Source organism: Cynocephalus volans, chromosome 17 (genome assembly GCF_027409185.1).
Source record: "Cynocephalus volans isolate mCynVol1 chromosome 17, mCynVol1.pri, whole genome shotgun sequence".
In the NCBI taxonomy this organism is placed as follows: domain Eukaryota; kingdom Metazoa; phylum Chordata; class Mammalia; order Dermoptera; family Cynocephalidae; genus Cynocephalus; species Cynocephalus volans.
Window position 1 is genome coordinate 1,941,273 of NC_084476.1, and position 66,783 is coordinate 2,008,055.

The 66,783-nt window shown below is 61.1% G+C and overlaps 3 protein-coding genes across 11 annotated transcripts in view; 2 read left to right on the plus strand and 1 right to left on the minus strand.

Moving 5' to 3' along the window:
- Positions 1-1,003: 1,003 nt before the first annotated feature.
- Positions 1,004-36,910, plus strand: LOC134365851 (caspase recruitment domain-containing protein 9). 7 transcript variants are annotated; one of them, XM_063082176.1, is made up of 35 exons: positions 1,004-1,063; positions 3,152-3,290; positions 4,199-4,245; positions 5,380-5,547; positions 5,720-5,845; positions 6,371-6,449; positions 6,980-7,061; positions 8,150-8,254; positions 8,333-8,405; positions 8,814-8,978; positions 11,884-12,031; positions 12,334-12,440; positions 12,603-12,697; positions 14,829-14,923; positions 16,256-16,335; positions 16,580-17,068; positions 17,839-17,922; positions 18,124-18,373; positions 18,813-18,883; positions 19,561-19,671; positions 20,435-20,462; positions 21,043-22,706; positions 23,841-23,951; positions 28,961-29,147; positions 29,648-29,785; positions 30,586-30,890; positions 30,962-31,141; positions 31,261-31,404; positions 31,811-31,936; positions 33,183-33,374; positions 33,920-33,961; positions 34,370-34,418; positions 35,826-35,902; positions 36,522-36,598; positions 36,719-36,910. In XM_063082176.1, exons 2-35 carry the CDS (start codon positions 3,161-3,163, stop codon positions 36,816-36,818), a joined length of 5,925 nt encoding a protein of 1,974 aa, XP_062938246.1. In that variant the 5' UTR covers positions 1,004-1,063; positions 3,152-3,160; the 3' UTR covers positions 36,819-36,910. The 7 variants fall into 7 exon arrangements, with proteins under 7 accessions (XP_062938246.1, XP_062938248.1, XP_062938250.1 ...); XM_063082177.1 differs by having other exon boundaries at positions 1,022-1,063; positions 3,148-3,290; XM_063082178.1 differs by lacking the exon at positions 17,839-17,922.
- A 505-nt stretch (positions 36,911-37,415) lies between these two features.
- On the plus strand, positions 37,416-39,212 carry DNLZ (DNL-type zinc finger). Of its 2 annotated transcripts, none has more exons than XM_063082455.1 (3): positions 37,416-37,653; positions 37,951-38,090; positions 38,939-39,212. In XM_063082455.1, the coding sequence occupies exons 1-3, from the start codon at positions 37,419-37,421 to the stop codon at positions 39,062-39,064; spliced, it is 501 nt and encodes a 166-aa protein (XP_062938525.1). In that variant the 5' UTR covers positions 37,416-37,418; the 3' UTR covers positions 39,065-39,212. The 2 variants fall into 2 exon arrangements, with proteins under 2 accessions (XP_062938525.1, XP_062938524.1); XM_063082454.1 differs by having other exon boundaries at positions 37,416-37,640.
- Positions 39,213-44,016: 4,804 nt separating this feature from the next.
- Positions 44,017-66,783, minus strand: part of GPSM1 (G protein signaling modulator 1) — a 32,324-nt gene continuing 9,557 nt past the window's right edge. For both annotated transcript variants that reach the window (XM_063081959.1, XM_063081958.1), the window contains exons 3-14: positions 66,240-66,375; positions 65,290-65,432; positions 64,755-64,878; positions 64,518-64,633; positions 63,805-63,960; positions 62,701-62,809; positions 61,098-61,221; positions 54,040-54,110; positions 52,928-53,104; positions 46,471-46,627; positions 45,756-45,964; positions 44,017-44,322 (exon numbers count right to left, since the gene is read on the minus strand). In XM_063081959.1, the coding sequence (XP_062938029.1) occupies positions 44,116-44,322; positions 45,756-45,964; positions 46,471-46,627; positions 52,928-53,104; positions 54,040-54,110; positions 61,098-61,221; positions 62,701-62,809; positions 63,805-63,960; positions 64,518-64,633; positions 64,755-64,878; positions 65,290-65,432; positions 66,240-66,375 (1,729 nt within the window). In that variant the 3' untranslated portion in view covers positions 44,017-44,115. The remainder of the gene's footprint in view (positions 44,323-45,755; positions 45,965-46,470; positions 46,628-52,927; positions 53,105-54,039; positions 54,111-61,097; positions 61,222-62,700; positions 62,810-63,804; positions 63,961-64,517; positions 64,634-64,754; positions 64,879-65,289; positions 65,433-66,239; positions 66,376-66,783) is intronic.

Genomic DNA, 66,783 nt, shown 5'->3' on the forward strand with positions numbered 1-66,783 from the left:
TGGACAGATCTGGCACAATGCGAAGAATGAACAGAGGTGCCTGGTAAGCTCTCTGGGAGCAAGCAGCTTCATGGTTCCTTCCGTTCAATTCTCACTCTTGTGCCAATCCCAAGCTTCCAGCTTGGCCTCACCTGGCTCTAGGTTTTTGCCACCAAAAGCCCACCTCCTTGGTTCCCTGGACAGCCTTCACCCCCTATAGTTTTCCAGCTGACCCATCTTCCAAGCATCAGGCCTTGGGAGGACACCCCTGACTCAGCCCCGGCTGGGTTAAGAGCCCCCTCACCTGCTCCATCCTGGAAGGCCTTGATGGTCTGATGCTCACTAGCTCGCAGATGGGAAGAACTGTAGGCTCGTGCCCAGTCCCCAGCCCAGAGTCAGCCCTGAAGTGTCCCTGGATGAATGAATGCCCACGGTGGTCCCCAAAGTTGTGCACAGGTAATCAGGAAGGTGAGTTCTGCATGTGAGGCCCCCATTTTCTGACCTCTGGACTGGTGCTCAGTCTCGTCCACCTGCCGAGACCCAGCCTGGCCTAGGGCAGTGCTAAGCACTTGGGACAGCCTCGGTAAAAGCCTCTCACATAGATTTTTCTCATTGGTTGCTCAACCAAATCATAAGATACAATTGACAGGAAGAAACAAGCACAGAGAGGTCCAGAGACAGCTAAAGGGCACGCGGCAGGTGGGAACCCCCTCTGACCGGCCTGCCTCGCCGGGCTTTGTGGGAGCCGGACGGTGACCAGGCAGCCCGAGCCCGGAACAGCGGCTGGGCGCCTGTCCCCGACCGGGACATCCCAAGCGGGTCTCTCAGGCCTTGGAGTCCCGCGTCCGCCTCCGCCCCTCCAGTACGCGCGCAGGAAGTCCCCAAAGCGACCGCGCGAGGGCAGCCCCGAGCAGCTCGCCTCTCTATGGTCCCCGCGGGCCGCAGCGGCCGTCCCGGCATGCTCCGCGACGCAGGAGGCTGGACTTCCGGTGTGCGGCGCTCAAGTTCCGCAGCCGCCGGAAGTGTCCTGTCTGCGGTCGCCCTGGCGACGGTGCGGGCGGAGGACGGGCGCCGGCGGCGCGGGGTAAGAAAGGGGCGCGCGGTGGGCGCAGGGGCGCGTCGGCAGCAGCGGCGCCCAAAGACGGGGCAAGTGAGGCGCGCGGGGGTCCCAGCGGCCGCGGCCCCCTCCGCCGTCGCCTCTGCCCGCCCGCGCAGCTCGGGCTCTGCCGAGGAGCTTCTCGGGGCTGCCGCCAGCGTGCGGTTCACACGCCGACCAGGCGGTAGCCGACCCGAGGTCCCCCGGCTAGCAAGGACCGAGTCTGTCTCCCCAGCCGCCGCCCTCGTCCGCACCCCACGGTACTGATGAACGTGGGTCTGCCGGGCCCAGCACGTGGGAGGCTCGGCCTCCTGGAGGAGCGCGGCGGCTGGAGTGGGACCGCAGGTGCTGGGCCTGACGTGGGTTGTCGTGCGCCCGCTGTCTTCACGGGGAGGTTCTCTGCAGATTCTGCCCCGCGGTGGACATGCTCGCTTATTAGGAGGGAGAGATGATTGCGGGCAGAAGGGGCAGCCTCTCGTGTCAGGAAGGTCACATGTGCCCCCTAAAAGTTCACGTGTTGGAAACTTGGTCTCCGTTGCAACAGTGTAAAGAGGGTGGGAAATCCTGTTATGGTAGTTGAAAGGTGGCGCCTTTGAGAGGTGGTTAGATGGTGAAGACCGTGCCCTCCTGAATGGGTCGATCCATACATGGAGTAACGGGCGTGATTCTGATGGCTTTATAAGGAGGGCAAGTGACGAGGTTAGCTCTCCTGCTGAGGCCACTAAGAAGACCCTCACCAGATGTGTTCTCTGAACATTGGACTATAAGAAATAAGTCTTTTCTTTATAAATTGCCCACTTTCAAGTGTTCTATTATATGCAGCAGGAACAGACTAATACAGTAAACAGGTGGCTAGTGACTCAGGACTTGAACTTGTGTCTTTGATCTTCTTTGTATTGTTCATTGCTCACCTGAGCAACATGGGGGCAGGGGTGGAGATGGGAGGTAAGGAGTGAAGCTGTCTTCAAAACACAAGTTGCCTTATCCTTCAAGGCTAGGCTTCCAGAAGAAAGCATCTCCTTCCTGGCCTTCCTGGCCTCCCTGGAGGAAATGGCAGCAGTGGTTGCTGCTAGTTCTGCAGATCTGGCCGGCTTTTAGCTGAGTTTGTTTTACGAGTTTACAAACAATTCAAGTATAAACAAAGTGCCATGTGCAGGAATGAGGGGAACTTGGCTGCTAATACAACTGAAAGGTGCTTATTGGTGGATGCTTTTTTTGTTTCAGTCTAGCAGAACCCAGAGTGGTGGAATTCTGGGCCTGGCTCCTATCAGAGTCTCCAGCATGGAGAGGCCATGCCAGGGGCAGGGGAGGATGCTTCTCTTTGTTATTTGTGGTTTCTGGTTCCTGGGCCTGTGCTTTTGCTTCTTTGGAGTATTTTTTGATAATGCTTTATTCTCTCACCCTTCTCTCATCCCAGCTTCCTTTCCCTTGCAGACTTCCCAGATCAGTATCCCTAAGAAAAAAGTGCCCTCTTTGCCTCACCAAATGTTTGTTTGTCAGACACTACCATGTGCCAGGTACTATTCTAAGTGTTGGAGATACAGCAGGGAGCAGTCAGAAAGCCTTGCCCATGGGGTGCTTACTTTCCAGTGCATGTGCCAGCTCTGTGCCGTGGGGAAGCAGGATGCAGCCGAAGCTGTGGTCATAGCTGTAGACTTCATGGGGGCCATGGGCCTGGTCCTCGTCCTCTAGTGACTTTGCCACTGCACCCTGCACTTTCCTCACAGGGTGATGGCTCCCTTGTGGCTTCGGCATGGGAACACAGGGACACAGTGGTCGGGCCATGTTGAGTCCATTCACTCTCCATCTGTTCTGTTCGTAGCCTCAGAGCAGACAGGAAACATTCACAGGGCTTTGGCACATGGCAGAGCAGAGAGCAGCAGTTCGTGGGGTGCAGAAGGGTGTCAGGTTGCAGCCTCAGGAACCCCAGGGCAGGGCCTTACCCTCCCTCTGGTGAGCCTGGTGCCTCCTGTGGGACGGGATACTGCCATCCCCTGCAGGTGCGTATGTCTGGAGGAGAGTGGGATGCCAGCACACCCTTGGTTTCTAACATCTGGCAATATGTTTTGGAGGCAGGAAGAAGTCATGGATATAGATGCTGAAAGAGAGAAAATAACAAAGGAAATCAAGGAACTTGAAAGGATTTTGGATCCTACCTCCTCAAGTATCCATGTGGAGGTCTCGGGATCAAGTCTTGATTCGGATTCTGAAGCAGGTGAGCTCCCATCCGCCTGGCTCCTTCGAACATGGCTAAGAACAATCACGCCTGCCCTTGGGGCTCCTTTCTGCCACTTACACTGTGATGGTGCTGCTTGGGCCAGGGCCTGTTTCTTGCCAAGACTGGCCTCTGCCTTTGCTCCAGCTAGAGCTGGTGACAGTCCCTCCTTCGTTAGCTCTGGACCTGCTGTCTAAGCGTAGGCACTCTGCCTCTGCTGCCTGCAAGGGGCAGGGAGGAAGGGTCTTGTCCTCTTGCCTCAGGCTCTGGGGGCCCTCTGGGTAAGCGTGCCTTGGCCGGTGAAAATCACCACAGCTCAGCCCCCCAGGATCTCTTCCCTGGGCTCATCGACAGCCCACTAGAGGGACTCTGCTGTGGAGGCCCATGCTCTCCCTTCCACACTCCCCTTGGCCCCTGAGGCATGTGCTCCCCCAATTCTGCTGCTGCCCTGACTGGACACCTGCCCACAGCCACCCCCAACCTCAGTGCCACCTCTCCCTGGGCCCAGGGCTCAGCTCTGAGGTGAACTTCTGTCTTTCTCCTGTTGTCTGGGTCTCTGCATCTGTGCCTTCTCCTCTGACACTGCAGTTCCCACAGGACAGATCAATTTCCTCTGTGAAACCTTCCCTGATTGCCCCTCTGGTGTAGGACTTAGCATGTCATAGTCTGGTTAAGACAGTGCAGTCTGCCCCTGTGTGCTGGGGTGCTTGCTGTTAGGCTGGTGTCTTCTCTGGCTGGCTGACGCTGCCTTGGTGCGGTTTCTGCCCTGCACTGTCAGGGAGGGAAGGCCCACTTGCCACAGCTCTCACCCTGAGGTGCTCTCGTCATCTCACAGCCCATGTGGCTTGCTCCCACCTGCCCTGCTCCTGTCACTGGTCACCAATACACAGTGCTTGTGTTTCTGACAGATTCACTGCCCAGTGAGGACTTGGACATCTCTGGTCCCCCGGTCTCGGTAAGTTCTGGGCTGACCTGGTTGTGCTGCTGGGTGAGACCTGTCACCACATTCCACAATGGCCTGGGAAGGGGTGTGATTTGAACTCCTCTTGGTTTTTCTGCATTATAAAAGTAGGAGGGTACTTCAGCAAGTTCATGGAAAAATAGAATTGAGAGCTAGTACAAATCTCACGAGTTCTTTGAAGTACCCTTGCAGTGCACGTTTGTTATAAAAAATGAAACATCATAACTATGTATCATTGAAATTAAGATTGTCTCCATAAGTAACCGCTGTTAACAGCGTGGTGATTATTCCTCCTGGCTTTTTTCTGAGCTCATACTAACGTGTGTTTATTTTTTGTATGATGGCATGCGTGGAAGGCAGCGAGTCCTTTACGGCGTCCTGCCCCTCAAGCTTGCCTCTCTGTGCCTCACTTTCCCAGTCTGGACAGTGGGGACAGTCACAGCACAAGTCGGTTAACATACACGAGCACCTAGAGCAGCACTTGCCATTGCTTGGCTTTGCCAGCTATTATGAACCATTTTTATTTATTTTGGAACTTTATCTTGGAAGACTTTCACAGCTTTGATACTTTTTCCAGCAAGTCGGTAGGTATGGAATTGCCTAGTTCTTAATAGCTGTGTGGCCCCCTTTGTGTGGGTTACCGAGCACGTAGTTTTGGACTTTTCACCTCCCCATGGGCATTTGGACTGTTTCTAGCTCTTGGCTTTGATGGCTCTGCAGGGACTTCCACATGCTCAGGATCTTGCTTATCTTGGCTTGCTGGTGATGGAAGTAATACGAGCTCATGATGAGGTTCAGGCTTTACAGAAATTTTTGTTATAGCAATTGATAGCTGTTTGTTTCTTCACACCAGCCCAACCCAAATACACTTCTAGCTGTTAGATTTCCTTGTGTTTTAGACGAGGAAATGTGCACGTGCTGTGCTAGGCTCTGCTCCTGAATATGAACATGCCTCTGCCACCCACCAGGGTCATTTCTTCGTTCCACATCTGGGTGGTCCCAAGCTGTAGCTGCCTCAGTGTCCCAGAGGCCCAGCAACTGGAACATGGGCTTGAGCTGGGGCCATGAGGGTGGGGGGCACGTTCGTATGTCCCATTTCCTTACACGCAGTTTCTGGCTTTTGACCAGGAAGAAGAAAAGTGGGGCGAAGCTAGCAATGACGAGGATGACCCTAAGGACAGAGCCCTCCCTGAAGACCCAGAGACCTGCCTGCAGCTGAACATGGTCTACCAGGAGGTCATCCAAGAGAAGCTGGCAGAGGTCAACCTGCTGCTGGCTCAGAACCGGGAGCAGCAGGTAGAACAGACCCCACATCCTGCTGACACCTCCAACCCCAAGAGCCCCTCACAGCCAGGGCTCCCAGGACCAGGGCTCCGAGCTGCCTGCTCCTCTCCTGCCCTGGGTCTCTTCTCCATGGGCAAAGTCGCTGCTGCTTGGCCCACAGATGGCCCTCTTGTGTCTGTCACAGGAGGAAATCATGTGGGATCTGTCTGGGTCCAAAGGCCCCAAGGTGAAGGATGGCAAGAGCCTGCCCCCGAACATGTACGTGGGGCACTTCATGAAGCCATATTTCAAGGACAGGGTCACTGGAGTGGTGAGTGGTGAGGCCTTACTCTCGTAAGCAAGAGTTAGTGCCCCATGGGAAGGGGCTCTTGTCCCTGTAGCCTGCAGTAGGTGGTCATGAATTCGCTTGGGTTCTTAAGGATAACATTGTTCAACCTCCTTAAAACTCTCTGCCTCATCCGTGGTGAAAATCAAGGCCTCCTTTCCTGGGTTGGGTGAGCTGACCTCTGCTCTATGGCTAGGACATTCTGGGGCCTGTTTCCCTGTGAGGTGGCATCACAGCTGAACAGCAAGTCCTCATCCTGTGGGTCCTGACATTGCTAATGGCAGCCCTGCCCTCCTTGTCAGCCCTCGTGGACTCGTGGGTTCCACCGTGTGGGCGGGTCATGCCCAGAGCCATTCATGCAGCAGTAGCTTTGGGTCCAGAGGCCCAGTGCCTGGCCTTGCTCATGGGTGGGCACACGAGAGGCTGAGGGAAGCCCCGGAGGCCTAGCATGGGCTCTGCAGGGGAGCACCCCTCTGTCTGTCCCTGCCATGATACTGTGTGCTCTGACAGGGGCCTCCTGCCAATGAAGACACACGTGAAAAGGCTGCCCAGGGAATCAAGGCTTTTGAGGAGCTTCTTGTGACCAAATGTAAGAGTCCAGGCCAGGCTCTTGGCACCTGTCCAGCTGAGGGACCTAGGAGGCCTTCCCCACAGTCCTGCCCTGCCCCAGGGTGTGCCCCCGCTCTCAGATCTCTCTTTTCTGTGGCCTCATGGGCACCTTCAGGCCCTGAATATTGAGACTGGCCACTTGACCCCCTGCCTTTCCTACAGTGAACAATGTCCTTCTGAGGATGCCGGTCACGAGAGGCAGGCTGGGGCCACCATCCCACACTTGCTCTCAGTGCCCAATGCCTCATCTCAGAATGCCCAGCCCTGCAGTCCCCGCCAGAGCTTGTGATAGGTAGGGTTGTGTTTGCTAGATGGAGGGGCCAGTGTCTGTGAGCCTGGGTCATGGCTCAGTGGCACCTGCGGGGGCGTCAGACAGTGCAGCCAGTTCCTCCCTCGTTCCTCTGGAGGCAGGCGCTGATGCAGTGTCTAGCATTTGCAGAGGACCTGGTCAGTCATAGGAACATGGGCAGCACCAGACCCTCCCATGGTGCCAGTGCTCTTTCTTCTCAGGGAAGAACTGGGAAAAGGCCTTGCTCAGAAAGTCAGTGGTGAGTGACCGCCTGCAGCGTTTGCTCCAGCCCAAGTTACTGAAGTAAGTCTGGAACCACAGGCCAGAGCACAGCCTTCCCCAGTCATCGGGAGAAGTTGAGGCTGGCTAGTTGGGGCTTGGCAGAGGTTCAATTCCGCCATAGCCCTGGCCAGGTGCCCTGCCACCACGTTTAGTTGTATGGCTCAGGCAGTTTCTCTTCCCTGGGCCTTGGTTTCCCCTTGCGAAAGTGGGGACTGTTCATGAAACCTGCTTTATGTGTCTGTTGATGGGGCGGCGTCATATGATCGAACCACATCACGCAGCACTGATTCGCTATCAATACCCCATGAAGATAATCAGGGTAAGAGATAAAACGCCTCCATGAGCCTGGCCTCAGGAGACGTGGCAGTACCCAAGGAAGAACCGCAGGGTGTGGTCTGCATTGGCTACTCCCTCGATGTCACAGCCAGGTCCCCCCACCTCCTGTGTGGTCTAGAGGCAGAGCCAGTACCTTTAGGACGGAAGCAACCAGGTGCAGATGGTGAGATGCCTGTGGCCAGGCCCAGGGGTCCCAGGAACTTACCTGCACCTCATGGCTTGAGGTACATGGTCAGGATTCGCAGTAGTGACAGTAGTGTCCTCAGGCTGCAGGAGAGCTGGATTTTCCCTCCCTGGCCTGTTCTGGGAAGCAGTTATTTACTGTAGCAGCAACCACAGGCTTAAGATACAGCTTCTGTCCTTGTTGATGGGCACAAGTTAGGACATCTGCAGACGTCTGTGTCTTCATATGCCAGGTGCATGGCTGGGAGCTGGGATGCAGAGGTTCAGGGGGTGGGCCAGGCTCTGAGATGTGGGGGGGGGCCAGCGGGTAACTACCATCTGCATCAGCAAATGCAGGGCAGCGCTTGCACTAGACACCATTGCTCCAGTCCTCATGACAACCTGCAGTTTCTTCTATGGGTGAGGAGGCCAAGGCAGGGAGAGATCAGGCGGACTCGGATTGGAACCAAGCTCCCAGTCCCATCTCTCCACCATTGTGCTGTTTAGGGTGCTTGGCACTGCCTGGGGGCAGCCCCAGAGAAGCAGGGCCTCAGCCCCCACAGAGTGTGGTGTGGCCGTCTGCAGCCCTCCCGCTCAGCTCTGCCTTGCAGGCTTGAGTACTTGCGGCAGAAGCAGAGCAGGGCCTCCGGTGAGCCAGAGAGGCAGGCCCTGGAGAAGCAGGCCCAGGAGACGGAGAAGGAAGTCCAGGACATCAGGTGAGACGGGGCCTCCGGGTGGGTCCAGGGGAGCCCACAGGCTGGGCGTGACCCCAGTGCCCTTGTCCTTTCCTCCAGCCAGCTCCCAGAAGAGTCCTTGCTGGGGAATAGGCTGGACAGCCACGACTGGGAGAAGATTTCCAAAGTTAATGTAAGTCAAGGGCAGGGCTGAACCTCAAACAGTCTGCAACCCTGTTCCTTGTAGCTGGGGTGTGGGTCGGAATTGGGTGGTAAGGCCACACTGTCCCTGGCTCTTTGGCCACCTTGACCCCTCCGGTCAAGCACATGTCCGGCAGTCAGTGGTGGCAAGGTGCTTAACAGACCCTGTCTGCTGATGGGAGGTGCCTCTTCTGAGGGTGGACGGTCTCGAAGGCTCTCTGCCTTGCATTTGGAGCCGTGTCTGCAGTTGTGGCTGCACAAGGTCTGGTGAGCTGAACAGATACTGCTTACCTCTAGCTGTGGAAGCCACTGGCTGGCAGAAGATCACTCAGCCCAGAGCTGCATCTGGGTGTGCCCAGCGTCAGTGGCCCTGCATGGCTGGGTTCCTCTGTTTGTGCAGTTTGAAGGAGGACGCAGCGCAGAGGAGATCCGGAAGTTTTGGCAGAACTCTGAGCACCCGAGCATCAACAAGCAGGAATGGAACAAGGAGGAGGTGGAACGGCTGAGGGCCATTGCGGCCGCGCACGGCCTCCTGGAGTGGCAGAAGGTCGCGGAGGAGCTGGGGGTAAGGACCGGGACCAGACCTGGGGGCCTGGGAGACCTCCAAGGGCACGTGGGTCCCACAGCTGGGAGGTAGGGCCAGGAGGGCACAGGGGACAGCCTGGCTTGTTTCTTAGAGCCATTGCGTTTCTGTGTCCTGCCCCTTCCCAGGTGCAGCCCTGGGGAGGGCAGCCTGTGCACACCCCTCTGGCAGGGCCCCAGGCCTGCCGCAGCTCAGGTGCCACTTCTCAGGTCTCCCTGGCCTTCCCACAGGTCCTCCAGACCTCTGTGCACAATGGTCAGTCTTTGAGTTTCATCCGTACCTATTTCCTTTCTTATTCTCAATTGTTCTCTCTCTACATCAACCTTAGGAGTTTGTTTATTGGTGTTTCAAAAGAAGCCTTTTCCTAGCTGCTTTTAAGTTCTTTTGTTGTTTTTCTGAATTCCTGAGGTGAGGACTAAGTTCTTTATCTGAGCTTCTTGTCTTTAATAATGAAAACGTTTAAGGCTGCACGCCTCTGAGAACGGCTTGGTGTGAAACGTTCCTATCTGTAATTTCAGTTTTCATTGCCTCTTTGAACCTGTTTATCTGGAAATGTTTTTTCGTTTTTAAATAGTTAGGTTTCTTGAAGTCCCTGTGTGGTTATTCTTTAGTTCAAATTTTATTGAAACATGACCTGGGAAACCGATTTGTAAAATCTCCGTTTTTTAAATCTATCACTTTTTTTTTTTTTTTATGGTAAACCAAACTAAATTTTCCAAAATTTAGTTTTTTCAGGGTCTAAGGGTCTAAGATTCTACATAAGCTTATTAAATTGAGTTTGTTGATTGTGTTACTGAATTTTTCTATCTACAATTTCAGTTCTTTTTTTTTTTTTTTTTTTTTTCCGTCTTTTTCGTGACTGGCACTCAGCCAGTGAATGCACCAGCCATTCCTATACAGGATCCAAACCCGAGGTGGGAGCATCGCTGCGCTCCCAGTGCTGCACTCTCCCGAGTGTGCCATGGGGTCGGCCCTACAATTTCAGTTCTGAAAGGATTATAACCTAATGTAACAATATTAAAAATCAGTTTCTCCTTCATGTATTAAAGTGCTGTGCACACATGACTTTGGTACACGTAGCTTCGTGATTGTGGTCACTTGGTAAATTATGTTCTAAGACAGGCCGCTCACCTCTCTATGCTCCTCAGTCTTTTAACCCCGAGTCCTGTCTCACCTGCAAGTGCCGCCACACCTGCTCTTACTTGCGTTTTCCTGCTGCTTTTCGTTTTCTGTTTTTACCATCCCTTTATTTTCAACCTTTTTAAAAATCGCCCTTCTCAGGTGTTTTCCTGAAAGCAGCATGCAGCTGGATCTGGTTTTTCCGCCCGCTGCGCCAGTCTGCGGCCCGCCGGGAGAGCATGATTTTCCCCGTGCTTGGTTGCAGCGCGGGCTCCTGGCCGCCGCCCTGAGTCCGGCAGGGTGCACCGCGCCTCGCCCACCTCTGACTCTGTTTCACTGGTTTGAGGAAGCTATAAGTTGTTGCTTTCCGGATTAATTTTGGAAATTTTGCTGTGCTTCCCGTTTTGTTACTGGCTTTTTTCTTCTCTTGGAACATGTAGACATGCTTCTCTATTAATATTTGTTTTGGTACCGGCCAGCCACCAAAACAAACACACAGACAAAATGAAGGAAGGACACCAGCCGTTTGTCCCCGCAAGGCTCTTCTTCCTTCCCGAGAGTCACTTTTGGGCCTGGTGATGCTCGCTCCAACCTCGCCGAGCGCTGCTGCTCCTGATGCCCCACGAAGGGTCCGGGGCTCTGGAAGCCCTGTCCTAGCCCAGCACTTCCCCAGAAGCCTGGGGCGGCCTGACGCTGCTTTTATTAAGGCGTAATGCTGTCTTTGCTGCTGACCAGTTGGATGCTTGGCAGGTTCAGAAGGGTGTGAGATGTGAGGAGGGGTCTTTTATCTTTACTAGTCAGGAAGCCGCCCGCTGTGAGTGCCGGTGGGAGAGCAGGGTCTTCTGAATCCTGAGCTGAGTGTGTCGACACACACAGAAAACACCCTGCATGGGTTTAGGATCTGGGTAGGTAGTACATCTTGGGCTGAGAAGGATCACCCCGCAGCTAACAGCCCAAGGCAGTGGTGATTTTGTGCTGAGTAAGTCTCAGGGTGACCTGTGTTGTAACATACTTGGGAAGAATTTGGTTGGGAAGAAAACCTCAGAAGCAAACCTCGTTGCTAACTAAGCAGCTGCACACGTCCTCTGTAACTCAAGAGCTTGCTTTAGGAGAAAAGGGTTCAAACCACATTAATCAGCTCTTGGGAAGTGCCTTTCCCGTAAGGAGGTGAGTGAGGGGACAGATTTGGGCAGAAACAGATACTGTGCAGACCGAGGGATTATGTGCCGAACAGAAGCATGTGTGGACGCTGGGGGAGCTTCACCTGGAGCTGCCCTTCATGAGGGCGTCTCCTGAGACATGGACACCACACCAAGGACTGTCCCAGCACATGCCCCTGACCTCCTCACTGCACCTGATGAAGACTTTGGAGAGACCACCTGAGAGCTCAAGAGTTAGAAGGTGTGAGCAGCTCCTGCCCCGCGATGGAAGTTTCCTTCCACCGAGTATTTGAGTTTGCAGTGCGGTTTTGGTGTCCGATAAGTTAACTGCCGTTGCAAATGTTTAATACAGTGTTTTTAGGTATAATGTGTAGCCCTTTCTCAGCTGGCCTTTCCTGGTCCTCTGTAGCAGGTCGTGTCTTCCCACCACAGGGTTCTGTCTATGCCCCCACAGGAGGTGGGCAGGAGGAGAGCGTTGGTCTAGGGAAGTGTGTTCTGTGTGGCTCTTGGGCCCACCTGCCCCTGGAGCTCATTCAAAGCTGGGTCTGCACAGCCCCGCGCACAGGGCGAAGCCCAGTAACACCCTTTGCTTTTGTCGGCCCGAGAAGACCAGCCGCAGCGCCTTCCAGTGCCTGCAGAAGTTTCAGCAGCACAACAAAGCCCTGAAGCGCAAGGAGTGGACGGAGGAGGAGGACCGCATGCTCACCCAGCTGGTCCAGGAGATGCGGGTCGGGAGCCACATCCCCTACCGCAGAAGTGAGTCTGCGCCCGCACACGCCCTGCACGGTTCCCAGGCTGTCACGGGGCTCTGAGGCCTGAGGCCTCAGGCCCTGAATGTGGGAAACACAGATTTGCGGAGGCAGCTCTCTGTCACAGTTATGAGAGGTGGGAGGGAGAGTAAGGGTCCTAGGCATGCCACAGTCAATTCTTGGTGATTAGAGTGACTCCCTTCTGTGTGACCCATCTAGGAGGTGAGCCCCTGAGGCCCTCTGTCCCTGGCTATCTACTATGTGGAGAGCCGGTGCCTCAGCACCCACAAGGCCCCTCTCTCTTCCTAGTTGTCTACTACATGGAGGGGAGAGACTCCATGCAGCTGATCTATCGGTGGACCAAGAGCTTGGATCCTAGCCTGAAAAGGGGGTTCTGGGCCCCAGAGGAAGATGCCGTAAGTTGTGGGACCCGAGGAGAACTGTGCTCTGGGAAGTTCACCTGGCTGTCTTGCGTGTTACTGTGCCCAATGTTCCCTTCTTAGACTGACTGCGTTCAGGGTGGGGAGGCTGTGGCTGAACGTATAGAGGCACATTTGCCTGTTTGTCCCTTCCTGCAGAAGTTGCTTCAAGCTGTTGCCAAGTATGGGGAGCAGGATTGGTTTAAAATCCGGGAAGAGGTGCCAGGTAGGAGCGATGCCCAGTGCCGAGATCGGTGAGTTGCACAGTGCTGGGCAAGGGAGGGGCTTGCTTGGGGCACTTACGAGGTTTGCTGTTGCATAGGCCATGAGGCAGCCTAGGTGACAGTGGCCCAGGAGGGATTCACTGTCACAGCAGGGGGGTGTGGTCCTTGGGGGCTTCATGTACCAGGCTTGACCCACCTGGGCAGCAGAATAAGCTATCTTTTTCCAAGTCAGACTTACGTTGGTGTTACTTATCGGCCAAAAGCAAGGTGCAGGCTGCATTTGAGGTGGCTCCCTGTATGCCAGTTTTCCTGACCCTTGTCAAAATCCTTTCCCCAAATTCCTGATGGGAAAAGCCCTGGGCAGGCAGGAGCCGCTCTCTCTTTATTGAGGTGTAGTTTGCATACCGTTCAATTTGTTCATTTGTAGCGTGCAGTTCAGTGGTTTTTAGTGTCTTTATTAGCTCTGCAGCTGTCATCTGATCAATTTTAAAACATTTTGATCACCCCAAAAAGGAACCCCACCGAACAGCAAAAAGCAGCTTAATCCAGAAGTGCACAAAGCATTGAATAGATCTCTCTCTGAAGAAGACATATGCATGGCCAGTAAGCGCGTGCAAAGATGCTTGACATCATAAGTCATAGGAAAATGCAAATCAAAACCACAGGGAGACACCACCTCACACTCATTGGGGTGGCTATTATTTAAAAATAAAACATAAGGAGAAGGACATGCGCTCGTGTGGATATGGAGAAGTTGGAAGCCTGATGCGCTCTTGGGGAACGTAAGTGGTGCCACCGCAGCGGAGAGCAGTGTGGTGGAAAGCTCAACACAGAATTATACCCCAGATAACTCTCAGGCATAAAACCCAAAAGAACTGAAAGCAGGGGACTCAGATGTTTTTACAACATGTTCATAGCAGCATTATTCACAACAGCCAAAAGATGGTAACAGCCCAAGTGTCCATTGGCAGGTGAATGGGTAAACAAAATGTGGTGTACACATACAGTGGAATGGTATTTAGCCTTAAAAAGAAGTGAAATTCTGGTACATGCTATGTTTCCATAAAGTCTGATACAACATGGATGAGCCTTGAAAACATTATGAGCATTCATGTACAAGTTTTGTTTTTGTTTTTTGGTGGCTGCCTGGTGCAGGGATCTGCCCCCTTGACCTTGGTGTTACAGCACTGTGCTGTAAGCAGCTGAGCGAACCGTCCAGCACATCATGTACACGTTTCTATGTAGACGTATATTTTCACTTCTGCCAGGGGTATCCCTAGGAGTGGAATTGCTGGGTCAAGTGGTATCCATAGGGTTTGGATCCCCTTACCGGCCAGCTGCCAAAAACAAATAAACAAAAAACATACCTGTGCACATACTGTGTTTAACCATTTGAGGAACTGCCAAACTGTTTTCCAGAATGGTTGGCCCATTTTATATCTCCACCAGAAGTGTATGAGAGTTCCAGCTTTCCACGTCCTCACCAACACCTGTCATTGTCTGTCCTTGTGGTTGCAGCCGTCCTAGTGGGCGTGAGTGGCCTCTCCTTGTGGTCTTGGTGTGCGTTTCCCTGACAGCTGATGACATTGAGCGTCTTTTCATGTGCTCATTGGCCTTTTGTACATATATCTCTCTGGATCAATGTCTGTTTGGATCCTTTGCCCATTTTTTAAATTACTTGTCTTTAGGGCCGGCCCATGGCTCACTCGGGAGAGTGCGGTGCTGATGACACCAAGGCCACGGGTTTGGATCCTATACAGGGATGGCCGGTTAGCTCACTGGGAGAGCGTGGTGCTGACAACACCAAGTCAAGAGTTAAGATCCCCTTACCTGTCATCTTGAAAAAATAAAAAATAAATAACTTGTCTTTGTATTATTGACTTGTAAGGTTTTTTTATGTATTCCAGATACAAGTTCCTTATCAGATATGTGACTTAAAAATATTCTCCCAATCAAGATTATACAAATATTCTTCCACTTTCTTGATGGTGTCCTTCTAAACACAAAAGTTTTAAATTTTGATGAAGTCGAGTTTATCTATATTTTTCCTTTGTTGCTTGTGCTTTTGGCGTCATGTCTAAGAAACCATTGCAGAACCCAGGACAGCAGCAGGAGGTATCTTAGCATCTAAAATGTCCCTTTGTTTTTATGTCACTTTCAGATATCTCAGAAGATTGCATTTCAGTTTGAAAAAGGGACGATGGAGTTCACAGGAAGAGGAGCAGTTAATTGAACTGATAGAAAAGCACGGTGTTGGTGAGTTGCTGCTGATGTGTTTGCATTCTGTTCCTACTGGCCTTGAGCTCACAGCGAAGGTTTGCAGACACATTGGAGGTTCCTGGCTTGCTTCGATCCCAGGCTGCCTCCTGTGACCAGCTCTCTCCTGTCTCACTTTTCACTGTCTTGACAGATGGCAGGGTTCTCCCATATTGCAAACTAATGCATATTCATTATGTAAAAATTTGGAAGTACAGGTATGCAAGAAGAAGAAAAGTATGTAATGAATCTCATCACCCAGAGATAACCACTGTTGGCTGGTGTACGCCTGCTCACTCTTTTCTCTGTGCAGGCTGCTTTCCTAGGAAAAAGCAGCTTTAAAACATTGAAACATTGTGTGATCAGCTGCATGTTGTCTATGCCATTAGTTGTGCTGTCTGTCACATGTTATCTGTGCCATTAGTTGTGCTGTCTGTCACATGTTGTCTGTGCCATTAGTTGTGCTGTCTGTCACATGTTGTCTGTGCCATTAGTTGTGCTGTCTGTCACATGTTGTCTGTGCCATTAGTTGTGCTGTCTGTCACATGTTGTCTGTGCCATTAGTTGTGCTGTCTGTCACGAGTATTCTTCTGTGTCTTCACACATTTTTGGTTCTGCTGCCATCATTTTCTCTCTGTTGCCAGTTTTTTTCTTTCTCTTCACCCTGCGCCATCACTGTTTTCAGTGGCCACGTTGTGTTCCCCTGAGGAGCAGCGCATAGATTATCCAGTCAGCCTTCTGTTGGTGGTCGTTTAAATTATTTCCCATTTTTTGCTGTAGGGCTGGAATGAACTGAGTGTTTTGTAGCTAAATCTTTGCTTATATTTGTAATATTTCCTTAGAATAAATCCTAGCTGTGGGATTGCCAGGTTCAAAGACACGCAGAATACTATGGCTTCTGTCACATGTTGTCAGCCTGCCCTATAAAAGTGAAGCACCGGCTTTCCTCCTGCTGGCACCATCTGAACAAGAACGTGAATCACTGGAAAGGTCTGGTTTAGAAGCCCGGGTACAGCACACGTGCTAGGGCCATGTTTATGTACATATGGATGATTTTCACTTCTTGGTTATACATTTGCCAGAGCTTTCCTAAGAGGCTGATCGATCACTGAGAATCAGGTGCTGCAAAATTGGCAGCATACCAACGCACCTGGCACCCAGCTTCTTGCTGAGCAGTGTGAGGGTCTGCAGGAAGCTCCCTGTGGTGGGGCCCAACAGGTCTTCGGGAGAGCAGCAAGCACATCCTGCCGAAGAACCTTCTGCCCCATCTGGCAAGCTTTGTCGTCAGGGACTCTGTGTGACGTGCTTTCCATGTGGTCTTTGCTTTTGTAGGTCACTGGGCAAAAATCGCTTCTGAACTACCCCATCGGTCAGGCTCCCAGTGTCTGAGCAAGTGGAAGATCATGACTGGGGTGAGGCATTTGTTTCCAGAGCTTTACCAGAAGTCACACAAAAGGTGTCGTCACCTGCGCGACCCATTGGGGAGGATGAGGGAAGGAGGGCGTGTGGCTGCAGGGGAGACCCTGCTTTGTCTGTGGCTGCTGTCCTCCCTGCAGCCTTTCTGCCTGGGGCCCCAGGGCTGGCCCATCTTCCTGTTGGCCTTTGTTGGTGAATCTGGGTGGCCAAGGCCTGCAAGTGGCCCTTTCCTCCCCTCAGAAGAAGCAGAGTCTCCAGAGGCGGCGGCGGAGGCCCCGTTGCAGTGTCCGGTGGAGCTCCAGCAGTGGCAGTAGTGGGGACAGCGGCAGCAGCGGCAGCAGCAGTAGCAGCAGCAGCAGCAGTAGCAGCAATGAGGACTCAGAGACAGAACAGGAGGAGGCCCGGGAGGCTGACCAAGTGCTGCCATCCCCGCAGTTTGTGGTCCCAGACATGGACCTGTGGGTTCCTGCCAGACAGAGCACCAGCCAGCCATGGAGAGGAGGGGCAGGGGGCTGGCCAGGATGCCCTGCTGCCTCCTCCGGCCCTCCCAAGTGGTCCAATATTGCCCATGGTGACAACAGGGCAGCTTCTGCCACCACCTTGGCTCCTGGAGAGGAGACCAGCCAGGCACAGACCCGGTGTGGGACTCACAGCACCCTCCTGAGAGGTGTCCAGTACCCACGTGTGGCAGACACTCACCCAGTGAGCAGGGAGGAGCCAGCCTGCGAGGTGAGCCCCAGGCCCCCAGATGCAGGTGCCAGGGAAAGGGGTGCCTGTGCTCTCGGGGGTCCCCACAGCTGGCGCTTGGGGATAGCGTAGCAGCTTGGTCCCTGGGTGTAGAGCAGACAGTGCTCGTTCATGAATGTTCTGCTTCTGCTTGTTTCAGGAGAGGTATGCCCAGGGCCCAGCCTTCTTCACCGAGGCTGGCAGTTTCCATTTTCCCAACTGGTTTGCTTTAAGAGCCACGTAGGAGAGTTGCTTCAGGGGCTCTGCTGAGTGGGCACTTAGACTTGGAGGCATTTATGGAACGTTTTGTCCCCAAGCTGGGAGGAGGGTGGGAGGGGCCCAGCTCTAGTCACGTCCGGAGTGGCAGCTTGGGTTGAACAGGCTCATCTGTGCTGGGAGTTGTGGAAGGGGACGGTGGCCCCTGAGGCAGCTGGGCAGAGTACATGTCCCGTGGTGCTGATGCCACTCGGGCTAGTTTCTCCCCAAGGCTGGAAGCCTGGACTAGAGAGGATGCTGCTGTCAGCCTGAGGAACTGGCTGGGAGACGGGAAGACCCCCTGTCAGTCTAGTGGGATCCAGGCCCTGGAGACCCACCTGTCTTCCTCCTCTGGGGGAGGATCTGCCTGAGGATCCCACGGTGAACCTTTCCCAAGTAGCAAGGGGTCTGCATAGTGTGCGCTTGGGGGTCTGGGCAGGGAGGTGTCTGGAGCAGTACAGATGTCGGCTCTTGCGCCGGGGTTTCCCACACAACCAGCATCATATGCTCTTCGTCAGGATGGGAAGCGTCTGCTGAAGGTGCCCCTGGAGACCGTGCTGAGGGTGCTCAGGACCAACACGGCCACTCGGAGCCATGCACTGGTGAGGCCCACCCTGGGCTCCCCGCGCCTGAGCACACGTGCTCACGTGCACACACGGCTACCACCCCACTCCCTGCTCTGGTCTGACCTCCCTTCCGACCAGACATTGAAGGAAGTGCAGGACAGCTGGCCAGCCAGGCAGGGTTCACTCCAGGTAGCCGGGCTTGGCCAGCAGGCCCAGCTGCCTTTCTCCTCCCTGCAGAAGGAGAGGTTGAGGCAGTCCTCCCTGCCTAACCCACCCCTGGAGATCACCCCTGGTGATAGAGTGACTGGGCCCCCCCGGCAACGGCTGTGGCACAGAACCTTCCAGAATGGGCAGCGGCGTCGGAGACATGCTCTGCACCAAAGGCTCCTTGAGCGCAGGCTTCTGCTGGCTGTGACTCCCTGGGTGGGTGACATCCCCCTGCCCTGCATGCAGGCTCCCCGGAGACCTACTACAGTGCAGACTCGAGGTACTACCCGGAGCTCCTTTGGGAGCCTCCTGGAGGGTGGGAGCGGGGATGAGTACATCCTGCTTAGCACGTGGTGTTCAGTTAGGGAAGTGGCCTCAGCGGGGGAGCCTGTGCAGGGCAGACCACACCTCTGGTCAGGTTCCTCGGCGAGGGCTAGAAGCACCTGTCCCCAACGTTTAATGACAGCCAGTTGGGGGCCAGCCTTCCCTCTCTGACCTCACCCTTCTTTCTAGACTGGGCAAGGGGGCGGCTGAATTTGTTCTTTGGGTGGTGAAAAGTCTCATGGAGACTCACCCTTTGGTCATCAGTGGTTGTGTGGGGCCAGTTCCAAGGCCTCTCCTCCCGTCCCTGCCAGCACCCAGTCCTGAGGGCTCTTGGGGGCCCCAGGAAAGTGGCTTTCTAGCTGGAGCCTCTTTCTGCATGGGCCCTTGTCCCCCAGCCGATGGTGTCAGGAAGCAGCTGCAGCACGCCCGCCTGGCCAGCACCCCGGTGTTCACGCTGTTTATTCAGGTAAGCCACCTCGAATAACCAGAACAGAGCTTGGTTTTGTTTTACTTTGTGGGGTTTTTTGGTGAAGTTTTGAAGTTTGCAGTAGATGTACTCCTTACAGTTTAATTATCTAAAGTTTTCAATCCTTGAAAACGTACTTTCTGCTATCTACAACTTTCAGCAAATTTTTTTTTTTTTTTTTTGTCTTTTTCATGACCGGCACTCAGCCAGTGAGTGCACCGGCCATTCCCATATAGGATCCGAACCTGCGGCGGGAGCGTCGCCGCGCTCCCAGCGCCGCACTCTCCCGAGTGCGCCACAGGCTCAGCCCAACTTTCAGCAAATTAATGTGGAAGGGGCAGCTGGCTGTTTATGTTCGCTGCCACCATTGGGTTAAACAGTGTCCTGGGAAGGTGGGGAGCGTTGGGGACCCCTGTGTCCATGGAGGATGAGGGCATGGGGGAGAGGCAGGAGTGAGGCCCAAGGACCCAAGCCCACTCTGAGGCGCGAGGGAGGCCGTCACAGCCTCGCAGGGATGCCCAGGCTCTGGCCAGAGCTTCTGGGGCTTTGGATCTGCTCCTGAGAGCAGCTGCAGTCAGGGCTGGCCTGCCCCCACTGAGGATACCCTAGGCATCTGGGCCCTGTGGGGGACTGTGAGGGCCTGGGCGGGAGCTGTTTCTATCATGCGTGTTCCTCAGCTGTTCCAGATCGATACTGCTGGCTGCATGGAGGTCGTTGGAGAGAGGAAGGCCCAGCTGTCTGTACCACTCCAGCCTGGTGCTGGGGACCTGCCACCACATCTTCAGCAGGTACGGTGCTTAGGGTGAGAAGCAGAGGCTAGTGTCCAGCCAGGGAGTGTGGCTATGCCAGGCTCTTGCAGCGGAGTGGGGCTGTCCCCCAGAGCCTGCCTGCCCTGAGCTCTGCTGCGCTCTGTCTGTGCAGGGGCCCAGAGCCCTGAAGGGTTTTGCAGCGAGTCTGAGGCAGGTGTAGGTCCGGGCGACACTGAGGCGTGCCTGGCTGCAGAGCCTGTGTCTCCCCCATGACGCTGCCACCCCACCCCAGGCAGAAGCTGGGAGCTGGGGTGCTGTCTGCTGCAGGTACCATCCTTCTGGGGCAGGCACCTGGTTCTTGTCCTTCTGCTCCAGACCCAGTGAGCTCAGTCAGTGGGAGGCCTCACCCTGGAACTCTGTTGCCAGGGGGATGGGCAACAAAGTGGTCTTGCTAGTCTGAGGGCCATACATCAGCTCTGGTGATCCTGGCCACAGGACTCCGCCCCCAGCATCTGCCTGCAAACCCCACACTGCCTTGACCCCCCGATGAGCTCTCAAGGTGCCTTTGGGGTAGAGCTGCATCAGGAGGAGGCATGAGGCCCAGTGTCTGCCAGCAGCACCATGCTCTCTGCCATGCCAAAGCCCCTGAGTTCCATGCAGAGGCATGGGGGAGCCAGCTCTAGCACCAGGGGCCTTGTCCCCACTGCAGGGGAGTGGCGAGGGATGGTCTGAGTGTGGCAAAAAAAGGCTCTAGGCCCATGAGGACACCTTGAAGTGCCGACTCCTCTCCCTTCTTTTTCAGGGGCCCTCGAGTACCCAGAGCACCCCAGGTACAGCCTCTCTGCTGCTCTCTTTATTTTGGTGTGGAACGGACTAAACCTGCCGTGGCTTTGAGCTGAAACCTCCTAGCATCGTGGGGGCAAGAGCCTGGTCAGGCCAGTGTGGGGTTCCTTGGGTTCTCACTGGCTGGCCCCCAGGCTTCCCCAGCACAGACCACCTCTAGCAAGGGATTCTTTTGCTGGCAGCTACTGGTCTCCCCACTATCCAGGCCAGCTCGGGTCCTGAGGGGACAATGTTTTCTCAGGCAAGGAGGGGAGTGTGGTAGTGCCCAACAGTCCTGGTTTTGAAGGTGTTCAGGGTTTAGGGGGCTGGTATTGGGTTGGTAAGAAACAGGCTGGGCTGCCCAGGGTGTACCCGTCCCTGGCAGTGACTGAGTATTGGGGTTTGGGGTGGTGTGAGTAGGGAGACCTGGGGCATGCAGCTGGAGCCTCTCTTGGCTCCGGACCCAGGCTCCTGTGTCCATGCTTCTAACAGCTGCCTGCTGCGTGAGCCCTCCTGATAAGGGCGGGTGAGGGGCTGTCCCTGGACCTGGAGCTTGTAGTCCAGTGTGGGTGTCTGTCCTCCCTGCAGGCCGCCTCTTCCCAAATGTGCCAGCTCGAGGTGCTGCAAAGAGTGCCAGCCACAAAGGGAGCAGAGGGCTGGAGTCTTGCCAGGCCAAGTCCATCCCGTCCCAGGTGCCCCTGCCAGCTCCATGCGGCCCCCGGCCCAAGCCTAAGACTGTGTCAGAGCTGCTGCGTGAAAAGCGGCTTCGGGAGGCCCGTGCCAGGAAGGCTGCCCAGGGCCCCACAGTTCTCCCACCACAACTGCTGATCTCTTCGCCTGTGATCTTCCAGCCACCTCTACCACCAGCCCCCCATGGCTCCCCAGCTCCTACTCTCTCAAATCCAGCACTCTCTGGGCCTGAGGCCCCCACAGTGGCCAGTCCCTGTGCTCCTGGCTCCTGGCAGGACGTTGGGACTTCAGCCAAGGGCAAGAGACCCCCCACCCTGCAAGCCCTGCTCCCCTCTTCTACTTCCACAGGGGCCGAGGGCACAGCGCCTGCTGCATCCAAAACCCCTGCCCTGGGTCCCGGTCAGGTCCCTGTGAGCTGCTGTCAGCTGGGACAGTCTCAGGCCCCTGCCACATCCCAGAAGCAGGGCCTGCCCAAGGTTCCAGCCTTGCTCCCTGCAGCCCCCAGCCCCACTCAGCTGCCCATCCAACCCCTCAGCCTGACGCCAGCTGTGGGCACGCACAGGGCTGTGTCACACATGGTGGCCAACATCCCCCTTCCTGTCACTTGGGTGCTCACAGCCCAGGGGCTGCTACCTGTGCCTGTGCCAGCCGTGGTGGGCTTTCCCAGGCCAGCAGGGACCTCTGACCCCACAGGGCTGCCAATGACTCTGCTGCCTGCCCGGACTGAGACTCAGGTGGCCCAGAGCCCCAGGGACATGGAACCAGATCTTTCCTCCAGGACAGACCCCTCAACTCCTCCTGCAACACCCACCTCCCAAAGTCCTGTAGAAGTGGATGGTGACGTGGCCCAGGCAGCCAGGGAGACATCTGTGCCCAGACCAGCCTCCCAGGCCAACCACCCTGCAGCAGAGCCACCCTGGTCCAGCCCAGGAACTGGCCCAGGGAGTGGTCCAGGAGGGACACTGGCGTCACCCTCAGGGACACATGAGCCCACGGGGCTTCGGGGCCTGGAGAGGCAGCCCCTGCCCCGCTCTGAGAAGGGAGCACTGGACCTGGGCCTGCTCTCCCAGGAGAGTGAGGCAGCTACTCGAGAGTGGCTAAGAGGCCAGCAGGGGGTGTGTGTGCCTCCCCTGGGGAGCAGGCTGCCCTACCAGCCCCCTGCCCTGTGCAGCCTGCAAGTGCTGTCCAGCCTCCTGCTCCACAAGAAGGTCTTGGAGCTCAAGGCTACCTCCCTGGCGGCCGGCCGCTTGGCTGGGGGCAAGACGGAGCCCCAGGCCAGAGCTCTGCAGGCCTCGCTGGGGATGGTGCGGAGACAGCTCCAGGACAACCCGGCCTACCTCCTGCTGAAAGCACGATTCCTGGCAGTCTTCACTCTCCCTGCACTCCTGGCTACCCTGTCCCCTCACGGCATCCCCACCACCCTGTCAGCAGCGACAATGGTGGGCCCCGAGAGTGAGGATGAGGACCTCATGGACGAGCTGGAGCACACTGATGGGGACAAGCAGCTGGGCTGCACAGCAGGCAGGGCCCAGGCAGGGCCAGCAGCCACGATCCCTGTCCAGGTAAGGGGGCACTGAGCCCCAGTCCTCCTTCCCCTGCTGTGCCAGCCTGCCCGGGCAGGAGAGCCGGCTGCTGGGTTTCTCACAGGAAGAGGTTCTCTCCAAGCCTGCCTAGTTGCATATAGACTCTGTCCAGAAGGTGCCTCTTTGGTAGTGTGCAAAGTATCAGAAGAGGGTCCTCACTGGCTGCTCGTGCACGAGCCCTGGCCCCTCCTGCCGCTGCCGTCCGCGGCCTTGTCTGAGGGAAGATCTCAGGGAGCAGAAGCTGACCTGGGCTCCGTGTCGCACTCCCCCCACGCACATACTCCTGGGGTGGGCACCTGCGTTCATCACTGCACTGCTGGAGCACAGAGGTCTCTCCCAAGTGTCACCTCTGCACATTAGAATTTTCTCAGCTCCGTAGGAAAGCCATTTTGTTTGTCTCCTGATGAGAACCCTGGGGTTAGAAGTGTGTTGAACCATGTTCCCACGTCCTCTATGGCTGTGAACAGGGAGCCCAGCAAGGCCGCCGCCACCTCCGTTGCCAGGCGCCCCCCCAGGGGATTTGTGCCAAGCCAGTGAGGCCATGAGGCCCATTGGAGGGTTGGCAGTGCCCTTGTGGCAGCCTCGGGGCTGCAGTGGGTGGCTCACCCTGAGAAGCCCCAGGAGCAGATCCTCCCTCCCCCACTGGGGCGGCCTGTCGTGTCAAGACGTGTGGAGCGGTGGGAGGGATGCTCAGTGGGGAGTCCCAGGGCATCCTGGGCTGAAGTGAGGTGGAGGACGCTGCTCCAGACAGTGGACCGCCAGAGCCTGGACAGTGAGGGGAGACTCCTGTGCCCACATCTGCGCGGCCTCCCTGGCTCTGGTCTCACTCCTCAGTCGCCGCACCTCTGTTCCTGCTCCCATCGGGGCAGGAGACTGACTGTAGGGGGATTGCTTAGAGGGGGCTGGAGCCCCCAAGGAAGGGAGAGGCAGCAGAGAAACAGCGACCACCTGTGGCCCCAGGAGGACCTGTCATGGCCCCTGCTGCGAGGACTCAGCTCATCTAGGCAGGACCGGGCGTTAGGGCTCGGGGGCCCCTCTCCTTACTCTCCACCCTCATCCCCACTCATCGTGGCTGGGGAGTTACTTGTCTCCCCCACCTGGATTTTGTTCCAGGGAGCCCCAGATTCCAGCAAAGGCTCTTCCCCCTCCTACCTGGATACTTCCGACGACCTTGATGTGCTCAGAACCCGGCATGCCCGGCACATCCGGAAGCGGAGGCGGCTGGTATGAGCAGCTGGGTGAGTGGTGGGGGGCCACCCCTGCAGCCAGGAAGAGAGAGCGGTGACCAGAGGACAGGGGGGCCTTCCCTCTGCCCTGCACTGGGAGCACAGAGCCAGCTGCTTTCCTGCAAGCCAGCTCTCTCTGAGGAGAGAGCTCATGTTAGGTGTGCTGGGGGTAAGGCCAGCTGACTGGGCATATATGGGCCTCTGGGGGCAGGTCTGGGGTCCTGGAAATCCTCCTAGGAGAGGGACATTTGACCTGCCCTCCCCCTTGCCCTCCAGACTTACCCCTGCCTCTTGCATGTCCTGGCTGCGCATGCCTCAGGGCCTTTGCGCTGCTGCTTCTCTGTACTGGTGTCCCTCTGGTGTGCGCCCCCCAACGGCCTGTCTGCGTAGTTGTCTCCTGTCCCTCATGAGCACGAGCCCACAGTGGTGCACTTTGCTCTTGGCTGCTGGGTCCCCAGTGCCTGCAGGCCCGCAGCATGTGCCAGTAGAACTTGTGACACCAAGACCTGAATAGGGGAGAGTCCAGGTCGCCAGGCCCCAGAGGCAGGAATGGCTCCTTTGACCACAGGGGATGCCTGGGATGGTCCAGTGGCCTTCTTTGCACTCCACCCTTGGGCCCCAGCACCTGTCCTCAGGGTGGCCCTCCTCGTGGGCCATTGGGGGCAGGGTACAGGTGGACTGGAAGGTAAACATCCAGGCCTTGCTCAGCACCACCTTCCCCCACGTGGCACAGTGCCAGCTTTGGTTCCTGAACCTTGACAGCACTGTCCATGGGGTCGGGCTGGGTGTCAAGGGTGCCCCCACTATCAGGGTGTTGTTATGTTCTAGGATGAGGACTCCCCAGGGCCTGGAAGCCCACTGCTACTGCTGGCAAGAAGCAGGGCCCATACCTGTCCCAGGAGCCCAACACCCACCCTGCAGAAGAATGGGGCCGGAGGCAGGGGAGGCTCTGCAAACATTGACCATGTCATCACAGGGGCTTGGCTGGTCCCCAAGGGCAAATCCGAACGTTTGAAAGAATAAAGCAAATGTTTTATTTTTTACTTAAAAAGCAGGACATAGGCTCTTGCGGTTTTGCTGTCTTGAGGAGATACTGAGCTGTTGTGCCCAGAGACCCCACCCTGCTGGGATCAGCCACCTCCCAGCACCCAACCTGTCCTGGCACATTCAGCTCGGGGGACCTGTGGGATGCCAGCTGGCTCAGCCACTGGGTCCTCGGAGCTGACTGCTCCCTGGGCCATGCGCCTGGCCCTCAAGCCCAGGGATCCTGGGCCAAGGAAAGGAAGTACAGAAGCAGGCTTCTGAACATCTCATGAAAAGTGTTTGTGGCTCTGTCCTTCAGACCCCGAGCAGGAAGCAGTCCAGGGCCCTCCCCAGCCGGCTGCAGCCCTCCTGCAGCCACCCAGACCACAGAGGCCAGCCTCAGGCCGGTTCCCTGGAACCAGCAGCCACCGGGCTGCCCACAGTCACGAAGCGATTCCTTCCTTTTGCAGGGGCATTTCTTTGGCATAAGACCAAATCCTGACTCTGCCTCTGTCCAGCTCCCTTTCTTAGCCCCCATCTCAGCAACCCTCAGTGTCCTGTGAGCTTCATTCTTGTTGCATGCTCAAAGTTTTTTCATTTTTTTATTATGGAAAATGTCCAACACACAGAAGTAAGAGTAAGTGTGCGCATCTCTCATCTTCATCCCCAGCTTCAGCAGCGATCACCAAAGGGTTCACTCATACCTGCACCCCACAGACAGCACGCCATTCATGCACAGTCTGACTCACTACTGTGTGTGTGTGTTACTTTGTGCCTGGTACTGTTAACTAATTTCTGTTTTTCCTTGTGGCTTTCTCTGACCTATGGGTTACTTAGAGGTTTGTTATTGAATTTCCAGACATGTAAGGATTTTCCAGATATCTCTGTTACTGATTTCCATTTTAATTCTGATATGATCAGAGAACATGACATTTTTATTCTTAAGAACACACATCCAAGGAACACCCCATTACCCTTGTTTTACAAATGCTAATGTGGGGTTGTTGAGGTCTTGGCACAGGCTTACCCATGGGGTGAGAGCACAGCCCCAGCTGGCACCCACTGTGGCAGTGGGACCCCAGGATCCCACTCGCCACTTGCCCATGCTGCCAGATAGGAGGCCTGGGGTGGGGCACAATCCCAGGAGTGTGGCTCCCCCAAGCTGTCCATGGGGTCTGGCAGGGTGTCTAACTGCCCTCTCCTCAGTGCTGTATGTGGGGCCACAGAGGCCAGCAGGAGGGCCAGGCTGTGGGCCAGGAGGCAGACAAGAGCCCCTGGGCTGAGGTCAGAGGCCAAACGGAAAGGGAGCAGCCAGGTGAGCTGCGCCAGCATCCCGCCCTTCTCGCTCGGCTGCTCCTTCCTGGCGGCTATTGCCCCAGCCTGGTGGGCGGCAGCTCGGTTCAGCAGCCGTGTGGGGTGAGGCATGGCCTGGGGATTCCCCATGCCTGCGTCAGGGACGGGGCCCGGCTGTCCAGAGCTGGATGCCAAGGCGCACCCCATGGAGGACCCTGCTGCCCCTTGTCCATGGATGCTGGCTAAGCTTTGCCATGCCGTCAGAAGGACTGAGACTGCTTATGGGCCCCAGAGCAGACCCCGAGGCCCCACTTGTGCTGGTGGAGAGGGAGGTGCATGGTGGGGTGCCCCAGTGATGGGAGTAGTGTGGGGACATCAGGAGAGGCACTTCAGGAAGGGACGAGCCTCGCTCCCACCTGGGAAGGACGAGGGTGTGCCAGCCAGATGGTGGGCTGACAGCGGCAGGAGCAGGCAGGCCAGTGCCTATAGCCCCTGGCAGGCTGCAGCAGCCTCCTGAGCCCTGCGTGCCCTCTTGGATGCCATGTGGTAGGCTGTAGGCTGCCAGCCTCGTGTGCCAATGTGTGTGCTGGTTAGGCTGAGTGGGCATGAGCCTAGAGTCAGGGCTGAGCACTCTCCACTGCAGGCCTGACTGCTGCTGCCAGCGCACGCCTGCATTGCTGTCCCCAGGGAGGCTAGTGAGGGTGAAGCCGCTTGGCACAGGGCATGCTCTGGAGGAGCCTCCAGCCCCGGGGGCCTTTGTGCTCACTTCTACTTGGTCAGGTGCCAGGGCTGGGTCTCCAGGGCAGCCCCAGGACCCCCGGCTGCTGGGCAGGCTGGGAAGGTTCTCGGCAGCTGTCCTCTGGAGAGCAGAGGCGTCCACTCCCCTCTGCCCCGCCTCTTGGGGCCGCCCTGGCTGGACGAATCAGAAGGCAGGCCAGCAGGGACTGTCCCCCTGCGGGAAGACCGGTTGGGCCTCTGTGGAGTTCACCAGAACCCATCAGGAAGTACAGAGGCTTCCCGCACGGGCTCCACCCTCCCTCCAGCACCAGGCTGCTGGCAGCATCTCCAAAAGACTCAGGGTGGCCCGGGCTACTGGAGTGCTCGTGGTGGAGGCAAGGGGCTGCGTCCAGCTGGGCAGGTGGCTCCTGGAGGAGGACACTGAGGTAGGCTGGTCTGGTGCCTTTTCTGATGGATGGCTGGGAAGACCAACGTGGGCTCTGCTGGGAATTCTGGAGCAAATACCCTAGAACAGCGCGAGGTTTTCCACAGGCCGGCCGGGCGGCTCCACTGTCCTGCTCTGACCCCCACAGCCACTCGGGAGGTACTTATTCATTTCAGTGGGAGTCAGGTGTGGGACCTCGTGGATTTTAGGCTAGAAAAGCAGGGAATGGGCCCAGCGTTCCAGGTATTGTGCACTGAGTTGCTGGTATTTTTATTCAATCCTCTGCCTCGTCTGCTGAATGGACAACAAGGTGCAGCAGGAAGTTGGAAATTCCTCAAAAGTCCAAACATGCTGGGACCTGTGTCTGGGACACAGGGCCAGCTCCTTTAGGCTTGGAACCAGCATTTCACGGAGTGAGGGGGTAGGTGGCTGGAAGCTATGAGGGGACTGGGCCAGGGGCTCTGTTCCCACCATGGGGAGAGGTGTGACTGCATGGCTGCTCCTGCCTTGGCCCAGTCCCAGAGAGAGCAGCTTCAGGCAGCTGAGGCCTTACCTGCTGGGAGAAGGGAACAGCACCTGACTGTTGCCAAGTGTGTGCCAGGAGCCAAGCCCCCTCTGGGGCAGGAGAACAGCCCAGGGATTGCTGGAGCCCCAACCTGAGAACCTGGAGAAGGCGCCGCATTAGCAGCCGAGCCGGCCCCCACCCCCTTGTGCCCAGGTCTGACAGGGTGACAGACATGCTCCTTAGGCCATCCTCAGCAGCCCTTCCTGGATAGCACAGTGACAGGCAGCTGCTGGAGGCTGGGTGGCCAGGCCATCCTGTTACACCACCAGCCAGCTACAACGGAAGGAAGGATTGGAGAGCAGGGGCCTGGGATGTGAGTGGGCGTTAACCAGGGGTAATGAGGAAGTCCTGCACAGACTGGCTCCCTCAGCCACTGCGAAGGCGGGAGGGTCGCATGCAACCTCCTTCTTGCCCCAGCCTGGACACTGGCTGGCTGGGGGCTGGACCCTCCTACCTCCACCCCCATGCTGCACAAGGAGGTGGTGCTAGGCAGGTGCCAGGATCCCAGGTGCAAATAGCTCCTCCCACCCACTCACCTCCCTGGCTGGGAGGTGGCTGCCCCTGCAGGCTCCAGAGCACTTTGGGGTGTCCGGGGGACAGAGGCCAGAACAGGGTTGTGGTGCACCTGTCCCTTCCCACACGCTTATCTGGGTAACTTGGGGAGAAAGAAAGCTCTGATAGCAGAAGGGCAGGAGCAGGGGCTCAGGAAAGGCTGGGAAAGGGCTGGCCAGGTGGTCTGAGGGGAAGCAGATCACTGTGCCTCTGTCGTCTCCCAGGGGTACTGGTCATGAGACGGGAGATGAGGCTGAACACCAGAACACCCCTGCCTGCAGCCCTGGCAGGACCCGCAGGCCTGGGCCCTGGTGTGGACTGGCCGCTCGGGGAGCAGCTCTGGGCTTGGGTAGGGAGCAGCGGGGGCAGCCATCTCCACCGCCCTCCCTGACTCCGGCCCCCCACCTGCCAGGCCATGTCGGACTACGAGAACGAGGATCAGTGCTGGAGCACGCTGGAGAGCTTCCGCGTGAAGCTCATCTCAGTCATCGACCCCTCACGCATCACGCCCTACCTGCGGCAGTGCAAGGTCCTGAACCTTGACGATGAGGAACAGGTGCTCAGCGACCCCAACCTGGTCATCCGCAAACGGAAAGTGGGTCAGTGCTGCCCCGCAGCGGGCAGACCCCAGGGCCCCAGCCCTGGCCGAGGTGCCAGCCCGGAGCAGGTGCTGGCTCTGCCTGCCCAGCCCCCGACCCCAGGAGGGCCCACCCAGCGGTGGCCCTGACACCCCCAGCCTTCCTCCCATTTCCTTGGTGCTGCTCAGAGGCGAGGGGCAGGCAAGCTTCCACCACAGCTGAGGCCCCTGGGAGAGGCCAGGGGTGGGTGGGCAACAATTTGTCCCCAGCCTGGGGAGGAGACCTGCAGGGTGCCTCATCCTGTGACCCAGACCCCTCTACAGGGGGGCCCTGGGCAGCCCAGGGGTGGGAGGCGGTGGCACCGCACAGCCTGGGGTCCCCTCTGCCTAGAGTGCACCCCACTTTTGTCCCTCCCCAGCCTCCACCTCTCCTGAGCCAACACCAAGCCCCCTCGCCCCGACCCCCCACCGCCGATTCCTGCCCCCGGCCCCCAGCCCCAGCCCAGCCTATCTGGCCTACAGGTGTGCTCCTGGACATCTTGCAGCGGACTGGTCACAAGGGCTACGTGGCCTTCCTCGAAAGCCTGGAACTGTACTACCCGCAGCTGTACAAGAAGGTCACAGGCAAGGAACCCACCCGCGTCTTCTCCATGATCATCGGTAAGCGGCACGGGCCAGCCCGCAATGGGGGCGGGGCTGGGCCGGGCCATGTGGGGGTGGGGCTGGCGTCGGGGCTAGGCAGAAGGCCCACCGTCTCTGGTCTATTACCCGACACACTGGGCATGAAAGAACATGGGAAAAGGGTGGAGAAGACAGGTCTGTGCCGGGAGGGAGGCTGCTGGTCGCGGCTTCCACCCCAGGTCCTCAGCGTGCTGCCCCTGTCCACTTTGCAGAGTGAACCCTGACTGTCCAGGGTCCCGCTAGGAATATTCACCCAGGAGAGGGCATGACTTTGTTAAAGCTCCTGCCTCCCAGCCCACAGCCGCTGCCCCTGGGAGGACAGAGTCCTGCAGCTCCCAGCAACTGCAAAGGGAGCTGTCCCAGCTGGGGTAGCCGTAGCCATCTTCCTGCAACTCATTAAGATCTGTTCTAAAATTAGACAGGCAGGGGATGGCCTGGCCCCCTGGCTGCCCCGTGTCCTGGCGGGGGATTGGACACTGGAGATGAGGTAGAAGCTTGAGTCCATTTCGCCCACACGAGGGTCAAAGTGATGGGGAGGTAGCCCATGGCTGCACTCGCTGGGAGGGAGAAGGGGCCCCAAGGGAGCCTTCCTGCTTGGCCCTCTCTGTGGGAGGCCAGCGGTGTCCCTTCAGCCAGGCTCAGCATCCCCAGGAGCCTAGAACTGCTGCTGCTCAAGTCACTCAGGTCTGGACAAGTTCTGAGGGCCAGGGCCACGATGGAGTGGGACTTGGGGGTGACAGGTGGCTGGCGGCAGCAACTGACACTGGCCCGGTTCTCAGATGCATCAGGGGAGTCGGGCCTGACACAGCTGCTGATGAGTGAGGTCATGAAGCTGCAGAAGAAAGTGCAGGACCTGACGGCGCTGCTGAGCTCCAAGGACGACTTCATCAAGGAGCTGCGGGTGAAGGACAGCCTGCTGCGCAAGCACCAGGAGCGCGTGCAGAGGCTCAAGGAGGAGAGTGAGGCCTGCGGCCGTGAGCTCAAGCGCTGCAAGAACGAGAACTATGACCTGGCCATGCGCCTGGCGCGCCAGAGTGAGGAGAAGGGCGCGGCGCTCATGCGGAACCGCGACCTGCAGCTTGAGGTGCCGCCCGCTCCCGCCGGGGTGTCCTGGGGGTGGGGTCTGCATGCCGGGCTGACGGGTGTCCCCTGCAGATCGACCGGCTGAAGCACAGCCTCATGAAGGCAGAGGACGACTGCAAGGTGGAGCGCAAGCACACGCTGAAGCTCCGGCACGCCATGGAGCAGCGGCCCAGCCAGGAGCTGCTATGGGAGCTGCAGCAGGAGAAGGCACTGCTGCAGGCCCGGGTGCAGGAGCTGGAGGCCTCTGTCCAGGTGCGCTGCGGGCAGAGCCGCACCAGGCAGGGTGGCATGGGAGCCGGGAGCGCAGCAGGCACAGTCCGGCAGGATTGCTGGGCTTCCCCAGCCGGGCCGTTGCCCTTTGCCATCTGCAGGAGGGGAAGCTGGACAGGAGCAGCCCCTACATCCAGGTGCTGGAGGAGGACTGGCGGCAGGCGCTGCGGGACCACCAGGAGCAGGCCAACACCATCTTCTCCCTGCGCAAAGACCTGCGCCGGGCTGAGGTCCTACGTGCCCGGGTATGAGGGCGGGGCAGGTGGACACTGGTCCCAGGGGCCAAGCCAGGCCGGGTGGGCTGTGCTGTGCCCACTTGGTGCTCAGAAGGCGGGTGCTGGGATCCTGGCTCCATGTCTCCACTGCCTCTGTTCCTGGAGGCCCAGGGGTCAGGTCCAGCCCTCCTGTGCCCAGTCTTTGCCACAATCCCCCAGGGTGGTGAGGGACAACCTTTGGGCTCACAGTGCCTGTGGCAGGACGGTGGCGACGGCCACGGTCTCTAGGACGGACCTGGCCTGCTTTAGTCCGGAAGCGCAAGGCTGGTAGGGACCAGCAGCCTGACTGTGTGTGTCGTGAGCTCCTGCCCTGGGTACACCCAGAGGCTGGGATGGGGGCTGCAGGCAGTGGGGGCTGAGCTGCTGTCTCAAACAGTGCCTGGAGGAGAAGGAGACGTTTGAGCTGCAGTGCCTGGCCCTACGTAAGGACTCCAAGATGTACAAGGACCGCATCGAGGCCATCCTGCAGCAGATGGAAGAGGTCGCCATAGAGCGAGACCAGGTAGGTACTGCCCCTGTGGACACTAGGCGGGAGCCGTTCCCAGGTCCCTGTGGGCATGACGTACGTACTCATTTAAACAATGTAAACAATAACGGAGTTAACAGTCCCCTTCTCCCACCCCCACCCCGACCCACTACCAGGGGAAACCACGGTCTACCTTCTGGCTCTGCCTTCCGGACTTTTCCAACATACATATAGTTTTGTTTTTGGTTTACTAAAATGGAAGCTTTCCATCAGTCTTGTTTTGCAAATAGTTTTTTCATTTAAAAAAAACTGTGGGTGCTTTGGCCAGCCCCGTTCTTGTGAACAGTACGGAGCCTCCCCATGCAGGGCAGCGTCCACTTCACTGCGTCCCAGCAGGATCCCGAGGTCACTTCTAGCCCTGCAGTCGGTGCTTCAGCAAATGCTGGAGCGTTGTTTGGTGATATGTATCAGGAGCTTACACAGACTCCTGGGAGCCACCTGTGGGAAAAACAAAGACCACCCCTCACCACCATGAGAAGGGCTGGGGCTAGTGACAGGAGCCGCCGCCGGCCACCGCATGTGCGTCTGGCAGAGGCTGCAGGGGCAGGGGCAGGAAGCTCCAAGGGGCTGGGCGGCTCCCAGAGCAGGGCGGCCTGTGGGACCCATCAGGGGAGGTGTTTGGCTTTCTCTGGTTGGTCCTAAGCGGGGAGAGGGGACAAAGGGTAGGGGAGCTGCCGGTTACTGGTCTAGCCCTGGCCCGAGCTGGTTGCTGCAGGCCAGCGCTCTGTGCTGACATCTGGTCTGGCCACATCCGCTCACACATTGGGCCTCTCACACCTTGGTGTCTCCCACGGGGGGCAGATGCAACAGAGTTGGTGCGTTCATCTTATGCAGCCGTAAGCACGTTCTTGGTATCAAGCTACATCTGTGATTTATACAACACGTGTGGGGGCACCAGCATATGCCGAAGGCCCACCAGGCTGCAGGGCCAGGGGTGACACGGGGCCTGCAGGTGCTGTCCTGAGCGCGGAGACCAGGGACACTCTCGTCCTCCCCTCTAGTTCTCAGCCATCCACACTCTCCTGCACGCCCTGATTACTTTCACGGTCCCCCAGACGGTAACATTGTCCACGAAGAACAGAGAGGAAGGGCCAGGGCTGGCTGGCTGCGGGCTCCCCCGCACCACAGTCTCCACTCACTGTGCGGCTGGCTGGTGACTGAGGGTATGCAGGGAGCTCGCTAGAGGCTGGCAACTGAGGGTCTGCCCTGGCTGCGTCCTCAGGCCATCAGCTCGCGGGAGGAGCTGCACGCACAGTACGCGCGGAGCCTCCAGGAGAAGGACGGGCTGCGCAAGCGGGTCCGAGAGCTGGGCGAGAAGGCGGACGAGCTGCAGCTGCTGCTGTTCCAGCGTGAGGGCCAGCTGCTGGCCGCCGAGGGCAGGCTCAAGCGGCAGCAGCCGGAGACGCTTGTCCTGGTGGGTCCCTGGGGCCTGTGCAGTGAGGGCAGCCTCTGTGGGCGCAGTGGCATGCCACGCAGAGCTCGGGCCTGTCCTCAGAGGTCCTGGAGCCTGGAGGAGGGGTGTGGAGCCTCGGGACAGCCCCCACCTGGCCTGGCTTGGCGACTGCTCCACGGGTGGCCTTGGCAGGTCCCTGGGCCTTCCTGAACCCCCTTCCTCCCCTGGGATGTCAGCTCATCCTAACCGAGCTCCTTCCTCATAGTGGGTGAGGGGTGTAGATGCAGCTCCAGGTCTGAGCAGGAAGTGGGACTGCTGGACGGTGGCTAGGACCAGGGCAGCCACCGTCAGGCAGGCTGCCAGGCTGCTGTGGGTCTGGTCAGGGAGAAGGGGGACGTTCTGGTAGAGGGCCTGGAGAGGGGCCTGGTGTGGCTGAGGGCGGGCACAGGGCCTCCCTGGAGGATGGGGCTGGCCTGGGACTCCTCAACACATCCTGCCAACCTCCTACCTGGGGGTGGCTCGGAGCCCCCACAGCCTGCTGACCGACCTCTTTTCTATGACCACAGAGCTCTGACCTGGAGGACAGCTCCCCCAGGAACTCCCAGGAGGTGAGGATGGTCCACAGGGTAGGCACAGGGCTGGCCTTCACCTGGGCTCCCGGCCACAGCCTCTGCCAGGCCACAGTCCCACATTGCCCTTGCAAGGTCCTGCTCTAGTGAGCTGGCCGTGGCCCCCCCTCCCCAACGCTGGCCAGGCAGATGCAAGGCCTCCATTTGCTCAGGGGTAGAGTGAGGCATGGACAGTGTCCACCTCCCAGCCCCTTCCAGCAGGAACTTCAGGCCGGGCTCCCCATGCCCCAGCCTGGCCTGGCTGGGCAGCCTGAGTCCCTGTGCACAGGAGTGATAGCAACGGGGCAGGAGCGGGCATGGGCAGTGGGGTGGGTCAGGTCCAGTCCCAGGAGGGGTGATGGTGACTCACAGAACGGCCTAACCAGACGACTCATCTCTCTTTGGAAGCTCTCGCTCCCCCAGGACCTGGAAGAGGACGCCCAGCTCTCAGACAAAGGTGAGGACGGACGGGTGCACCATGCGCCACCCGGGGCCTCCTCAGCACAGGGCACCTGAGTCGCAGCCTCCTGGCTGCCCCAAGTTGTGGCCAGTCCTGGGAACACTTGGCTGTGTGACTCACAATTGGTCTCTTCTGCCTTCATGACCCCCACTTTACAGATGGGGAAACTGAGGCTTAGGGGAAATAGTTTTGTCAAGGTCAGCCAGAGAGCAAACGAGAGCCCGATTTGAATGAGGAGCCCAGGTTGGCAGGACAAGTCCCCGTCTTGGGCAGTGGGTGCAGAGCCCCCACTCTGGGCAGGCCCTGGGGATGCATAGCTTAACAGGCCTGGCCATCCTGCCTCACCGAGCTCCTCTGGAGCTGAGGGAGGGACAGAAAGCCAGTGCCCAGTGCACAAGGCCGGGGAATGAGGAGCCAGGGATGGGGTTGTGCACAGGGGTGGCCGAGGGCCACTGCAGGCTCTCAGTGGGTGGGGCAGGACTCCTCTGCCTGCCTGGAGGCAGGTCTGGGTGGGGGTTCCCAGAGCCGTGGCTGCCTCCCCAGGAGCTGGTGACAAGGGGGAGGGACTGGCTCCGAAGGTAGATGTCAGGTGGGAGGTTTGGGGAGTACCTGGGGAGGGGTGGAGGAGGTGGGGCCCTGGGAGTTTGCATGGGCAGTCAGACTTCCTCAGCCTCAGGCCTGACCCCAGCTTCTAAGCAGAGGCAAAAGGGGAAGACAGGGCTGCAAATGGGGAAGTGATGGGGGTGGGCATCTGCCCCAACACAGAAGATATAAACTTGAGGCCTCTGAGCCTCCACGTGGGCACAGAGGGGGCAGGACCCAGGAGTCACCTGCTCAGAAAGCTCTCCCAGGGGGTGGCCATGGTGGGCACCCAGGCAGTTGTGAAGGTCAGAGGGCAAGTGGGGGGCCCAAGGAGGTGCTGCTGCGTGGCCAGGTTGGCCTGGACCTCTCCTCCCCGCCTGGCCATCAGAGCACCTCTGCCCCAGGGGCCTCAGCCCTGATCTATCCAGGCCCTGGAGAATTCCGAGAGGGTCCAGACATCTGGAGTGCTCTACTCTCAACTGCTAGGCAAGCTGTAAGTGGGCAAATCTCCTGCGGTCTGAGGAGGCCTCCTGCTGTCTGTCCTCTGCCACTTGGAGGCAACCAGCTCAGGAGGAGGGGACGGTGGGTAGGAAGAGTGTCCAGCAGCCTCTGCCCTGCCCCGGGGGCCTTGACCTGGGGGTGAGGAGTGGGCAGCAAGGTCTCAGCCTCAGTCTCCTTGGCTGTAACATGTAGTCTTCACTGGCTCCATGCGAGGATCCCACAAGAGCCTGTAACACCAACTGCAGAAAGCATCTGGCAACGCCAGCAGGGAGCGAGTGGAGGTGGCAGTTGGGCCATTGACAGGCACGCTCTCCTTTCCAGGGGGCCTGGCCGAAGTGGAGAGCTCGGAGCCCCCCTTTGGGCCTCTGCAGAAGGAGCGGCTTTCACTGACCCCCAACGTAAGGCTGCCCTGGGATCCCTGTCATCCTGGGTGCCGTGGCTGTGTGTCTCAGTGTGACTGATGATGGGGAGGGAGGTTCCTCGACCAGGGGACGCCCCTGACCAGTGGCCCCTGGACAGCTGAGGGGTGATCATAAGGTCTCTCTGCCCATGGGCTTTGGGGGGTGGTGTTTGGAACATGAAGCAGAGCACCCTCCTTTCTGGGACAAAGCAGCAGGCTTGGGTGGGCTAGGCAGGTGGGTGTCCCAGGGCAGGACAGCCCTGGGATGCCTGTCTTCTGCAAGGGCATGCTGGTTTCTTAGGGGCCTTTGCAGTGGATGTGCGTAAACCCTGACCAGGAACCTGGCCTCACTGCCCACTGGCAAGAGTCCCAACAGCTAAAGGGCCACCCCAGGGTCTGCAGTAGAAGGGACGCTACAGGGCAGGACACCAACTCCCAGCTCGCCTCACGGGTCCAGCAGCCTGGCGCTGTGTGAGCCGAGCCAAGGCCGGCTGGGCTCCCAGCTTCCCCACTAGCCTGCAGTCCCGGGGGCCGGGTGCGGCGTGTGCGCGTGTGCAGAGGGCATGGGGGTCCCACCCGCAGTGCTGGCTGGCGCCTGAGCCTTTCCCCTTGTGCAGGACGCAGGCCTGAGCAGCGGGGAGCCCCCGGAGAAGGAGCGGAGGCGCCTCAAGGAGAGCTTCGAGAACTACCGCAGGTGGGCCGGCTGCGGAGGGGAAGGGCCGGGCGGGGGAGGACGCAGCCGGGCCTCGGTGTCTGTGGCGTCTGCGGCGGGCACGCGGCCCCCTTGCAGACACCTGCGCTTTGTGTCCCGCAGGAAGCGGGCCCTCAGGAAGATGCAGAACGGCTGGCGCCAGGGGGAGGTGGACCGGGAGAACACCACAGGCAGCGACAACACCGACACGGAGGGCTGCTAGCTCGGCGCCCGTCTCCCGCCGTGCTGGCGACCCCGGCAGGGCGCGAGGACAGGGGCCAGGCCGCAGGCTCCCCGAGGCCGCCTCGCGCTGCCTGGACAGTGTGCTCAGGCCGCCCTGGGCTCCAGGGCGCCGCGGGTCACTTCCAGCGCTGCGCGCGTCTCTGTAACTTGCAAAGGCGCGGCTTGTTTTTGTCACACGATGACCACGCCCCGTGCAAGTGTCATGGATGCAGCGGAGTAAATAAAATAGCGGAGTGCCCGCACTCGCACGGCGCTGGCCCGCCTCGGACACCCCGCGCTAACCTCTGCGCGCACAGCCTCGCGGTGGCCCTGCGGGCCTGGCGGGGCGGGAGCGGACGGCCCGAGGGCGGGGTTCTCGGGCCCGCGGCTGGGCAATGCGCGCGAAACCCCGGGGCCAGCACGTGAGCGCAGGCGGCACCGGCCCGCCAGGGGGCGGCAGAGGGCGGTGCGCCGCGGCCCTGCGGCCGGAAGCCGGTAAGAGCCGCTTCCGCCGCCGCGCCCGCTTCCAAGATGGCGGTGGCGCGGCCTCGGCGGCGTGGGGCGGGCCAGGGGCGGGCCAGGGGCGGGCACGGAGGGCGGGATGCTGCGGGCGGCGCTGGGCCGGGCGCCGACGCTGCTGAGCCGTGCGCGGACGTGGGGGCCTGGCCCGAGGCGGCTGTGGGGCCGCGGGGCGCGCCTAGAGCCCGCGGGGAGGCGGTGGGCCTGGGGCCGGGGCTGGCGGCGCTCGAGCTCCGAGCCGGGGCCCGCGGCGGCACCGGGGCGCGTGGAGGCGGCGCACTATCAGCTCGTCTACACCTGCAAGGTGGGAGCGCGAGGTGCGCGGCGGAGCGGAGTGAGGACAGGCGGCCGAGGGCCTTGGGGGGGGGCTGCCCGGGCCCACAGGCAGGAGTGGAGCTATTCCCCGGGGGCGGGGCGGGCCCACCGGAAGGGGCGGGCTATCACGCGGGGTGGGGCCGTCCGGGAGGCGGATGTGGAGGGGTGGGGCTATTCCCCAGGGGGCGGGGCCTTCTGGATGTGCGGGGCGGGGCCCGGAAGAGGCGGGTATCGCGCGGGGTGGGGCCATTCTCCAGGGGCGGGGCCGTCCTCAGCAGGGCGTGCTCCGGCCGCCGCAGGTCTGTGGGACTCGGTCGTCCCAGCGCATCTCCAAGCTGGCCTACCACCAGGGCGTAGTCATCGTGACCTGTCCCGGCTGCCAGAACCACCACATCATCGCCGACAACCTGGGCTGGTTCTCCGACCTGGACGGGAAGAGGTGAGGCCCCCTGCGCGGGGTGGGCGTGGAGGCCTCTCACCCAGCAAGACAGCCCGGCCCCACCTGGGCAGCCCATTCTCCTTATCAATACAGGACGCACAGTTAAATGTGAATTTCAGGTAAACCAGGAACAGCTTTTTAGCATAACTGTGGCCCAAATATGGGGCATACTTTTATTTGCTAAATCTTGCCACCCCAGGCCAGCCCCCTCTGGCCCTGCTGGGCTGCCTGACCTCTGCCCTTGGGGCACATCCAGGCCATGGCCTTGACACTTCCTGTCGAGGTGCGTGCTCTGGTCCTCTGACGACTTGGGGCAGTTGATTCACAGCAGGATGTGGGGGTTTGCGTCCAGCGGTGCGGACTGGGCCCTGGCCTGCCTGGGTGGCACTTGGGCTTCTGAGGTCAGCTTCTCTCTGAGGATGGGATGGGAACAGCGGTGCCTGGCAGAGCCTTGGAGGTTCTGCGAGGTCAGCATGTGGGTGGTCAGCATGCTGCCTGGCCTGCAAGACAGGCTACACTGAGAACCTCTCCCCTTTTGGCATGTGGGGGATGGGAACGAGTCTGCTGGGGAGTGGTCGCTTGGTGAGAGACTGGGGCTGAGGTGCCTTGTCAGTGGACCCGCCCTGCAGTGTTCCAGATGAGGCCCTTTCTTTATTTCTTGGTTCCCCAGGTGGCACTTACAGACGTGGGGTTGGTGAATGTGCACCATGCCAGCCACCTGAGGTGCCCATGTGGCCCTGATACCACGGAAGTGCTGCACTGGCTTGAGGCTGGCCCCGGAGTGCCCAAGGAACCAAGGTGCAAATTGGGCCTTGGGGCCAGAGAGTAATTCCGCCCTGGTTTCTCAGGAATATCGAAGAGATCCTGGCAGCCAGAGGAGAGAAGGTGCGCCGCATGGCTGGCGAGGGGGCCCTGGAACTGGTTTTGGAGACTGCAGGGGCCCCCGAATCTACTGCTGCTCTGGAAGGGGGTGAGGACAAGGATCCCACCCACCCTGGCAAGACAGAGTTGAGTTGACTCCCACCTTCGTGGGACTCCTGCTTTCCAGAAAGATGCTCCATTCGGCTGTGGGCCTCTCTGGACACGGCCTGTTTTCCATCAGTAAACAGACATTGCTCCAGGTGCTGGGTCCACAGCTCTTGCGTGGTTTCTTTTTCTGGAGTCAGAACGACTGCCACGAACCCCTGGGTGCTGCTGGGTGAGCCTTCTACACTGCAGGACCCCCGGGCCTACCCACTGTGCCTCTTCTGTGCAGAGGGTTGCCCTGTGCTTCCCCACAGTAGGGTCAGCACAAATGGCAGAGGGCTGGAAATGGGTCAGAACTATTCTTGGCTGTGGCCGTGTGGCTTTGGGTAGGTCACTTTGCCCCTCAGAGCTTCCACCTTCCTCTTGTGCCACCTGCTGTCCCACCATGGGCCAGTACAGACCTCAGCTCTGTGTCTCGGTCACTGGTGAAACAAAGTGAGCAAACCGGGCTGCTTGCTGTGGCCACGGATGGGCAGCCATGGGGGGCTGCATCTCAGAGCGTGGGAGGGGAGCGGGAGCCAGGGCTGAGGGCTGGAGCCTCAGACCCCTGGGGCCCTTCTGCATCGTGTGTGATTTGTCTCCCAGGCTTGACTTGCTCTCAGGATGTTCATGTTTATGAAAGTGAGTGAGTGCAGGAGCGTGTTTATTTCCAAGGGTGTTCTGGACTGTGTGACCTTCAATGTTTGTCATCAGCCAGTCGGGCAGGGAAGAGATGCGGGGTGGGGAGAGGGTGGGAGATGGGCGGCTGAACTGCATGCAAAGGGTGACGCAGCCCCATCTGGGATGAGCTGGCGATGACTGCTCACGTCCAGCCGGGGGAGGTGGGCGTGCTGCTGCATTGTTCCCGGTGTCTGCCGCGCCATCACCCTGTGCTTTCCTTAGCAGACAACCCGCTATTATTCCCACTGAGAGCCTCCTGTGCCATCTGTGGGACTGTCCTCCTCCTCCAGGCGGAGCCAACCCCCACCCTGGCCTCCATGAAAGGCACCGAGGCCACGAGAGGACCAGCTGGGGCTTTCCTGGGGGCCTCAAACTGCAGGAGGCTGGTGGGCTGGGCTTGGTTGGGCAGACCTCGTTCTCAGAGCTCCAGAGCTCCATGGGCCACCTCAGACAAGTGGGCTCTCATGACGGCTTCCCACGTGGGCTGCGCCCTCACCCCTTGCCTCTTCCTCCCTCTCTTTCCCATCTCAGGAGGATTGATGGCCGCCCCTGCGTGCCCTGCCATGTCTTGCCAGCTCCTGACTTCAGAGTCCCCTCTAGATTTTCCTCCCTCCCTCCCTAGTGCCGCCCTCAAGCCAGGCCTCTGGGAATGGCTCATCTGCCTCCACTCCTCACCCTCCCACCCCTCCAGGACATCTGGCCTCCAGTGGTCATGGTGGGCTCAGGGAGGAACAGAGGGCTCCAAGATCCAGGCCCACCCTGGCTGTGGTGGTCATTAGGAGTGGTGGTCCGCAGCCACACCTGCCTCCAGCCTCAGCTCCTAGGCCCAGGCGCTTCTCCTGGGGTTGGCTGCTGGGCTGCACCCCGTGGGAGGCCCTCCGTGGTTGCAGGACACCGTCCTCCACGCTGGCTCCTCAGGTGTGTCCTCGCAGGCCGTTTCAAGGTGATAACTGGCCAGCAGTGTGTGGGGTACACACTGTCCTGGCTCTCGGCTGCACCTGCCATGCTACCAGGTGGCCCTTGTCCTGACAGTGTGCATTCTGGCGAGACCCCGGCCCAGGAGCATGTGTTAGTTCCCCTCTGAAGACAGCCCCTTGCAGAGAGCCGGAGGCCCACAGAGTCGGCTTGGTGCAGGCTGCTGGTCAGTGCCATGCCTGGCTCAGTAGGGCAGGCGGTGCTGTTGGTGACTGCTAGCTAGATGGGACTTGGTGAGTGGGAGCCCGGGCGTGGAGCCCCTGGTAGCCTTTGGCCCCGCTGCCCGATCTCACCTGGCCGAATCATCCCACTTGCCTGGTGGTCCCGTCGGATATTCACTAGTGACACAAAGATCTTAATGCTGACCTGGCTGGTTAGCTCACAGCATGGTGCCGATAACACTGAGGTCTAGGGTTGAGGTCCCGGTACCGGCCAGCTGCCAAAAAAAAAAATCTTCATGCCGTGTGGTCACTCCCTTCCGCAGGCTCCTCCTGTGACCACCGTCCCAGCCCCATCCTCCCCACCTTTCTCCCTCCATGCCCTGCCCACCAGCCAGGCCACTGGCCCCTGCCACACGTCTGTGTCTGTTCTGACTCTGCCCTTCTCTTCGTGATCAGGGTCGGTGAGCAGGTGGGCCGCGGCTGCTGTGCCCAGCGCTCAGCCCTCTGCCTGGCACTCCTAGTGCTGCCACCATAGGTGTGAGCAGAGGGGCAGATGCTGGCACATAGCCGGCTCCTACTCCACTTGGAAAGTTCTGCCCACCCTGCACAGACTGCTCCTGGGCCCCCAGCCTGTGACCTGGAGTCACAAGCCCAGCTTGTGCAAGGCTGGGGCTGCCTCTGACTTGGCAGCAGCCTCCTGCGCCTGAGCCAGGGCCCTCAGGACAGAAGCTCGTGTGGGCAGCTGGCTGGCCGCCGGCTTCTCTCCGGGCCTAGTTTTTGGCTGGTCGGTCGCTGTCAAGAACGTGAGCGTGTAAGATGCTGCGCAGGATCTCAGGCCTCAGCATGGGGTGCTCTGCGTTTCCAAGGCCAGCGCTTCCGAAGCCAGAGTCCCCTCCTCCCCTTTTCCTCCGCTGGACCCTGCCTGCCCCTCCCTCCAGACACATCCCCCTGAGCTGTGTCTCCCGGGTGGGGCACCCTGAGCAGACCAAGGCAGGAAATCTGTGAAGTGGGCTTGGGTCGGCCTGGCCTGAGCCCCAGGGTGCTGAAAGTCTCCCAGAGAGGGCGTCTGTGTCCTAGGCACAGTTCTGGGCCTTGGGACCTGGAGACAGGACAGTAGTGTCCAAGCCCCTCCTGTGAGTGGGGAGGCAGGGCGTTGGGTCAAGGCCCGGGAGCCAGTAGGGGTGACCCTGCTAGCACATGCCAGCTGTCCCTGGGACGTGAGCCCTGTGGGGGTGCCGCCCACCACACATAGCGTCGAAGACAAGCCCTGGGGCTGCCTGAGACACTGAGTGCCTCCATGGTGCCTGCACCAGCCATACCCAGATCCCTGTGGGACTGAACTCCTGGGACAAAGCCCTCCTTTGGTGGGGGGCAGCAGCGGGCTGCTTGGGAGCCCCATAGCACACGCAACTGTCACGGCATCAGAGCGTCACGTTCAGGTGCTGCCACTGTCCCCAGGAGGTGGGAAGACGAGGAGGGAGGGGCATGGGGTGCATGGTGAAGGCTCTGGCTTGGGAGACACAGGCTGCAGCGGCAGGTAGCTGCCTAAGGCTAGGAGCCCCAGCTCCCCCATCATTAACCGCAGCAGGGACCCCTGTCCCCAGAGGCCTCCAGGGACCAGACAGTGGATGTTGCAGGGGTGCTTTGAGCAGAGCAGCCTGGGCCCCAGAAGGACCCCCTCAGCACTAATCCTGGCACAGACAGCATTCACTTTTCAGACTTTATTTTTCAGGAAAAACAATCAAGCGTACCTCTTGGGCTGGGAAGGACCCCACTGACAACATGGCAAACACGTGTGGGCAATAAATACGCATGTACATTCAAGTATGCGGGGAGGCCGCTGCGTCCCCGAGACCCTGTGCTCTGGCATCTGCCCCTGCCCTCGGCTGTCACCCCTGCCTCTTCAGAAGTGGGGTCACCATGCTGAGCCTGAGGCTGGCCCTCCAGCCTCCCTCGCCCCCGAGCTCCCAGGCCGTGCCATGGGGCGGGAGTCCAGGCTGCCTCCCCAGGCTCGGACAGGAGGAGCCGGAAGCGCCATCCTGAGGGGGCTGTGGGCTGCAGCATGGCCCTCGGGGCTCTCCAGAAAGGCTGCCTGGGGGCCCCACAGGAGGTGGGCCGAGGCAGGGTCTGGGCAGGAGCAGATGGCCCTGGTCCCCCAAGGGGGCCTGTTTCACAGAGGCTTCAGCCAGGTCCTGCCTGAGGCTCAGGTTCTGAGCTTGGTGCCCCATGGGCTGACTCAGGTGTGCAAGGTTGGACGCCCTCCCCAGGGGGAGGACGCAGTGATGTCATCTGCCCTAGCTGGTAGGGGTGGGGTTGCTCATTTTGGGGGGCCTGGAGGGTCAAGTGGAGCTGAGCCCCTTCCAGCTTTTGCTGACCCACTGACTCGGGTGATGGCCTGAACCCATTGCCCACCGCACTGCAGGTACAGACCTTGCTGCCAGCTGGTGCCCCTTGTCTTCCGGGGACGTGCCAGGCTTAGGAGCTCGGAGTCTGGGAATGTCTAAGTTCATGCCCATCCCTCCCTCTGCTTCAGAGAGACAGGAGTGTGAGCAGGGCCCAGGGACTGCGGTCCCGCTGCCTCATCAGGCTGGCCTGGCATGGGGTGGGCTTTCTGTGATTACCAATGTCCTCTGCCTCCTCCAGCCAAGGTGGGAGTGGGGGAAACAGGCTGGGAGGACAGACCTATCCAGGGACAGAACGTGTCTGTGTCACCAGTGGCCCTGGAGAAAAGGCCTCAGAGATGCTTTCAGGGGATTGGGGAAGACGGCAGGTGTCACATTTGGCAGGGCAGGATGGGGCCTGGGAACGGGGTGCAGGGAGAGGGTGTGGAGGGTCCACACAGCACCTGGGCTTGGGGCTGACATGCTGAAGGCCCGGCTCGGGACAGGGGCTGAGGGGTGAATTAAGACTGGGTGGGGGGGCTGCAGGAAGCGTGGACCACGTGGGGGCTGGCCCAGGACAGAAGCATGCCCCCCGCCCCCACGGGCCACTTTGGCCTGAGCCTGCTGCCCTGGGAGGGGACAGTGTAGGGTTGTGTGCCCGGTGTCCCTCCCAGTGGGAACGGCCGGCAGGGCTCAGAGGCTGCTGTCAGCCATGGCCTCGGAAGGATTCAGCTTTTGGGGGGCTGTGGGCATCGTGGACAACTGTGAGCCCCCCAGCGTCAAGAGTGGGGGTGGGGCGGGCCTGGCCACTGGTGTGAGGCCTTAGCTGGTGCCGGGCGGACAGGGCTGCCGGGACTCAGGCGGCCCACCTGCCTCCCGCTCCGGGCTCGCGGAGAGGCCCACCCGCTGCTCGTCCATCCGCTTGGCCTGTGCCCTCTGGATGAGGCTGAAGAAGTCCTCGTCCGGCACGGTGGGGCCTCGGGGCAGCACGTCGGGTGGCGGGCAGCGCTGGTCATCGATCCTGGAAGACTGGGCAGACATGCGCATACAGGTTGGAGGGCCGTCCCAGTGCCGGGCCCAGTGGTCAGCTGTCAGCTCCAAGGGCAGGACCGACTGCTGGCAGTGGACACTGGCTCAGGAGGGCTGCTCTGCACTGTGGGGGAACCTGGCCTGGCCACCTCAGGCCTCCTGTGTCCACCTGGAAATCAGCTCCGGGGCCTGCCTGGCTCTAGGGTCTTGTGCTGGGAGCCCTGACCCCGAGAAGTCTCCCAGGGGCTATGTCAACCCGGAGCCTGGACCTGGCCCACCCAGCAAGTGGACAGAATGACATTTGCCAGGGCAGCCTCCAAGGCCTGTTCCCAAGAACTGCTCATCCCCAGGGACCGGCTGGGGTGTGGCCGTCCCCCAGCACTGCCCTCAAGGCTGGTGCAGCCCCATGCTGATCCCAGCAGCCTGTGGGCCGCAGCTCCCAGAGCCCTGAGTGTAGACCTCCCCAGGGCTCCCCCTTAGGTCAGGTGGCTGACCCGGGGGTGGAGGCCGGGGGACCGAGGGGGCGTCCAGGCTTCTCTGCAGAGCCTGCAGCAGACGGGACGGGGGCCAGCGCAGCCACTGGCACGTGTGTGCACGTCGATGGGGGGCTCTGGGCTTCTTGGGAGGGGCTGGTTTTGAGGTAGCTCGTCGGACACCTGGCCCAGGGCTGCGGGTTCCTCTCCTCTGTGGAAGGAGCATCAGATCTGGAAACATGCTGGCTTTGTGCATGGGGGACTAAGCTGCTGCCCACCCACAAACCCCCCCGAGCCATGTTACTGAGAGTCCTGACCCTGAAACCCCACCGACTGGGCCCCGTAGTGCTGGCAAGCCCCTCAGCTCAGCCTTGAGCCCCTCCCACCCCGCCCCCACCTTGCTGGCCTCCACACTGGTGAGAGGATGTCACTGGCTGCACATCTGCCCTGCCTCTGCCCTCGCTGTCTGCTGTGCCAGGTGCCTGCCTGGACCACCCCTGCCTCTGCCCCGCCAGTCGGCCGGCAGCCCCAGGGTCTCCCTGCCTCCCCACTCCGGGGTGCCATCTGGCCCCTGGTTTTCTCCACACAGATGTGGAAGGCTGGAGGGGATCCCCAGGGCAGTGACCTTCAGGACCTGGTGACTCCCCTGCTCCAAGTGCCTTCACCGCCAGTGGGGCCGAGCCTGAGTATGTCCTGGGGGGCTCTCGTGTCCCCAGCAGAAGAGGGCTCCAGGTCTCAGCACCGTGGACATCCAGTGACACTGGGAGCCAGCCCCGTCCACCAGCCTGTCCTTCCCCTCTCCCCTGAGGGTGTCTCTCAGACACAGCCTGAGACAGAGGGCCCAGAGCCTGCCTCGCCCACTGCAGATAGCAAAGGGGCGCGAGTCCCTGTGGGCTGGGCTGGGAGGACAGGGGTGGGACTGGGTTGGACGAGCCCACCTGGCCTTGGGCCACAGCCTACCTGGTACTTGATGAGCAGGTTGAAGAGCTCGTCTCCCGGCTCCTGCGGGTCCCCGTCTCCGCGCAGGTGCCCCACGTTGTTGTGCGTGATGCGCAGCCCGGGCAGGCTGCCCACGCTGGCCCGCTGGTCGTCTAGCCGGCGGCTCTGGGAGCTGGCAATGAGGTCGAAGAACTGCTCAGTCTGCGGGGAGGCCGTCATCGTGGGCGGGGCTGCGGGGCAGAGGGTGACGCCTGAGGCGGGGCCACTGGGGGCCCGACCTCTGGGCCCAGGCAGCCCACTTGGCTCCTGGGGACACAGGCTCCTGAGGCATCTCTGCTGACTGGCCCTGGGCTGCTGTCGGCTGGCTGCCCCTGCTGTGGCTCTGACTCCTGCCTCTGGGGCTTTCAGCGGGTGATAGGAGGAGAAAGCCACGGCCTCCCACACCCGCTCTGAGACCACAGATGCGCCCTGATGCGGTGTGTCCCGGAGACGTGGGGACAATTACATGCTTCCAAGAGGAAGCTTTGGGCACAGTGGGGGGGGGGACTCTCTGTGACAAGGGGCCCTATGTGACTGGTCTGTCCTGCCCCTCAGGGCAAGCTCCTGACAGGCTCACTGGGGCCAGTTGATGGGTCCTACTGGAGACCCTGGCCAGGCGCATGGCTCTGAGGCCACACACCCCACATGCAGGGAGGGACTGAGAGCTCTGGGCTCTGACCCTGGGCCCTGCACTCACCAATCCTCTCCTCTAGGGTGGGGACAGCTGTGGCCTCGGCGGCCCCAGCCTGACCCTCCTCCAGGGGACAGCGCTGGTCGTCCATGCGGCTGCTCTGGAACTTGCTCAGCAGGTCAAAGAAGCACTCCTCGTCTGAAGACGGGGCCCTCGGGATGCTCTGGGGAGGGCGGGGTGTCAGAGCAGCCAAGGGTGCCCCTGCCCCAGCCATCGCCTCCCAGATCCCTGGACACAGTGGGTGCAGCAGCCTGCCCACCACACACACTTCCAAAACCCGGTGCCAAGGTTAGGACCCTCCTCTGCCAGCTGCTGGCCATGCCCCCAGGATATGCCAACCACCCCTGGCATCCACCCCATCCCCAAACCCACTTTCCCACGGCTGCTTCACCTTGGCTGTCCCCTACCCCAGTCCCAGCCTCCCTACCCTGTCCTGGGCCGCCATGCTCTGCCTTCCTCAGTTTACACATCCATATGAGAGGATTCTGCAGGGCATGGCCGCTCAGGGTCTCCAAAGGGGTAGGGCCAGAGCAGGCCCACCCTCTACCCCAGGCCTGGTCCCGGGCGCTGAGGTCTGACCAGTGGATGGGACGCGAGTGGCGCAGCTAGCCAGTCCAGCATGTCATTTCCAGCTGGCTGGTGGCCTCCTTAAGGCTGCCCAGAGCTGGGCTCACAGTGAAGGCACGGAGGGACAGGAGAGACCCTGCCAGTGGAGGAGTCGCCTATTGAATCCTGGATGCTGCCCTAAATTTGGGATACCTGGAATTCCCAACAACTCAAGAGACAGGGACTACCACCATCACCACCTGCTGCACAGAGGAGGCTGAAGCACAGAGAGGTTGAGTAACCCGCCTGAGGCCACACAGGAGCAAGAGCAGAGTGGGGATCCAGACCCAAGCAGGCCCCAGTCTGGGCTCTCTGAGTGGAGGGTCCCGTGGATAACCTTATTCTAGGACCGGACTCAGGTTGTGGGGGTCTCCAAAGGCAAAGGGCACCCAGTTGGGGGTGACGTGGGCAGGGAGGGCAGCCAACTGGGCGGTCCCATCCTGACTTTGGGCCTGAGAGAGACCATCCGGCTCTGGGCCTCAGGTTGCCCCCAGAGGGACACGCCGAGAGCCAGGGCTGGGGAGGAGTTTGACCAGGCCCCCTCTCCCCGCAGGGCTCTGTCCCTCTGTGGCCTTGCTCAGGTCTGTGCCCCACCCCACCCCACCCCTACAAGAGCCAGGTGGGAAGGGGGCACTGGTGCTGAGGGGCCCTGGCCTGGGGCCACATGCACTGGGGCTGTGGCTCTGGGACCCTGGAGGTCCAGGCAGGGGGCAGCCAGGGTGGGCCAGTATCTCCCTGAGCACTGATGGGGGGCCTCACAGTTGCGTCCCCAGAAGGATGTGAACTCCTGGCCCAGAAGGGAGCAGTTCCCAGGCTGTTTGGGGCCAGAGGGCCTGTGGGCTACCCAGGCACAGTGGGGGAGGGTGGACACAGCACTGCCACTCAAGGGACAGTCCCTGTTCCCAGCCCCCACCCCCACGTCTGGCCCAGGCTGGACTCCAGCAGGTGAACCCTGGGCCAGGTGAGGCAGGCCCCTCCTGGGAAAGCCAGGAAGCCCAGGGGCTGGACCTCACCAGACTCCGCCAGCCTCTGCTGGGCTGAAACACGGGGCTCAAGGATGCACTTGAAGGAGATGGGGTTTATCCTGACACCTGCCCCTCCTTGCCCCGTCAGCCACAAGGGTGACAAATTGTCCATGTGGAGAGGCTCCCAAGGCACCAAGGCGGAACCCGTCCCCAGCGTCCAAGACCTGGGCCTCCCCTCCCTGAACCCGGGAGCCTCCTGTCCAGGGGCTGGTGCTTCCCTAAGACCGCAGGTGTGAAACTGCCACACAGCACCTGGTGCAGCTGGGAAAGCAGAGGCCCCTCGAGCACCTCACTCAGAAACACCACCCTGGACTCTGAGACACATTCAGGGGACCTTGGGAGGCCCACGTCCCTTTCCGATGTCTCAGTGTTCCTCCCTAAGTCAGACTCCGACCCCTCCTGCTTTAGTTTAAGCCCAGCTTCTCCCATGGAGGGAGGGAACAGACCCTGGCCAAGTCCACCCACCCCAGCTTCAGAGGCCCGTGTGCTCCCCTCCTGTGTCAGGGGCCCCCAGGGATCCCACACTCACGCCAGATCCAGTGCTGCTGCCACCACCCTGCCCAGAGCGCCAAGTGCCACCGCAAGTTGCCGGGACCCACAGTGTTAGCAGAGGCTTAAATAGGACCCAGGCGAGAGCTCGGCCCTCCCAGCGCCCGCCCTGCTCTCTGGAGCGCGCACACACGCGCACGCGTGCACACACACACGCACACACACGTGCGCTCCGTACACTCTCCGCGGCGGGTTCCCCGCGTGCAGCCGCGCGAGCCCGAGCACTCCCCTCTTGCCTGCAGGTGGCCCCGCCAGAGGGCCGTAGGGGCTGTGGGCGCCGCGGGGGTGGGAAGACTATTTGAAAAGCCCTCTCCCGCTCACACTTGGCCCCTGGGCTTCTTGCCAAAGCTGGGCCAGCGAGGAGAAGCGGCCTTTCTCCTGCCCCGGTTTCTTGAAGCTCCCTGGTTTCCCCTGGGGAGCCGGGCAGGTGGCCGTCCTCCTCCTCCCGGGCCTCACTGCCCTCCGCACGGGGGCTGTGGCCTGGCCCCCGACCCTGGGTCGGGCTGCGCGGCCTGGGTGACAGTGGCCACTGGCTCCTGGGGGACACCGAGTGTGCGCCCTGCAGGGGTGGGGAGTGAGGATGGGGCAGTGACACCTCCCAGTGCCCTTGTCTGTCCTGCTCCTTCCACGGGTGAACTCGGGCTGCCCGGCCACTCCCCTCCCTGGGGAGGCACAGGTCCCGACTGGCTCGGCGGGCCACGAGCCGGCCAGGCTGAGCACTGTGGCAGCAGCAATGTCCTCCCCACATTGTTCACCACAGCCCAAAGCCCACCACGCTCTCCGCGGGGCCCAGGCAAGGCACTGAGGTGGGGGAGGTTGACAATGCTGTCCCCCCTTGGCCAGAGGCCAGCATCGCACATGGGCCTGGATGCTGACCTGGACGCCCACTGTCCCCCTCGGTGTGGGCACTCAGTCCACACGGCAGCCCGGCTCTGGGCCAGGACAGGCGCAGGGGCAGGTGCAGGGTACCCCTCGTCCTGGCCGGCTTCCTCAAGCCCCGAGGGCAGGGCCGAGCTCGTTGGAGGCCGGCGTGGGGAGCCATCAGGAGCTGACCCTGCATGGGCGTCCCAGCCCTGCTGACACTTGCTGGAAGCCTCATACCAGCTTCTTTGCTGCTCTGTGTCTCAGTTTCCCTCCCAGGGCTGCTGCGAGGACCAAACTTGCCCATGTGGCAAGCCAGAGTGTGTACCTGTGTCAGCGGGTCACCAGTTAGTAGAAGTGGTCCCAGACTGCAGCCACGGCTGGTGGCTGAAGCTTAACATGTAAAATAAAGTGGGTCCTCCTGGGAGGCTCCTCAGAGTGTACACCTGGCACCCAGGCAGTGCCAAGGGCGCCTACGGCTCAACCGGCTCCACCATCCCAAGTCCTGCCTCTTGGGCTGCTCTGAGGCCCCGGGAGAGCAGTTGGGGCGGGACGGGGCCGCTGGGCGGACACTGGAGCTGACGGGAAGATGTGCTCATGCGGGGAGGCTGGAGTGGTGTGGGGTGCGGGTGTCACACGGAGACACAAGTCTCTCCTTCCTCGGCTCCGCGTGCGGGCCCTGCACCCCAGCCCCACCCTGCTCCAGCTCCACGTCACACCGCCACCAGCAGTGTGGACGGTGCAGGGCGGCGGCGATCACAGTTCTGGGGTGTGGGGTTGGGGGCGGGGGCTGGTGAAGCACGGGCCAGGCCTCCCTTGCTCCGCTGGCCCTTCCTGCTCCAGAGTCCTCGGTGGCTCCCCAGTGCCCTGCTGCAGGTCCCTCCCCTGCTCAGTTCAGCTCCAGCCGCGCTGGTCCGCTGCCCTCCAGCTTTCTGGCTAGACCCACTCCCCAACCTTCCTAAATTTTCCCCAACCTTTGAGGCCGGCCCTGCCCTCTCTCCACTCCTACCCCAGGATGAGTTTTCTGGGCCTCTCGGACCATACCCAGCTGCACCTCCTCAGACCCCGAAGCCCCCTCTGTGCTGGTTGTGAGGCCCCTGCACTGCCTGGAGGGCTGGTGCGGGCCACTAACAGCCACGTTTCACAAAGACCACAGGCTCAGGGGCAAGGGTCCTCTCCCGAGGACTCCAGCAGAGGTGGAGGGGATTCCACCAGCCACTGGCCTCCCAGGAATGTGTCCCCAACCCACCCTCACCACAGTCCCCAGGCAGGCCACCACCCAGGGAACAAGTGGTCGTCACTGCAGGCGCCTAAGCCATAAGCCTAAGCCCTGAGAGACCCCACCATGTCCCCACAAACCCCAGGAACCCTGTTTTGTCTGGTGTCAAGATCTCTGCTGTCTTCTGGGCATCCTGCCCTGTGGGGTGGCACCAAGGGACAGGCAGTGATGCTCTGCAGGGCAGCAGCCCAGGATCGCAGAGCACTTGACCCGGCAGCTGGATCTGCAAAGTGGGACACCTGAACCATGTCCCCCGGCCCTGTCAGCCGCGGGCACACGAAGCTTGGAAGGTCCTCCCATGCCTAAGCTTCCTGGAGAACCACCTGCCCCTCCAAGCCCCGCCACCAACACACCGCCAGCCTCCCACTCCTCCCTTGTCCGCCCGGACGTGGCAGTCAGACAGGGACAGGGTAGGAGCCTGGGTCCTCGTACTGTCCCCTCCTGCCAGGCCCAGGGAGGCTGGGTGGAGACCAGACGCCCTCACCTGGGCCTCCCGGGTGCAGGAGTCCCCTCCCCTTCCCAGGGGCAGCCTGGCCCCTGCATGCCGTGCCCTTCCTCGTTGCTTGTGCCAATGGGCAGACCCAGGCCAACAGTCAGGCGCTCGGGCAGTATGGGGTCGAATGAGGTCGGAAGAGGCTTCACCCAGCTTGTGGGAAGATGGGCTGGAGGCAGCCCTGTGGGCTAAGAATATCCCGCGCAGCACCCACGCCTGCCACAGGCTGGGAAGGCGCTGATGAGGTGGGGAGGGAACGATTTTTAGACTAATTTCTGGAGGTTTGGACCCAGGTGTCCTGTTCAGGGGGATCTGGGCTGACCTGTGAACCTGGACTCAGCCCCTCTATGCCCCTGGAACCCCAACCAGTGCCCACGTGCCTGGAGAGGCTGGCCCAGGCCCCTGTGCCGAGCGGACATCTGCCAGGCAGTAAGAGGCCTGGCTCCCATCCCTCCATCCCCTCTGCTCAGCATACACCTGACCGTCTGTCTGTCCCCCCATCCCTCTGCCTCTGCGTGGCTCAACAAAAGCTGACTGTGCCCCCAGGAGGGGCTCCTGGTCAGCCGAGGACCTGAGCGGCCCCCCAGGCTGTGCTGCTTGCTGGGTTGTCACCTCTGCCCACCCCACAGGCCTCCAGTCCAGCTCTGCTTGCCACCCAGAGCCCATGTGGGGTGGGGTGGGGTGTCCCAGCCCCTGACCGGAAGGAACCCTGGGTGGACCCCAGCTCTCCACTGTCATCTCTACCAGGTGTTCTGCAGCTGTGCACTGGCCACCCGGCCACGTCCCCTCCCCAGGACCAGGGGTGGAGTGTGTGTCCCAGCTGCCCTGCCCCCAGTCCCTGTACAGGAAAAGAGAGACACTCCACCTCCCCCCCCGTATTGCTGCTGGGCTGGTGCTGCAGCCCCCGAAGGTGCCGCTACATCAGGGCCTGACATGCAGGTGTGGGCTTGGGGGACTTCCCACCTGCCCCTGACACCTCTCAGGTCCCTCGGCTCGGTGGTCAGAGACTCCAGGGTACCCCAAGGGACTGGGTTGGCCTTGCCTACCTCTCTGGGGCTCCAGCTAACCCCAGCCCCCCAGCAGGTCAGAGCCCCTGACGGAGCCACTTCAGAAGGTGCGATGTCAGGGGGCGGTCTGTGCAGCCTGGCTCCCACAGCAGGTGCAGCCAGGTGTTTCCGGGGGACATACTCCTGTGACTAGCAAATAGGTCAGGAGGATCCCAGATGGAAGTTGGGTGGGGATGGGGGAGAGGGAGCCGGGGACAGAGAGCAAAACCCTTGAAGACCAGGAAGAGCCAGCTCCCGGCTGGTGACAAAGATGGAAACTGAGGTACAGAGAGAGGCGGGGCCTGTCTGTGCAGGAACAGCCCAGCCCACAGCACCCTGGGAGGTCCCCCATTGGCCTGGGTCTCCCTGAGGCCGGGGTGCAGCCGACAACTGTCCACACATTCCCGCACTGAGCACACACCAGGGTCAGCACAGGGTCAGGTGGGGGGTCAGGTGGCCCAGCAGGGACCTCTGCCTCCCTGGAGTGATGGGCCCGGCCTGGCCTCTTGGGTCTGCACCGTGGATGGGCGGTGGAGCAGGGGCTGCCACGCGGTTTTCACGTCGTCTCCCCCCCAGCCGTGGCTTTGCCTCGGGGGGCGCCTACCGTGCGAGGCACCTGCACCCGGACGTCCGCGCTGTCCAGCGGGGAGTGGCCGCCCTCCCGGGGCTTCCTCTCAGCATCTGGACCCTCCTGGTACTTCCTGCTCCTCACGGGGAGGGGCAGCGAGTCCCTGCTGGGCCCCCGCCAGTCCCCTGCATGGTGGCTGTCTCCGTTCTGCTCCTGGGGAGGGGGCAAGGCTGGAGGATTGTGGGGCAATTCCAAACCAACGTCCCTCCTCTCAGACCCTGAGGGAAGGCCGGGCGGGCGTAGTGGCCCCATTTCATGGATGCCCACAGCAGGCGCTCAGGTTCCCAAGGGAGCAGGTAGAGGGGGCCTGTGGGGGCGCAGGGCTGCGCATGCCCTTGGCTGGGGGCCAGAGAAAGGCGGGGGGGGGGGCGTCTGAGGGGCATCGACCTCCCCGAATGTCAACCTTCTCATGCTAGACAATGACGGTAACCGTGGGTGTCCCTCGGCCTTGTCCCCACACCAGGCCCAACAGCCATCCACAACTGAAACCAGGCTACTTCGCAGGAACCAGAAGACCAGAGAGGCTAGGCCACTGCCCCAGGGCTACAAAGCACCCACACCTGGCAGGTATAGAGCCGGCCCAGGGCCCCGACCCCATGCAGACCCCGAGTTTGTCCGTGTGTCTGGGCCTTGTCGAGCTCAGCCAGCTTCTACACCCACATCAGCTTTGTCTCCCTTTTGGCTGCAGAGCCCCAGTGGGCAGGGAGCAGACGGGAGTCTGTGCCTATCCGTGGGCTCACCAGGACACTGGTGACACAGTGCTGGGGGGAATGGGGGTCTGCAATGTGCAAGCACTGCGCCTTGTCCCTGCGGGACACAGCTGGCCGGATGTGAGGTGACCTGTGGGGAGCAGGGCAGGGCTGACACTGGCACTGCAGGGCCTCCGGAGGCCGGTGGCAGATGGGCCCATCTGGGGCCTCAGGCTGCTGAGGGCACATTTATCATTCGTGGTGTCAGGGGACGTGCGCAGTGGCAGCTCAGCAAACACCGCACCCCTGCCTCATTAATCACTTGCCCAAGCTCCAGCAGCAGCTCTGCTGACGTCTGTCTCCCCTGTTGCCCCAGCCGCCCACCCCGAGCCCGCTCACCCGCTCCAGGGGGAGCCTCAGCAGGTCCCAGGTCTCTGCGCTCAGCCTCTGCGTCCTCTTGGGTCTGGCCCCTGGAAGACAGTGCGGCCAGGTCAGCTCAGTACTGACCTTGCACGTCGAGGTCAGCAGCGCAGGCTGGAGCCCTCCAGGGGCGGAGGGTCATGTGGTCATGCACCCTGGGGCGGTGATGAGCTTTCCAACCACATGGTCCCCCACATGGAGGCGAATGCAGCGTCTGAGTGTCCCCTGCATCATCCCGGCTGGACTCTCAGCCCAGACAAGTGGTCAAAGTGGGGGCAGGAGCCAAGACGGGGTGGACCCTGCGTACGGCCAGGGTGGGGTCTGCACTGGTGCTCCTACCATGTCCTGTGAGGGTCTGATTCTGGACGGGGCCCTCTTCCCAGTCACACCTGAGCCTCCTGCGGCTTAGCTCACGCTGTTCCTTCTGCCTGGAATGCCCTCCCTACCACCCGTGAAGCCACCCTGCTCTCCCCCTGCACCCCACCTCCTGAGGCTTGTCACGCACTACACAGCTCACTATGGGCAGCCCGGGCTGGGGCATGGGTGACAAGGCCTCAGACGAGCCCCCCAGGTCAGCCCCGCCACAGAGCTGTCCCCAGGGTCCCCATCCACCCAGTGGGCCCAGGCAGGTGAGGGTTGAGCCCAGGGCAGGGCTGACACTGGGCACTTAGCTGCTGTGATGGGCAGGGCAGGAGGCTGGGCCCTGGGGTCACCTTGCTGGACATGTCACCAGCCACAGGACCCCATCTTCTCCAGCCACAGCTGGGTGTAGGGGAGCAGCCACCTGGCCTGAGACTGGTCAGGTATGGACTCGGCAGAGCCACCAGTCACTGCCATCAGGTGCCCAGCAGCCCTGCAGCTGGACCCATCCCCAAACCTCCATCCCAAACATCTCAGCTCTGGGCCCTGCCCCGGACACAGGGACGGCTTCAAGGAGGAAGCTCAGGAAAGTGGGGCCGGACTCAGCCCGGCTACTCACTGAGTGCTGGAAGGAGCCTGCCCTCACAGGGAAGCCAGACCAGAAACAAGCAGACAGACGGACAAAGAGATGGACCCGAGATGTGAGGGACAGCCCCGGCTCAGTGAGAAGCCTATGAGGAGGGTCTAAGGCCGAAGGTCCACAGTGGCCTCTCCGAGGAGGTGGCATGTAAAATCGAGGGGACAGCTCTCCTCTGTGGTCACTTATACACGGGGCTCAACCTGTAAAGCTGAGCTGCTCCGTGCATGCCTGCGGTGCACAGGCGTGGGGAGTGGGCAGGATCTGGGTGCCCTCCCACCAGGCCCTCCCTGCACTAGAGGGCAGAGCAGCGGGGCTGGAGCGCCCGTCAAAGCTGGCAGCAGTGAGGGTCCAGGCAGGGAGCGGAGGCCTCGGCCTGCCACAGGACCCCAGCCCTTGACCCTGCGTCCACACTCCCTGCCCAGGACCACAGCATACCAGCAGGAGAAGAGCTGGCTTAGGTGGTTGGTCACTCAGCCACACTGGGCTCTGGGGGACAGGGCTGGACCCCCCACATGCAGCCCCTTCCTGCCTCACCTGCACTGCTGGGCCATCTGGCCAACACCACCACCCCCCAGCCTCAGCAGGGCCCTGATTTATCTGCAAGGCTGAGCTGGACACCATCAGGGAGGAGGGAACGGGCCACAGAATGGTGCAGTGTGTCTCGGGGCTCTCAGGGTCTCCTCGCAGGCTCCACCTGCAGGTGAGAGTACACTGGGGGTCTCAGGTGGCAGCTGTCTGAGGCTGCAGCCTATGGATCCCAAGCATCTGTCTTCCAGCTGGGAAGTGGTGTCCGCCTCCACCAGGGATGGCAACCGGGTGGACTAGCCAGGGGCGCAAACGTCAGGGAAGAGGGGCCTGGTGGGCAGCGGGGTGGCTACCTTGGGGGGACAGGGGAGCCTTTGCTGGGCCTGCTTACTAACGTCCTGTCCCAAGAAAATGTCTACATTACCTGGTGTCCTAAAAATGGGACAGAGGGGACAGAGCAGAGGGAGCCAAGGACTTTGGGGCACAGGCTGGTCCTCCCAGCTCCAGTATACTGGCCCCAGACCAGCCCAAACAGGACATCCAGGGTTTCATGAGAACTGGGCAGTGATTCAGAGCAAAGCCGGCCGGTGGGGGGTGTGGAATGGAGAGCGGCTGTGGGGAGAGGGCAGGGGTGGGCAGCCGTGTCCTCCCTGTCCTGGCTTCTGGGCTCGGAGGAAGCCATGCCCATTCGCCTGCTCTCCAGAGACCGAGAAACAAAGTGGCTTTGGTCGGAAATGCCTTGACCTGCAGGGGCATCTGTGGTTGCTGTCCCAGGAGCCATGGGGGGGGGGGGGGTCTGGCCAGGAGGCAGCCAGCCAGCCCCTGCACATACTAATGTGGCCCTGAGTGTCCATGATGGGGGCCACCCACCACTCTGCCCACCCCCAGCACAAATGCCCCCGCCCTGTGGCCATGGTGGTCAGTGTGGCCCTGCCTCTGCCCCCTGAAGATGGCCCGACCCTTGTCTTGAGGCTGAAGGGAACAGATGGGGAGTGGGGCTGGGGGTCCTATTTTCTGAAGGCTGCCCACTGGTCACTGCTCAGCCCCCCACCCCAGATGAGGAAGGCCACCCCGAGGAAGAAGTCCAGAATCATTCCAAAACCACATGGAGCTTGGGGGCATCCCCCGTCCTGCCCCCAACGGTGCCCAATGGAAGTAGTAGAGGTGACAGCCTGGGCTGAGGGCTGAGTGGCCCCCTGGGGCAGGCAGAACGTTTCACTCACCACACCCAGCAGAGGCCCTGCTCCACCCCCGCCACGCTGGCCAAGGGCCTGTCTCTAGGCCGCCCCTGCACCCCGGGGGCCTGACTCTGTTTCCCCACCTTGTCCGCTGGCCCTCTACCACGACACAGCACGGTTGGGCCCTGGCCATGGCAGAGGCTGAGATGCCCTTCTGACATGCAGCTTGCGTCTGGCTCTGGAGTAGACCCCCTCATGGTGCCCATGGCAGGCGGAAGGAGGCCCTCTGGGCCTGGGTAAATGCACCCTCTGCCTGGAGAGTCTGCCCTGGCGCTGAGTCTGGCCAGTTCCAACAGGCCTGGCCACGCTGGCTGGGCTTCCTGCCCCTCCTGCCCACAAGGGCAAGGCCTGGAAACATCCCCAGGCACCACCCCACCCTGCCTGAGTCCAACCATCATGCTCTTTTCATCGTTTCTGTCTTTGGACAGCTCTGCACATCTCTGTCCCGCAGCAGACTCGAGCCCACCAAGCCCCTCTGTGCACCCTGTCCCAGCCTGCCCACCCACAGGTGGCACCTCGCCCCCTGTGCCAGACACTGGGACGATGGCAAGTCCAATTTCTAGTTGCTCCGTCCTTTCCTTCACTCCCTACCAATGGTCTGAAACCCTGGCAGTTCCACCTTCACAACAGACCCAGAATCCGACCCCTCCTTCCCTCGGTGGCACCTGGATCACCTGTCCCCTCCTGCCTGCTGCCCCTTTAGTTCCCTCTGCATGCAGGGGCTGGAGGTGCAGTGGGGACCGGTTAGATCTGGCTCCTCCCCTGCTCAACCCCATGCAGGGCCCACGAGGGCCTCCTGACCCAGCCCCCTGGCTCTGTCACCTCCAGACAGCTTCTGGCTGCTCCTGCACCTGCCAGGCCCGCTCCTGCCCTGGGGCCTTTGCGCTGGCAGTTCCCTCTGCCCGGAGCACTGCTCCTCCACAGAAGCTCATGGCTCACACCTCGCCCTCCAAGTCTCTGCCACCCCCTCCCCCAACTCTGCTTTTCTTTTCTTCCAAAGCACGTCTAACACACGACTTACTTGTTTTTACACATTTACTACTGATTTCTATCTGGCCTGCTAGAACACGGCTCTTCGGCAGTGTTGGTGGCTGGTATACTCCAAGGGCTCAAATAGTTCTTGGCACATAGTAGATGCTTAACAAGTGCAGTGGAATGAGTGGCTAGTAGTTATTGAGTGCCTACTGTGTGTCAGGTCTTGTGCGCTGTTTCCCATGCACTGTCCCCGCCGGGCCTTCCCAGTCCCAGGAGGCTGCTGCTGCTGCCCCGTCTAGGTGCTAAGGACACTGAGGCTTGGGGAGAGCGAGTCACCTGGCCAAGGTCATGAGCCTGGAGGGAGAAGAGCCAGGGTCAGCATGTCAGGGCACACATCATGAGAAAGAGCAACAAGAGCCCCAGAAGGCTGAGCCACAAGAAACTGGAGAATGGACAGACGTAAGGACATGAGGGAGCAGGGCCCAGGGCCCTCCCAGGGCTGCCCACAGGCTGATGACACTGGGGTGCAGGCCATGTGCTGAGCACACAGGCAGGCTGTGCTGTGTCCATATTTCTAGCACTTGTCTGGGGCACAGGTGTAGCAGGCTCGCTGCCCTTTCTCCCCTACCAGGTGCTGTGCATGGTATTACTGGTGGGCCGATTTCCCAAATGGGGACACCGAGGCACACGGGAGGTCAGGTCACTTGGTCAGCCAGCTGGGCAGGGTGGATCCAGGGCCAGAGCCTGCAGCCTAAACTGCCTCTCGGACACTATACCGTGCATATCCTTAACTCTGAGGTGGTAGAATGGAATGTTCAGGGGACTTTTCTGGGGCCTGGTGGAATACTCCCTGTGGGCAGAACTGCTGCTCTGTGCCCACAGAGTCATGGGCAGGGCCGAGGGTGAAGGGGCTGCAGAGCTTTTTGAACAGGGGGCAGACGACAGCTCAGGGCCGCAGGACAGGGCAGAGGGCAGGTGGGCAGCCCCGCAGGGCTCAGGGTCGGCTCCCTCCTCCCCTTGCATATTGATCATGCTGCCGGTGTCAAGAGGGGTACAGCGGAACCTCCGTCTCCATGATCCACGCACCCTGTGCCCTCACTGGCAGGGTCGGGGTTGGGCAGCCCAGGATCAAACCTGGTAAGACTGAGCCTCTGGAGGGGGCCAGCAGAGCGCCGTGAGATCAACACACTGTCCTCCAGCTGCACAAAAGTCCCTTCGTTTTTGTGAAAACCGGAAAGAAAATCTCCTGAGTCCTGGTCGCTGGCCTCCAGCCGGCCAGCCACAGCCACGCCCACCTCCACGCCCACCACAACAGACCACGCCCACCGCACACAGCCGGCCAACCACAGCCACCGTCTTTCCGACCACGCCCCCACAAAGGCCACGCCCACGGCCTCTAGAGCACGCCCCCGGGACGGAGCCCCTCCCCCCGCTGCCTCCCGGCGCGTCCCGGCCCCGCGCCCTGCCACGCCGGCAGGCTCTGGGACGCGCCCCGCTGCCGCCCCCGGGCCGTTTCCGGCGGGCCAGCTCAGCCCGGCGCTCGGCGCTGCAGAACGCACCGGGCCACCAGCAGGGCCCGGCCGCCGGCCGCCAGTCTCACCCGAGCGGGGTTTCCCGGGGCCGCCAGGGCTCGCAGGGCCCAGGCCTGCCTCCAGCAGCTGCATCCCGGGGTAGGACCCCCCCCAGGCTGCCTCCACGCCGCCCTGCCAGGACAGCGGCCCGGCCCCTGGCGGCTGCGGGGGAGGCTTCCGGGGGCCCCTGGTCCTGCGTGAGGACAGACGCTGCCTTGTCCCCGCCGCTCATCCGCGACGCGCCCCCCTTTCCCTCGGCTCAGAGAAGGAAAGCGCCCGGAGGACTGGGGCGTGCCGCCTCCCTGGGAGCTTTTCCAGACTCGGGCCGGCCCTGTCCCCACCCGCGCTGGGGTTCCCAAAGGTGGCCGCGCTGGGACGGGGACACGGGGGCGGGGCCGTGCCAGGAGCTCTCTGCAGAGCTACCCACCCTCGGAAAGCCCCGGCCGATGGGTAGACAGTGGCCGTACATCCCAGGGCAGTGCAGGGCCAGGGGGTGTGCGCCCCACATTCCCCCCCACACACACTCGCATCAGCCACACACCCCTGCCCCACGGGCTGGCTGAGGGTCCCAGAAGCCCTTGCTCCTTCCCCTCTGTCCTCAGCCTCTGGGTGGGTGACACGTGCCCCCCATTTCCCAGGACAGGGCATCATCAGAAACACAAGAGCATCACAGCACAGAAAGCCAAGACCAGCCACCACACCCAGGACCAGTTCTCAGCAGGCCCTGGCTAGCATGTATCCCTGGAAGCTGGGGAGGGTGGGTGGCCTGGGAACACAGCCATGGGGAGGCCAGGGTGGACTCCTGACAAACTCAAGAACCATGGGTTGGGGGCCACGCCACGAGGGGGCAGCTGGCTCCCTGCCCACGCCTACCCCTCACCCGCCTGCCAGCCACCTCAGGAAGCCAGCTCAGCGTGGCGCCCCCTCCCTTGTCCTGTGATTATTGGTCTGTTTGCCCTGTGGGGACGTTCTAGACGTTCTGTCCTGCATGCACAGAATTGCTGACCTGCACGAGGCGACCAGCAGTTCATGAACGAGGTCATTATAGTGCCGGGCCTGTCCTGGGCCTCGCCTGATCAGCACTGCACACACGCCCGCACGGCTCCACCCCGCCCAGCTCGCTGGCTGCCTGGGCCCCTCCCTCCTCCCCCAGCCTCTGGTTTGAGGGTGGAAGCCCTCCCCCACTGGGCTGCTCTGGGAGGGTGGGGGGAGGCCCTGCAGCAGCTGTGGGGCAGCTAGAGGCCATCTCCCATCCTTCCTGCCATCAGCCCAGTGGTGCCACCAGGGATGTGGGTGGGAGGGGCTCGAGGTGACCACAAGCCCTTGGTGACCCAGGGACGATGCAGAACTGGCCCCACACCTTGGACACCCTGTCCCTTCCATCCTCACGCCGCCTGGCAGTTTTCTGTGTGTTTGTCCCCAGCTCCACCATGAGCCCGAGAGCAGGCAGCGTAGGTGATGGGAAGCTGAGATGCCCCAGGGGCAGGGTGCTCCGCTGCCTCCTGAGCAGCTATTAGAAACTCCTTTGCTTAGTGGCAGGACCCAGCTCCCTGCCACCTGCACTCAGGGGAGCTGGAGGGGTCTCGGGGCCCCAGGGGAACTGACACCCCCTCTCATAGGAGTTCCTCCTGCCACACCCCTGCCCAGATGAGGCCCCAGCTGCATCCCTGGCTGAGGTTTGAGCCCATGAGGAATGGGACACCCCCAGCCCCAGCCCTGGGTACTCACCTTGGGCCTCATAGCCGGCCAGGTCGGGCTTCTCTGCAGCCGCCGGGCTGGTCAACCTGCCCAGCGCCAGCTGCAGCTGCGCAACGTTCATGCGGGCTGTGAGCTCCCCGTTGCGGTCCCCAATCTGTAGTGAGCAGGGGAAGGTGAGTGGGCAGGTGGGGCTGGGGGCCCCTGCTGGGGGCTCCCACGGAGGCAGCAATAGGCCCCAGCATACCCATCCTTGACCCGCTGGGTGGCCTGGGTCAGTTGCTGACTCCTGGGCCTCTGAGGGAACCAGGCCTCGCTGGCCCCTGAGGTGGAGGCTGGGCACCTATCCCTGGGGGAGGGAGTCCCACATATCTCTGACAGCCCCTAGTCCCACCCGAGAAGTGCTCGGGGTCTCAGGCAGCCTGGCCCTATGCTGTGAGGGACCCTCCAGTGGGCAGCCAGCCTGGCCTGTTCTAGGCTATACCTTTCTTCACCCCCCAGGCCTCAACGGCCTCAGTCTCCTCCTCCCCAGCCCCAGCACCAAGCAAAGGCCTTGCACTCTGAGGCTCCCTGGGGACCCAAGTGGTGGTGGTGGTGGTGGTGGTGGTGGAGGTGGTGGAGGTGGTGGTGGTAGTGGTGGTGGTGGTGGTGGAGGTGGTGGAGGTGGTGGAGGTGGTGGTGGTGGTGGTGGTGGTGGTGGTGGTGGTGGTGGTGGTGGTGGTGGTGGTGGTGGTGGTGGTGGTAGTGGTGGTGGTAGTGGTGGTGGTGGGTGGTGGTGGGTGATGGTGGTGGGGGTGGTGGCGGTGGTGGCGGTGGTGGTGGTGGGTGGTGGTGGTGGTGGTGGGTGGTGGTGGTGGTGGGTGGTGGTGGTGGTGCTGGTGGTGGTGGTGCTGGTGGTGGTGTGTGTGTGTGTATGGCAGGACTTCCACATGGAGCAGTGGAGGGATCCAGAGGGATCCAGAGGCGTGTGTGTGTGTGTGTGTGTGTGTGTGTGTGCGCGTGTGTATGGCAGGACTTCCACATGGAGCAGTGGAGGGATCCAGAGGCCGCTGCCCACACTCAGAGGGATGTGGGGGCCATCCCTGCTGGCTGCCTGGGGGAGGGGCTCTCCAGAAAGAACCTCTGGGGACCTGAGCATTCCTGCCCCACCACCTGCACCTGGGTGCCTGCAGGCCCTGCCCACCCTCCGCCCCCATGTGGCGCTGTGGTGGGCAGGTGGCTGTGGGCTCATCTTTGGGCCTGGAGATGTCCTGCCGCTGGGGCTGCTTCCTGGAGACTTGGGAAGATGTGTGGTGATGAAGGAAAGGCCAGGAGCCAGAGCTCCCCTGTGATGTCCCGGCCCTGGCTGCAGAGGGAAGGTCGTGGGTGGGCAGGGCCCTTGGAGACCCTGTATACCCTCTCCAAAGAGGGAGGCTCAGCTTCCCAAGAAGGCCTCAGACTGAGGGGGTCCAGGGAAGACCCCTAGGGGTGGCAGACAAGTAGCCACCAGGCCTCTGAAGGACCGAGTGGTCAGGGTGACTGCTACAGCTCGGAAAGGATGAAAGGGACAGTCTAGGAACAACAGCAAGTAGATGAAAGCATGCTGGGCAGAGAGGACCCTGCCCGGTCTGCAGTGGCTGGGCAGCACCAGGCTCACCTCCTGGGAGATCTGCAGGTGCTTCTTAGCAAAGGTCAGGGCCTGAGCTGGGCTCCCCATGGACACGTAGGCATTCCCCAGACTCCAGCACGCCCGGCCTTCACCCACTCTGTCAGAGAGGGAAACTGAGTCCACACCTGCCTTCCCAAACCCCCAAGCCTCCTGGTGGTCAGGGCCCCGTCATGATGGCAGGTGCCACACCCGTGACCCCAGGAGGCCGTGTGACCTGGCCCAAAGGTCACCAGGGGGCCCCCAGGCCCAAGAGGCACCTTTAGGGCAGTAGGACGACATTCTTGGCTGCAGTGACAGCACCGCCCCCACCAGCCAGGACCTCGGGCCAGTCCTGCCACCATCGGCCCACCGAGCTGCACTCTGTTCCCTCCCATTAAAAGCGTTAGCGCACGAGACCGAGCATGCGAAGTGGCCTGTCCTGTAACGTCCTGGCAGCCTCGGGCAGCCCCTGTGCTCCCGGAGCGAGGCCTGGTGCGCCCCCTCGTGGCCGGCGAGGGTCTCTCCCCTGCAGCTCCGACTCTCTCCACCCTTGCGGGCAGCACCCCAGCCCCAGGCCATCTATTCTTAAACTGAGGTGAAAGGCACCCAGCGTAAACTCAGCCGTGCTAAAGAGGCACTGAGTTCATCCACACCTCCTCCACCTGCTTCCAAAACGCTTTAGACACCACCACCCCCCAGAGAAAAACCTCGCGCCACTGTTAAGCCTCCTGGCAGGGCAGCCTTTTAGAAGAGCCACCTCCCCACCACCCACCCGTGACCTGCACGTAGGACCGTGCTTAGGAGTCGGTGGTCTGTCTGTCCGCCTCTCTCCAGAAAGCCCGATATTTACATATATATATGGGGTGGGCAAGGCGGGAGGTGGACTGGGCAGTGGGGAACAAGCCCCACCAGCTAGCGCCAAGGGTTGCTGCACACGGCCAGCCCAGTGTCCACACTGTCCTGCTCAGTTCCCACAGTAGCGCTACCCACTGACCGAGGGGCAGGCCGAGGCCCAGGCAGAGCCGCCCTGCTCGGGGTCATGCTGTGGTCAGTGGCAGAGCAGGGGCTTGGGTCCAGGCTGGGCCTGCCCACCATGGACATGCCGGCACACACCTGTCAGCCAGCTCCTGGGCAATGAGCAGGTGCCGCAGGTGGTACTCGGCCGCACGCTCATAGTCCTGCAGCAGCGTGTAGGTGTTGCCCAGGCTGTAGCAGGCCTGCGCCTCCACCGCCTGGTCCCTGAGCTGCCGGGACAGCTGCAGCGTCTTCCTGCGCAGAGGGAGGGGTCAGCCACCCAGGAGGGAGGGCTCCGGTGTCTCCCCTCCCACCGGGGACAGGTGACGGGTAGGAGGTGAGCAGCAGGGAAGAAGCCTGCTCGGTGGTCTCCAACCCCAGATCCCGCTGGGGTTTCTGTGGACCCTGTGGGTCCACCCACAGACGGCCGCAGTGCCCGACTCTGCTGGTCCCAGACTGACAAGGGTTCCCGCCAGGCTCTGCCCGTCCTGGCTAGCCCCCTAACCACCCTGAGCCGCTGCTCCTCCACGGAGACCTGGGACAGCAGCACCCACTGCTCAGCCCAGGGGTGTTCAGGGCTCAGCACAGGACCTGGTGCTGAAACACAGGCTCCCCCGGCAGCCACCGCTCTGGTGCACAGGCTGGGAGGCAGACAGCCCAGAGCCCTGGCCTGAGTCAGGGACTCCCCAGCTATGTCCATCTGTCCACCTGGCTCCGAGAGAGGTCAGGTGGTCAGACCCTCACCCCACCTTAGGTGCGCGCCTCCTTGGCCTGGCGCCCACCCCCACCGGGCCCTCCTTCTGCCTGCCTACTTGTAGTACTCGGCGGCCACGTCGAAGCGCCCCAGGAAGACGTGGGCATTCCCCAGGTTGCTGTAGGCCCTCCTCTCAGCCGCCTTGTCTCCAAACTCCTTAGCAATGGCCAGGCGCTGTGGACACAGACCGGAGGCCCAGGGGGTCGCAGCAGCCCTGAGACCCGACATGGATGGCCAGGTGCCGCATCCCTCATCTGTGTGTCCAGGGGCGGCAGCCCCACCCCCGCTTGCTCACCTCCTTGTGGAAGGTCGTCGCCTCGGTGAAGTTCCCCAGCAGGTAATGGGTGTTGCCGAGGTTGCCATAGGCCCTGCCCTGGGCCGCCCGGTCACCCAGCTCCTTCACCAGGGACAGGTTCCTCCTGGGGGCGAAGTCTGTGTGAGCTATGTCCCTCCAGCAGCAGAGAAGTGGGCTCGCGGCCCCACCCACCCCAAGTAAGAAGATGCCGGGCGTGTGGCTGCCACGTGGCCCTCACAGGTGTGTCCCAGAAAGAGAGACAGGTTCCTTAGTTCTGTGCCTCGGGGCTGGGTCAGGTCCCGCCAGTCCCTGACAGGTGCGAGTTGGGCGGGGGAGTGTCTGCAGGTGGGGAAGGGAGGGCAGGGCCAGCCTGGCCGTCAGCTGTCCGGCGGGGTTCAGGGGTGTGTGGGGCCAGGTGGGGTGTTCTGTGCCTGATGCATGGCGGCTCAGGAAGCGTTTGTGGAATGCAGGAAGGCACGGACGCGCCCGGCCCCAGTGGCTCAGCTGGCTCCGGGCCCCTACCCGCCCCACTCACTCGTAGAACTCAGAGGCCCTGCGCAGCGTCTCGCGGACGTCGGGCGGCAGGTGACCGGGGTCCTGCACGGCGTTCCAGGACAGCTGCTTGCCCTTGGCGTGGTACACGTTGCCGATGTTGTAGAGTGCCCGTGCCTCCCCGACCTATGGGTGGCATCGAGACGTGTGTGTACAATGCCGTGCCGTTGGTGACCTGGCCCGCCGTCCTCACCGTCCCAGAGCCCAATGGCGAGGATCCTGGGGGCTGTCACTGAGTCACAGACACTGAGGCATGTGCAGGCCCCGAGGATGGGGACACGGGGAAGCCCGGATCCACCCCTCCCCAGATATCCTCCTCCCTCCCCTGCACATGGGGAGGTGATGCGGCCACGCCCCCAGCTCTGATGCACAGGGGCGACAGCTCCAGCTTGGGGTCAGAGGCTGGGGCTCCGGGCCTGGCTCACACCTCCAGCCAAGCGTGACTTGGGGCATGTCACATTACCCTCCAGCCTCAGTTTCCCCATTTGTACAGGGGGAGCAGGGAGGTTCGCTTCACAGGGCTGTGGAGGGAGGTCAGCAAGGGCCTGTGGCCTGCAGTGGCTCCACCTCTTTGGTATTTCCATTGACTGCCCGGGCTTCCCCGCAAGGCCACCCCGTCTCCCTTTGCTTCCCTCAAGGAGTGAAGGGGGTGCTGGCAGATGGGGGGAGGGCAGCGAGAGGCAGAGCGGGGCTGAGTGTGGAGACGGGGCTGGGTCTCAGCCCCGCGGCACCAGCAGGGCTAGAAGCACTCCTGCTTTTGAGGGCTCCGCCCTGTGCTCTTCCAAGTCACTCGGGGTCTGTGGACCCTGTCTTCCCTCCCATGGGGGGATAGCGCAGTGGGACTGCGAGGGGTGTGTCACCCGCCTGCCCACACCCAGATCTGGACACAGGCAGGGGTGGGAGAGGCAGGCAGCCCGAGGGCCAGCCCCCTACCTTGTCCCCCTGTTCCTGGGCGATGTCCAGGTGCCTCTGGCAGCAGACAATGGCCTCGTCGAATCGGCCCAGGACCTTGAGCGTGTTGCCCAGGTTCCCACTGGCCTTGGCCTCCCCCATGCGGTCACCAATGGTCCTGGAGAGCAGGAAGGAGTGAGGAGCCAGACTGAGGACTGGCCAGGCCCCTAAGCCCAGTGGGGAACCTGGGTGTGGGGTGGGGCAGGGCTGTGCTTTGGGGACCAGCGTGGACTGACTGGGAGGGAGCCTGCGTCCCCCAGGGCGATGCTGGGAGGGGGCCTACGGCTGGATGGGTGGAGCCAAAGGACAGCCCTATGCCAGACAGCCAGCTCAGGTCCAGGTCCTCTGCTGGGCCAGGTCTGGGGAACAGGCCCTTGCCCACCACTATGAGGGGCACTGACCTCTAGGTAGTGCTCTGGGTCACACAGGCACACATAGAGTCAAAGATGGGCACACACGGATACACACGGAACACTGGGCCACACACCACACTCACACTCAACAGACATACAGATGCACTTACACG

Bases quoted from the DNA above. Each gene is read 5' to 3' on its own strand.
- DNLZ (XM_063082454.1), top strand. From the start codon at position 37,419: ATGCTGCGGGCGGCGCTGGGCCGGGCGCCGACGCTGCTGAGCCGTGCG. The intron at 37,641-37,950 runs GTGGGAGCGCGA...CGGCCGCCGCAG, and splicing joins AGCTCGTCTACACCTGCAAG to GTCTGTGGGACTCGGTCGTC. The intron at 38,091-38,938 runs GTGAGGCCCCCT...CTGGTTTCTCAG, and splicing joins TCCGACCTGGACGGGAAGAG to GAATATCGAAGAGATCCTGG.
- LOC134365851 (XM_063082176.1), top strand. From the start codon at position 3,161: ATGGATATAGATGCTGAAAGAGAGAAAATAACAAAGGAAATCAAGGAA. The intron at 18,374-18,812 runs GTACTACCCGGA...CTTGTCCCCCAG, and splicing joins TACTACAGTGCAGACTCGAG to CCGATGGTGTCAGGAAGCAG. The intron at 31,142-31,260 runs GTGCGCTGCGGG...TGCCATCTGCAG, and splicing joins AGCTGGAGGCCTCTGTCCAG to GAGGGGAAGCTGGACAGGAG.